Source organism: Lactuca sativa, chromosome 3 (genome assembly GCF_002870075.4).
Source record: "Lactuca sativa cultivar Salinas chromosome 3, Lsat_Salinas_v11, whole genome shotgun sequence".
NCBI lineage: Eukaryota > Viridiplantae > Streptophyta > Magnoliopsida > Asterales > Asteraceae > Lactuca > Lactuca sativa.
Window position 1 is genome coordinate 266,967,755 of NC_056625.2, and position 72,089 is coordinate 267,039,843.

At 36.3% G+C, this 72,089-nt stretch overlaps 2 protein-coding genes across 2 annotated transcripts; both read right to left on the reverse strand.

The window, feature by feature from the left end:
* Positions 1-20,080: 20,080 nt before the first annotated feature.
* LOC111919126 (inhibitor of trypsin and hageman factor) lies at positions 20,081-20,691 on the reverse strand. The gene is made up of 2 exons (XM_023914739.3): positions 20,540-20,691; positions 20,081-20,441 (listed from the first exon to the last, which is right to left on the reverse strand). Exons 1-2 carry the CDS (start codon positions 20,568-20,570, stop codon positions 20,248-20,250), a joined length of 225 nt encoding a protein of 74 aa, XP_023770507.1. The 5' UTR covers positions 20,571-20,691; the 3' UTR covers positions 20,081-20,247.
* Positions 20,692-56,620: 35,929 nt separating this feature from the next.
* On the reverse strand, positions 56,621-57,957 carry LOC111919148 (syntaxin-related protein KNOLLE). Its single transcript, XM_023914764.3, has 2 exons — positions 57,217-57,957; positions 56,621-57,096 (listed from the first exon to the last, which is right to left on the reverse strand). The coding sequence occupies exons 1-2, from the start codon at positions 57,838-57,840 to the stop codon at positions 56,767-56,769; spliced, it is 954 nt and encodes a 317-aa protein (XP_023770532.1). The 5' UTR covers positions 57,841-57,957; the 3' UTR covers positions 56,621-56,766.
* Positions 57,958-72,089: the final 14,132 nt, after the last annotated feature.

Here is a 72,089-nt window from a genome sequence, read left to right on the forward strand (position 1 = left end):
TTTACGGCAAAACTGACACGACACCGGGAGATGTAAATAGTGAATTTAAGATGGAGGACTTTTTAGCCTTAGAAATCTAAACAAAATATGTAGTATACGTTAAACCGAGAACATAAAAAAAAAAAAGAACACCCAAATTTGACTTCGTATGAGGAAGTTATGATTTTTCTAAGATTTGGCTTAACAGTGCACAGCTCGAAACTCGAATTTTAGATCAAGCGGTTTTTGGCCTACACGACCTAAATGAAAATTGAATATCTCATTAATAGGAACTCAGTGGTAAAAAGACAGAAGAAAACAGAGTCTGTATGTAGAAGTTATGAATTTTACGCGAACATTTAACAGTATAATCTCCTTGTATTGTTAAATTTAAGATCGGTCGAGAATTAGGCAACGGAGTCAAAAAGAAAAGATGTAGATCTTATTTTTACCTACGCATGGATATAAAGAACGTCAAAAATGGAGCTCGTATGTGATTGTTACAGATTTTAGAAGTTGGAAGTATGTTGTGCGAAAATGGGTGATGTGGCACAATCTTGGCCTTTGCTTTCTCCCCAAGTCTTGTCACCAGATGGTGACATGTGGCACCAAGTTCAGCTATATTTCACCCTATAAATAGAACCTCTCCCACCCTCACTTTTTTCAGACCTTTCCCATTCTTTCTTCTATTTACTCTCTCTCTCTCTCTCTCTCTCTCTCTCTCTCTAGAACCTCTCTCTAGCCCCGAAACCCCCCGAAAAGCCTAGGGAGCCTCCTTAGCACGAAGCGGAAGCCCCGGAGTGCTTGACGGCTTCAAGAAGAAGAGCTTTTTGGCTCGGGAACACTGCCCCAAGCAATGCCCGGTATTCTATAAAACCCGTTGTAAGAGAGCTACGCTTACGCTATTTTTAGTATAGCGTTTATTTAATTATAGTAACGTTATTAGGAACTTATAATAATACTTGGGATATTATTATGGGTTATATAAGTATTGTTTAACGCTTATATAATAGTAATAATAACTAGACTGTGACAACTCGAAATTTCCATTTTGTATGAACATTAGCTATTCAATAAAAGCTAGTCCAGTTTCAATGAATTTCAGACTTTCCCGAATAAGTTTGTGTACATTAGGGTTATGTTTAAGGAGATATCAGGAGAGTGGATGCTCATGGGTTTGTGAAACTGGAGCATTTCAAAACTTCATAATGTTAGAGTCCAATTCCGGAATAAAAATATTTTCTGCCAAAATATTTCAGGACTATAAATAGATTTCTGAACTAAATTCATTCATTATTCACATTTCCAACTAGAGAAAAGCCATTTTCTCTCTCACGGATCTTCGGGTTTTCATCCCAAATCGTGAGTACACTTCTCTAGTTGTGTTATAATGATTTTTTTATGCTTAATAACATAGATTGCATGTCAAATATATGTGATTCGGGAGTTTACAGCCCAAGAACGTTCTTGGGGAGTAAACTCCAAAATGAAGCTTAAAGGCCATCTAGTCCCATTTCCTTGTTAGGTAACTAGTTTAGGATAATATGTATGATCATATGAGACTAGAAAACAATCAAGAACACATAGCTTTAGGTGTTTACGGCCCAAGAGTTTCTTGGACCGTGAACACCAAATTCAAGGGCTTAAATGTGCCCTAATCACTCCTAAAGGCTTTAGACATTAACCCTCAATTACTTCTAGCTAATTTGGGGACTTTAACACATCAAAAACACCCCTTAAAGGGAGTTTACGGCCAAGAGAATGCTCATAGGCCATAAACACCAAATAAGGGCACCAAAGTGTGCCTAGGGTCCTCCATAGCCTTAAGCAAATGCCTTGAAAGTATTCTACTTGTGTTTGGGACTTGAAAGAATTAAAACACCCATCCCATGAGAGTTTACAGCCATAAACTCTAAGGGATATGGTCTTTTGGCCGTAAACTCCTCAAAGGAGTATTATCTATGCCCTAAACTACCCAAAGGATTAAACCACCAAGTTAGGCTTATTCTAGAAATCAAATAACACTTCAAAACACACATTACCACCAAGATTGGAGTTCACGGCCGTAAACTCAAGGGTTTATGACCGTAAACTCCTTATGTGGGGTTATTGGGTAGTAAACTCTTATATAAGGCCTTTGATACATTAAACCCCTTTAGCCTTGTCCCATAACAGCCTAGAAGCAACCCTTAGGACCTATAACACTTATACCAAGTGTTTACATGTTCCTGAGTGTCCCAACTTATTTCATTAAGTTATTATTTGGCTAATTAGTTATATATATGCTCATTATATGATAACTAGGCTCGTGCGTGTGAACAAGTCTCCGTTTCCCACCTAGCACAGTATCTGACACTTCAATCCAATCCACTCACCACAAGTGAGTTCATACCCCTTTAATTAACCTTTGAAATACTTTTAAATGTTTTAAATACGTTTATGGGGGGAATACAAGTTAAATGCTTATAGTTATTACATCAATCACATGTGATTACATTAATCACATGTGATTAATAACTAGAAAACCAATGATTTTATCACTGTTCAAACTGTTTATCAAACTGTTTTACTTCAAAATGTTTTACAAACTCTTTTACTTATCAAATGCTTTTATTAAACTTTGTTTTACTTCTTATAACTTGCATGCCCATATATGTATAGATATATAAGCAATGTTTAAAGGGCTTAGGAAGGCCATCCGCCCTATTTCCTTTTTCTCGATTTGGATGTGGTCTGGTGGGATTTCGGGTAGCCCTCCGAAGGTCGTTTCAATATTAATTATATATCAAATGTACATATATAGACATAAAAGTAATCCTTTATTCATGCGTATCAGTACATCATTAGTAAGTTACCATCGGGGTAACACAGGATCATACTACTACAATTTTTAGATCAATGAGTCAGTTCATTTATGAGTCTATACATTACATTACTATGAGAACATATACAACTATACTAGAACGAGTAACATTACATTACATACACAAGAATACGTTAACAATTGTGATCCACTGTATCGGAGCATGCCTTAAATGTCATGGTCCGAGTTGTAGCCAGAATTCTCTTGGAGGGAGAGCGTGAGTTTGCGTATAGATCTATACTGGATTGACTATCCTACACCTTGCTGCTAGCTACAGCCGGACCTGCAGGTCTGCGGGTGCCAAACGTCATTCCGTTATTACGACCATTCGTATGTCGTTGTTACCGATCGATAGTATGGTGGAATTTATCACATAATACCTTAATATAAATCTGGTTTAAGGTAGTTAGTACAGTAGTAGTTCCTATAATACAACACTACAGTACTATAATGATTTACCCATTACATATTTTTAGTGATTATTTCACTTAAACATTAATGTACAAACTATATTTTGTTAAAAGATAGTTATACTTGGGAAATTACACACTTTTACAACAAACGAGCATACAAAACAGTTAAGCCTTGGTAGAAGGCTACTTTAATAGAAAATATAGGTTTTTCTGAGAGATTCAACTCCCGTCCTGGGAATGGCATAGCCTGATCAACTATGCTGGTCCTAGGAGTGATTAGCATATGCCCTAGAATGGTTGTGATGTGTTAACAAGTCTAAAAACTTACCCAACAATACCACAAGAAGATCAGTAGAACTTAAACTTAAAATACTATAGGTGTATTTTGTACTACTAGTTACATGTATACTATATTCTTATACCTCTCTTCTCGCGTAGATTTAAATGGTTGGATTCCATCACGGCGACCCGTACTTTCCAAATGAAGGCAATGTCGGGTGGATCGAAGAAGAGCCCGAAGATGAGAATCCAATCCCTTTGGATGATCACCTCGCAGAAGGCTTTTCTGATGGATCCGACTCCGAGCCTGAAGTCAACAACCTACCACTAGTAGGTCAAGCCCCGAACAACAACCCCCGACCAGCTTTTCCAGGTCCTACTCCCTTGTGGGCAACCAACTTGAATCGTTGGAGTGATGAACAGGGTCAACCCTTACTATACTTTGGGGACTGAAGCTTTTACAACGTCAGTGAAGGTGGTTCTGCTGACCGAGCTCTGCCCATCATTATCCGCAGAATAGCTCGTAATGTTGAGCAAGGTCGAGCAGCCATCGACCGGGTCATGGAGATTGATGCCAACTCTGGTGTCAACACAATCCGCATCCGCCGTCTTGAAGAAGACATGGAACGGACCCGGAGAATCAATATAACCCTGCAGCAACAGCTGGCTGCCTCCCGAGCTGAAGTCTTGGAACTTTGAGCCCGTCAGAGGGCTCAGGAGGGACACCTTCAAGAGGTGTTTCGTCAAGTGTCAGACCTCAGGGCTCGCCCGAGGAATTCCCATCGCCGTTAGATGATGTCTAGTACATCTCTGTCTTTTGGTTAACGAATAGCCTTTAACATCTGTGCTCTATGTAGCACTTGTCTGTAAAATATTCCTAACTTTCAGTACTCTAATTAGGAATCTAAGAACTGTCAAACTTTTCTATATGGTATGATGTAAGACCTACTGTTAGGTCGATTTTCCCTGAACTTATTACATCGGTAATACCAGTATTATTGACATGCATCTAATCTATGGGAAAAATCTGTACATTTATGTTTTCCTACTAATGTTCCTTGATGTGATCTCAAACACTCATTCAACTGTTGGGCTATGTTTAGTTAATCCATGTGTCACTCTCACGTTGCTTACAAATTGATTCTTACCATTTTTCTTATCTTTATAAACTTATAGCTGAAAGATGCCTCCTCGCAAATCTCCCAGGAATAACCCTGCACCTCCACCACCTCCTCCGCCTCCGGTCATCGATATTGCAGCCCTGAATGCTTCCGTAGCTGCAGCAGTGGCAACTGCCATGGCTCAGTATCACTCATCTGATGCCAGCAGAGGTGGAACCCCTATTGAATCAATTCCGGTTGAAACCCCTATGCGCTCGAGGGAGTGCTCCTACAAGGATTTCACCAATTGCAAGCCGAAGTCCTTCCATGGCACCGGCGGAGTCATTGCCCTCTCGCAATGGTTCGAGAAGACTGAATCAGTCTTCAAAATATGTTCATGCCCTGCTGCGAGCAAATTCAAATATGTCGCATGCACCTTTGAGGGAAAGGCCCTGACGTGGTGGAATAGCCACGTTAAATCTCTAACCCTCGTCGTAGCCAACGACATGGGCTGGGAAATGATGAAAGACCTCATGATGGAGGAATACTGCCCGAGGGGCGAAGTCCAGAAATTGGAGCAGGAACATTGGAACCTGACTATGAAGGGCACCAACGTGGTCGCTTATACTGCCCGATTCAGCGAATTGGTGGCCCTCTCCCCTAATATGGTTCCCACTGAAGGGAAAAAGATCGAAAGGTACATATGGGGGCTAATGCCTCTGTATCAGGGGAATGTCCTAGCATCAAACCCCGCTACCTTCGACAGTGCCAAGCGACTGACACAGCGACTCATTGACCATGGAGTCAAAACCCCTACAACCACAACCACCCTAGCCATCCCAGAACCCTCCAAACCCGCTGACACCAAGCGGAAGTTCTGGGAAGACAAGAAGAAGCAGCGAGCTGCCAAAAAGCAGCAAATTGTGGCAGTGCATGCCACGGTAACCCCCGCTGCTGCTACTACTCCGGGGAAGCAGTATGCTGGAAGTTTGCCTAAGTGCAACAAATGCAACTTCCACCACAACGGCCCCTGACGTGAAATGCAGTGCTCTAACTGCAACAGGAAAGGACACACCGTTCGTTTCTGTAAGTTCCCGGCACAACCGATCACCCAAGTCCCCGGCTCTGGCGCGAGCCCGACCTGCTATGGATGTGGCGAAATAGGCCACTTTAAGAGGGACTGCCCCAAAGCGAAGAATGCTGGAGGAGCAGGGAGGGTACTAGCTATAGGCCACGGGGAAGCAGTTGCTGACCTGACAGTGGTGACTGGTACGTTCCTCCTCGATAACTCATATGCATGCATTCTGTTCGATAGTGGAGCGGAGCGAAGCTTCGTAAACCATAAATTTCCCCGCATGCTTAAGCAAAAACCACACACACTTAAGGAACAATTCACAGTAGAAATGGCTAATGGGAAAACTGAAAGTACAAATAGCATATACTTAGGTTGTACCCTAACTCTAGATAACCATCCATTCCCAATCGACCTCATGTCAGTCTCAATAAAAAGCTTCGACGTTATCATTGGCATGGATTGGTTAAGTCTTCATCGTGCCGACATCATGTGCTACGAGAAAGCAGTCCGTCTAAACCTCCCGTCTAACGAAACTCTTATCGTCTACGGTGACAAACCTGGTGCGAGTCTCCGTATTATATCAAGTATTCAAGCACAGAAGTATCTGCGTAAAGAATACCATGCATTCCTTGCTCACGTCGTCGACACGAGCCTCGAAACGAAAGAACTAAAGAACATTCCAGTAGTGAGCGACTTCCCCAACATTTTCCCAGAAGAGCTACCTGGATTACCTCCGTAACGACAGGTCGAGTTTAGAATCGACTTAGTCCCAGGAGCTACCCCAGTAGCCAAGTCGCCCTACCGCTTAGCACCAGCTGAGATGCAGGAACTCTCTGGTCAACTTAACGAACTACTCAGCAAGGGCTTTATAAGACCAAGTTTCTCACCTTGGGGAGCACCGGTCTTGTTCGTTAAGAAGAAAGACGGATCATTCCGTATGTGTATCGACTACAGAGAACTCAACAAACTGACAGTCAAAAATCGTTACCCTCTGCCTCGCATAGAGGATCTATTTGACCAACTGCAAGGGGCGAACTATTTTTCCAAAATTGATCTGAGATCCAGATATCACCAGTTACGAGTACTAGAGGAGGATGTGCTGAAGACAGCCTTCCGAACTCGTTACAGACACTACGAGTTCATGGTGATGCCATTCGGATTGACCAATGCGCCCGCAATTTTCATGGATCTGATGAATAGAGTATGCCGACTTTACTTGGATCAGTTCGTCATCGTTTTCATTGACGACAACCTGATCTACTCCCGAAGTAAGGAAGAGCATGGCGATCACCTGCGACAAGTTCTAGGGACATTACGTAAGGAGAAACTTTATGCGAAGTTCTCAAAATGTGAATTTTGGATCCGAAGAGTCGAATTCTTGGGACACGTGGTAAGCGAAGAGGGAATCCATGTGGACCCATCCAAAATTAAAGCCATTGAGAACTGGTCAGCACCGAAGACGCCTACATAAATTCGTCAATTTCTAGGCCTCACTGGCTACTACCGCAGGTTCATACAAAACTTCTCCCGAATAGCGAAACCCCTTACAACCCTAACCCAGAAAGGCGTGGCCTTCGACTGGGAAGAGAAACAGGAGAGAGCGTTCCAAACGCTCAAGCGAGCCTTATGCACCGCACCAATACTATCCCTCCTTGAAGGGATAGAAGACTTCGTAGTCTATTACGATGCGTCAAATCAAGGGCTCGGGTGTGTTCTAATGCAGTGAGGTAAGGTCATCGCCTACACCGCGAGACAGTTGAAGACACACGAGGTTAACTACACGACCCACGATCTTGAACTGGGAGTAGTGGTGTTTGCTCTGAAGATCTAGAGACATTGCTCGTACGGAACGAAAAGCACTATTTTTACCGACCACAAGAGTTTACAACACATTTTCGATTAGAAGGAGCTCAATATGAGACAACGACGGTGGGTTGAGCTACTCAGTGACTACAAATGCGATATTCGTTATCATCCGGGTAAAGCCAACGTAGTAGCAGACGCCCTAAGTCGGAAGGAATATTCTGGTCGCAAAGTCAAGTCATTGTCAATAACCATCCATTCACACTTGTCTAAGAAAATTCAGGCGGCCCAACTTGAAGCCATGAAACCTGAAAATGTGACGAGTGAATCCCTTAGAGGAATGGACAAGAATTTAGAAGCCAAGGGTGACGGAGCCTTATATTTCATGAACCAGATCTGGACACCGAAGCACGGTGGTTTCTGAGACTTGGTCATGACCGAGGCGCACAACACTCGGTATTTCGTCCACCCAGGTTCAGATAAGATGTATCTGGATCTTAAAAAGCTATACTGGTGGCCTAATATGAAAGCAGAGATTGCTACCTTCGTAAGTAAATGCCTTACTTGCGCAAAGGTTAAGGTCGAGTACCAGAAGCCCTCTGGTTTACTGCAACAACCAGAGATTCCAGAATGGAAGTGGGAGCGGATCACTATGGATTTCATAACCAAGTTGCCCAAGACAACGGGTGGACTTGATACCATATGGGTCATCGTCGATAGATTGACCAAGTCTGCACACTTCCTGCCTATCAAAGAAACTGACAAGATGGAGAAACTTACGAGAACATACATTAGGGAAATCGTACGACTTCATGGTGTACCTATGTCCATTATCTCTGATAGAGATAGTAGGTTCACCTCAAGATTCTGGCAATCACTACAACATTCCCTAGGAACAAGGCTGGACATGAGCACAGCCTACCATCCACAGACCGACGGACAGAGTGAGAGGACCATCCAAACACTGGAAGATATGTTGCGAGCCTGTGTGATTGAATTTGGGAAGGGATGGGATACTCATTTACCCCTTGTCGAGTTTTCCTATAATAACAGTTATCACACGAGCATCAAGGTTGCTCCATTTGAAGCCCTCTACGGCCGAAAGTGCAGATCCCCTCTGTGCTGGGCTGAGGTGGGTGATACCCAATTAGTCAGGGGGCAAGCTTCCGACAGTACTCTCACCGGTCCGGAGATCATTCGGGAAACGATAGAGAAAATCGTTCAGATTCGTGAACGATTGAAAGCCTCTAGAGATCGACAGAAGCGCTACGATGATAAACGAAGAAAACCTTTGGAATTTCTGGTGGGAGACCGAGTCCTTCTCAAAGTCTCGCCCTGGAAAGGCTTGATACGCTTCGTCAAGCGTGGGAAGCTTAATCCGAGGTACATAGGGCCTTTCAAGATTCTTGCGAGATTCGGCCCCGTAGCTTACAAACTCGACCTACCCGACGCACTTCGTAATGTACATTCTACATTCCATGTATCTAACTTGAAAAAGTGTATGTCCGACGAGACTCTTGTAATCCCACTCGATGAGATCGAGATCAACGAGAGCCTCAACTTCGTGGAAGAACCGGTAGAGATCATGGACCGTGAGGTCAAGCAGACGAAGCAAAGCCGTATCCGGATCATAAAGGTTCGCTGGAACGCCAGGCGAGGACCGGAATTCACTTGGGAACGCAAGGATCAGATGAAACTGAAATACCCTCATCTTTTCGCTTAATTGTTTGTAACTTCTTATTTGCTTAAATTCTAATTTCGGGACGAAATTCCTTCTAACGGGGGGATGATGTGACAACTCGAAATTTCCATTTTGTACGAACATTAGCTATTCAATAAAAGCTAGTCCAGTTTCAATGAATTTCAAACTTTTCCGAATAAGTTTGTGTACATTAGGGTTACGTTTAAGGAGATATCAGGAGAGTGGATGCTCATGGGTTTGTGAAACAGGAGCATTTCAAAACTTCATAATGTTAGAGTCCAATTCCGGAATAAAAATATTTTCTGCCAAAATATTTCAGGACTATAAATAGATTTCTGAACTAAATTCATTCATTATTCACATTTCCAACTAGAGAAAAGCCATTTTCTCTCTCACGGATCTTTGGGTTTTCATCCCAAATCGTGAGTACACTTCTCTAGTTGTGTTATAATGCTTGTTTTATGCTTGATAACAGAGATTGCATGTCAAATATATGTGATTCGGGAGTCTACAGCCCAAGAACGTTCTTGGGGAGTAAACTCCAAAATGAAGCTTAAAGGCCATCTAGTCCCATTTCCTTGCTAGGTAACTAGTTTAGGATAATATGTATGATCATTTGAGACTAGAAAACAATCAAGAACACATAGCTTTAGGTGTTTACGGCCCAAGAGTTTCTTGGACCGTGAACACCAAATTCAAGGGCTTAAATGTGCCCTAATCACTCCTAAAGGCTTTAGACATTAACCCTCAATTACTTCTAGCTAATTTGGGGACTTTAACACATCAAAAACACCCCTTAAAGGGAGTTTACGGCCAAGAGAATGCCCATAGGCCATAAACACCAAATAAGGGCACCAAAGTGTGCCTAGGGTCCTCTATAGCCTTAAGCAAATGCCTAGAAAGTATTCTACTTGTGTTTGGGACTTGAAAGAATTAAAACACCCATCCCATGAGAGTTTACAGCCGTAAACTCTAAGGGATATGGTCTTTTGGCCGTAAACTCCTCAAAGGAGTATTATCTATGCCCTAAACTACCCAAAGGATTAAACCACCAAGTTAGGCTTATTCTAGAAATCAAATAACACTTCAAAACACACATTACCACCAAGATTGGAGTTCATGGCCGTAAACTCAAGGGTTTACGACCGTAAACTCATTATGTGTGGTTATTGGGTAGTAAACTCTTATATAAGGCCTTTGATACATTAAACCCCTTTAGCCTTGTCCCATAACAACCTAGAAGCAACCCTTAGGACCTATAACACTTATACCAAGTGTTTACATGTTCCTGAGTGTCCCAACTTATTTCATTAAGTTATTATTTGGCTAATTAGTTATATATATGCTCATTATATGATAACTAGGCTCGTGCGTGTGAACAAGTCTCCGTTTCCCACCTAGCACAGTATCCGACACTTCAATCCAATCCACTCACCACAAGTGAGTTCATACCCCTTTAATTAACCTTTGAAATACTTTTAAATGTTTTAAATACTTTTATGGGGGGGAATACAAGTTAAATGCTTATAGTTATTACATCAATCACTTGTGATTACATTAATCACATGTGATTAATAACTAGAAAACCAATGATTTTATCACTGTTCAAACTGTTTATCAAACTGTTTTACTTCAAAATGTTTTACAAACTCTTTTACTTATCAAATGCTTTTATTAAACTTTGTTTTACTTCTTATAAATTGCATGCCCATATATGTATAGATATATAAGCAATGTTTAAAGGGCTTAGGAAGGCCATCCGCCCTATTTCCTTTTTCTCGATTTGGATGTGGTCTGGTGGGATTTCGGGTAGCCCTCCGAAGGTCGTTTCAATATTAATTATATATCAAATGTACATATATAGACATAAAAGTACTCCTTTATTCATGCGTATCAGTACATCATTAGTAAGTTACCATCGGGGTAACACAGGATCATACTACTACAAGTTCTAGATCAATGAGTCAGTTCATTTATGAGTCTATACATTACATTACTATGAGAACATATACAACTATACTAGAACGAGTAACATTACATTACATACACAAGAATACGTTAACAATTGTGATCCACTGTATCGGAGCATGCCTTAAATGTCATGGCCCGAGTTGTAGCCAGAATTCTCTTAGAGGGAGAGCGTGAGTTTGCATATAGATCTATACTGGATTGACTATCCTACACCTTGCAGCTAGCTACAGCCGGACCTGCAGGTCTGCGGGTGCCAAACGTCATTCCGTTATTACGACCATTCGTATGTCGTTGTTACCAGTCGATAGTATGGTGCAATTTATCACATAATACCTTAATATAAATCCGGTTTAAGGTAGTTAGTACAGCAGTAGTTCCTATAATACAACACTACAGTACTACAATGATTTACCCATTACATATTTTTAGTGATTATTTCACTTAAACATTAATGTACAAACTATATTTTGTTAAAAGATAGTTACACCTGGGAAATTACACACTTTTACAACAAACGAGCATACAAAACAGTTAAGCCTTGGTAGAAGGCTACTTTAATAGAAAATATAGGTCTTTCTGAGAGATTCAAACTTTTACAAACACTTACAAACATTTACTTACCTTTTACAAACTTACACTTGAGACATGTTCAAACGTTTTTGGTAACAAACATCGACACTAAATTACTTATGAACTCACCAGCTTAATGCTGATAAACTCTTTCAAAATAACTTGTATTCTCAGGTCATCAGTAGATAGGTGCCGAGGCCAGCTTTTGAGAAGATGGAGCGCATCCAAGACTCATCTTATTATTTTGATTTACATTATTTTTGGTGTCTATAACTGTACAGAACACGCTTGTATTAAAATTATATATTTAATGCAATGGATGATGTTGTTTGCTTATTTACATTTACTGTGTTGTGATACTTTACATGACGTCCTCCACCCCAGAACGTTTCCGCCATTCTTGGTTTTGGGGTGTGACATAGACTATTAATTAGTCTCGGCGAATAATAGACTAAACTCTAGTGGGAATAATACTAGGTTTTGTCGAAGGAAATTATTTTTAAGAAGCGAAGCGCTGTCTAAGTTCGGAATCACCACCTTTTGAAGTGAGTGCATGGTCCCTTTCATCTTACACATAGATATGAAGTATTTTATATAAATTACATGCTATGTGTGCATATTGTTTGTATACTTGCTATCTGTGCTGGATGAACGATTTTATACAAGTTTTATATGATTTAAACTGTATATGTATTTATATCTACGTAATATGTTGGGTAAAACATGGGTAGATGAAATATGATTTGGATGATGAGTTGAGAGGTGATATAGACCATGAGGTAAGGGTGAGAGGTGGACGATATGAGAATCCTTGTTCCCAAATGTTGGCCTCATCATCTAGCAGAGTATGGATGAGAACCACGGACTATTCTAGACAGTCTAGTGGAACACTAGCAGGCTCGCAACCTATAGGTATTGTGAACGATGTGTTCACCGGTGTACTCTAAAAATTCATTGACATGTATTGCGAGTGGACTCTCGAAAATGATACTGTCAATAAACGAGATAACCCTAGCAGTTGTGCTCGAAGGACAATACCGGCAGCTGCGCCTCACATAGAATGTCATAATTTTGGCAGTTGCGCCTAAGTGATAGAACTAGCAGTTGTGTTTGACAGCTGTGTCATTGACAACGATGGACTGCGTACCTATTCCTTAGGATAATCCTTAGGAATAAATGAATGAGAAATAGCTAATTCTTAGGGTAGATCCTTAAGATTAAAGAAGATAATGGGGATGGGTAATTGGGTTAACTATTTGATGATTGAACATAATAATTATATTATTGTGGGTTGAAAACCCTATCTACACACCAGGTTTCCTAACCTGACCCACTCAGTTTATTCATATCACAGGTGTTGATATGAAGTCACATTACACTGAGAGATTAAGGAGATATAAATCTCTAGTGATAATGAATGTAAGTTCTGTTTATGCTTATGTTTTTGTATGGACGATGACATCCCAAATGTTTTAAAATGAATGAAAATACTTTTCTTCATAAATGCCCTAATAATGTATTTATCATGTTTCACTGGGAACAAATTCCGCACATTTTTATTAAAAAGAGGTAGTCTGATTTTTATAAAGCATAAACAAAATCGATCTTTTGTGGCCGTGAAAATGGGGATGTCACAGTTAATCCCCCACCATGTCGATATTATGTGCCACGAGAAGGCTGTTCGCCTTCACCTACCCACCAACGAAACCCTAATCGTTTACGGCGATAAACCGAGTGTAAATCTTTGCCTCATCTCGTGCATCAAGGCACAAAAGTGTCTGTACAAAAAAAAAATCATGTCTTTCTAGCCCAGGTAGTGGACAAATAGAAAGAGGAAAAGAACATCAACGATATTTCAGATGTGCGCGACTTCCTAGACGTATTTCCAGAAGACCTCGCGGGGATACCTCCTAGAAGACAGGTTGAATTTCGAATCGACCTGATCCCTGGAGCCTCACCAATCGCCAAATCACCCTATAGGCTAGCCCCTGCAAAAATACAGGAGTTATAGAGCCAACTAAAAGAACTCCTTGATAAAGGATTCATCAGATCGAGCTTCTCACCCTAGGGAGCCCCGGTCTTGTTTATCAAAAAGAAGGATGGATTTTTCAGAATGTGCATCGATTATCGAGAGGTAAATAAGCTCACCATCAAGAACCGATACCCTCTTCCTCGGATTGACAATCTGTTCTACTAGCTTCAAGGAGCTGGTTACTTTTAAAAAATAGATCTACTGTCCAGATACCATCAACTACAGGTCCGAGAAGAAGATGTTCCCAAAACTGCATTCCGAACCCGCTATGGACATTTCAAGTTCATAGTAATGCCCTTCGGTCTAAAAAATGCACCCGAAGCATTCATGGACCTCATGAACCGAGTTTGTTGACCATTCCTCGACAACTTTGTGATCATCTTCATCGATGACATACTCATTTATTCGCGAAGCAAAGAAGAGCACAGTCAACGCCTAAGGCAAGTCTTGGAAACTGGAAACGTTGTACGCAAAACTCTCCAAATGTGAGTTCTAGATTCGCAGGGTGGAATTCTTAGGGCACATAGTCAGTAAAGAAGGGATACATGTGAAACTCTCTAAGATCAAGGCTATTGAAGGCTGGGCAACCCCAAAGTCGCCAACGGAGATCAGGCAATTCTTGGGCCTTGATGGTTACTATAGGAGGTTCATACAGAATTTCTCCAAAATCACCAAGCCTCTCACCACTCTGACTCAAAAGGGCATACCATTCAACTGGATCGGCAAATAAGAAGCTGCTTTTCAGACTCTGAAGCGAGCCCTCAGTAGTGCCCCAGTTTTGACGCTGCCAAAATGAATGGAAGATTTCGTGGTATACTGCTATGCTTCCAACCAGGGTTTCGGCTGTGTACTAATACAGCATAGAAAAGTGATTGCCTACGCGTCCAAGCAACTGAAAAACCACGAGGTGAATTACACTACCCACAATCTCGAGCTTGGAGCTATGGTCTTCACTTTAAAATTTTGGAGGCACTATCTTTATGTTATGAAGTGCACAATCTATATGGACCACAAAAGCCTCCAACACATCTTCAATCAGAAAGAATTAAACATGAGGTAGCAAAGATAGGTTGAACTGCTCAATGCCTACGAATGCGAGATCAAGTATCATCCTGGCAAGGCTAACCTGGTAGCCAACGCCCTAAGTAGGAAGGATTACTCGGGTCGCCGAGTAAAAACGATGACAATAACCATTCATTCCCACTTATCTTCACATGTCAAAGGGGCTCAGCTGGCAGCCTCAAAGCCGGAAAACACAACAAGCAAAGCCCTGCAAGGAATGGAGAAAAACTTTGAAACCAAAGAAGACGGAGTTTACTATTTCATGAATTGAGTATGGATCCCAAATTCTGGAGGGTTTAGAGACGTGATCATGAATGAAGCTCATAAGACACGATACTCCATCCATCCAGGATCAGATAAGATGTACCTGGATATCAAACAATATTATTGGTGGCCGAACATGAAAGCGGAGATAGCTACCTACATGAGCAAGTGCCTGATTTGCGCAAAGGTTAAGGTAGAATATCAGAAGCATTCGGGACTATTACAAAAACCGATGATACCCGAGTGGAAATGGAAGCGAATAAAAATGGATTTTATAACCAAACTGCCCAAATCAGCTGACGGACTGGATGCCATTTGGGTGATTGTCCATCGATTGACTAAATCCACCCATTTCCTACCAATAAAAGAAACATACAAAATGGAGAGATTGACTCGGATCTACATCAAGGAGGTGGTAAGACTTCATGGAGTGCCGATATATATCATCTCTGACTGAGATAGTAGATTCACCTCCCGATTTTGGCAGTCCCTCCAGAAGGAAATGGGAACTCAACTTGATATGGGCACTGCCTACCACCCCCAGAACGATGTCCAAATTGAGCGAACCATTCAAACTTTGGAAGACATGCTCTGAGCTTGCGTGATCGATTTTGGAAAAGCATGGGATATTCACTTGCCGCTAATCGAATTCTAATACAACAACAGCTACCACACAAGCAATAAAGTCGCTCCTTTCGAGGCCTTGTATGGTTGGAAATGTAGATCCCCTCTTTGCTGGGCTGAAGTGGGAGACACCCAACTAGCAAGGGGGAAAGCACAAAATAGTACACTCATAGGACCTGAGATCATTCGGGAAACAACAGAGAAAATCGTTCAAATCAGGGCACAACTCCAAGCATCGCGAGACCGACAGAAGAGCTATGCTGACAAGAGGCGAAAGCCTCTGGAATTTCAAGTTGGCGATCGCGTGCTACTGAAGGTCTCTCCCTGGAAGGGGATAATACGGTTTAGGAGTCAGGGAAAATTAAATCCGCGGAACATCGTACCATTCGATATTCTTACCCGAATTGGCCCGGTGGCCTACAGGTTACAACTACCATCAGAACTTAGCAACATCCACCCCGTTTTTCATGTGCCAAACCTGAAAAAGTGCTTATCAGTCGAAACCCTCGTTGTTCCACTTGATGAGATTACGGTGAACGAGAATCTCGAGTTTGTTGAAGAACCGGTCGAGATCATGGACAAGGAAGTGAAGCGTACGAAATAAAGCCGCATTCCAATTATGAAAGTTCGATGGAATACCAAACGCAGACTTGAATTCACAAGGGAACGCGAAGATCAAATGAGGAAGAAATACCCTCACCTCTTCTCTGGTCCTTAAGGATAGCGTACAAAAAGAATTTCGGGACGAAATTCCCTTTAATGGGGGGATGATGTCACATCTAGAAAATTCAAGTCAAAACCAACTCCAAGAGCCTTGTATATGCAAGTGTTTTAATTATGATACAACTATGATATATAATTAAGGTTCATTTTATTTTAAACCCTAATGATTATAGCACAACTAATGTGAATCATAATATAGACATAAAGGCTTGTGTATATATTACAATATTGAATAGTTGAATTATAAGGCCAACATAATTAAACTAATGAGACCATAAACACCTTTATTAGAACAAGTTAGATCATGAACACATTCCTAGGCAACACATTGGGTGTACACACTCTAAAATACCGAGTTAGACCATGAACACATTCCTAGGAAACTATTTGGGCGTAAACATATTCAATACTCCCAATTTAGACCATGAACACATTCCTAGGCACTATTTAGGCGTAAACACCCTAAAATATCTTAGCTAGGCTGTGAACACATACCTAGGTAGATTTTAGGGTGTAAACTGCTTAAATAATCCACCTCTTGACCATCAACACACTCCTAGTTGACATATGGAGCGTAAACCCCTTCCCATGAACACCTTTAGGCCGTAAACCCTCCACTTGGTCACTATTAGGCCGTAAACCCAAAAGAGAAAAGGAATATGGACCATAAACCCCTTTGGTGGACCTTCCATGAGCTAAACACCTAGATATTTCAAGGTGTTTACGGATTTGTGAGTTTTCAAATGCGATTTCCCATGCAATCCCTGTAAAACACGTAGTAACCTTATGTAACAAAGCTTTACCCACCAGAAAACCATGCAAGTGTCAAGTCACCCCCTTATCCTTATGAGGAGCATAAACACTACTCTGCAATACACTAAATTCATTTTCACCCACTGAGAACTCCGTAAACACTCTCAAGAATTCAATCCAAGTCTAGAAGCCATTTCTTCTATAACTCCTTCTAATATTTTGTAAGTAATTCGTGCCTAGCTAGATAATTCATACATTTAATTGTTGAAACTCTTCTAAATCACACATAACTTCATGTATTAACAACATTAGGGTATCAAAATCCTCAAGAAGTTTATCCAACACTTCAAGTGTTCTAGGCTCCAATATTTATCTCACCTCCTCCAACCGCACTTTCTTCAACCCAAGGTGACCTTCATACCCCACTCTTTTCAAGTTTTCATTCTTTTAGGGGAATACAAGTCAAATATTGCTAAATCCTTGGATAATTGCATGTATTTGTATGTTTAGGTGTTTATGTGTGTTGAAATGATATTATTTCATGTTAATACTTCATAGACTTGAGATTTCACAAACCTCATGATGTTAGAACTAAGTTATCTTTGTATAGATCTAGATATTTTGTTTTATAAACATAAAACTAAGCTATTAGGTAAATATATGATGAGTTACACCAAAATTGTAAATTTTTTGTTAAAAATACTTTTACCACTAAAACTTGTGCAAACTTTGAGACATTATAAATTTCATGTATTTATTTGAGATTTTAGTGGAACTAGTGAAAATATTTTAGTCATAACAAGAATAAAATATTTTGGTTGCAAAGATATCCATAAAATTTTGGGTATGTCAAAACACCCTACAAAACATGGTTATTTTTCTAAAATAAATGTGCTAGTAAATCAATCATGTTATGTTGCTACTATCTCAAGGGTTTTGAAACTTGGAACATTATGTCATATTTATAACTTTTTGCAAGTTAATAAAGTATTAGGGATTATTTATAAATATTCAATATAAATAATTTCATCAAGAAAATATACAAAACAAGGCTTTTATGACATATTTATTCGTATGTCATAAACTGCCATCATAAAACTTTCAAAAACACAATTGATAAGCTGTATGTCATAAAGCAGAAAAATGTGTGTCATAAAGCTGGAGTCATAATTTTACACAAAGAAATTATTATTTGCATTATTTAAAAATGGGAGAAAACTCACGTACATTCCATTAAGGCTCTTGTGAGACTAGTCTTGTTTTCTCCGTTCTTGTGAGACTAGCCTTGGAGGGGGAGCAGGATAATTGTGTATAGATCTATATGGGGTTGACACCCCATACCTGTGTTGTTCGCCACAGCTAGACCGGCCAGTCTAAGGCGACAAATATTTGGACCGTATCCGACTCCTGAAAACGTCAGGGTACGCGTTCTCATCATATCTTTATGGTTATAACAACTCGCATAGAGTAGGGTCCTAGTGACATTGGAATTGCGTGGAATATACACCCGTTAGTTTTATAAAATACCAAACCAGGTTTCGTATATTTTGTAAACTAATTTCACAACTTCGGTCTTAGGGTCTTTAAGACTACAACATCTTTTATATACAGAAAATATAGGACTTTTTCGGAACACCCTCTTTTTAGTATCAACAAAGGAAAACCAAGGAACATGCATGCAATTATACATGGAAATAAGACTCATAAACTACTTTTTATAGAAATTATTGGATTTGTTGGACTTTTACAAATTCCTATGAACAAGATAATACAAAGATTTTCTACAACTATGCTTATGAACTCACCAACATTCTATGTTGACGCTTTTCAAAATGACTTATATTCTCAGGGACTCAGTGATCAGGTACTCGAGCCTCACATCTGGACACATTACTATTTTTTTTGAGACATCATACTTTTGGTGATTTTGTGTAATTCAAAGAACAAATACACTTTGTAATACACTGAATATTGTTATATTGTGTTGTACGATGTTTGGTTGTTATGTATCATTTATATTCAACTGCGATGATATTACTCAATGATGTCAACCGCCCCCGGATGTTTTTGCCGTCCTGGTTCGGGGGTGTGACACTTAGGACCCCCATTTATTTTTTAAAGTTTTTCTAATAAATAAATAAATCAATAAACAATAATTACAAATAGAACAATAAATCAAAAAAGAAATAAATAAGGGCAAAATGGTCTTTTATGTATAGAGGGATGAAGCGTGCAACTTTTAACCAAACGATAGATGTAGTTACCATGAATGACAATTTAAATGGAAACAAGTGAAGAGTGATGGGGGTTGGGTGGTAGTTATGTTAAAAACATAAGAGGTATGTTAGTCGTTGATTGTGTGCTACTCGGTAGTTCGACGTAATGTATGAAGATGTGTTATCCGATAGTAGTTACCATGGAAGGTATGAAGGTTAGATGGTAGTTAGATTAAAAAACATAAAAGAAAAACAAACATCATACGAAAACCCACATAGTGCATCTCATCATGACACTCACTACATTACATAAGAAGAAAATAGAGAGTTTGAAGTGGTCAACATGTAATAGGGGAATACTTAGTCCGCTTTTCCATTCCTAAAGTTAGGGTAATCTCTATAAAATTCTTAATGTCTTGACCTAATTAATGAGAAATGACAGGATACCAGTTAAATCTATGAAACCGGCCAAAAGGGATTTTTCCAAAATTTTAGCTAGTATTCTATGTTTTTTAGTAAATGAAATTTAATTTGAAAGTTTTTCATAAACTGAACTAATATTGAGATTTTACATTTCTCTTTTTATAACACTACCTATTATGCAAATATTGTTGTTAAACAAACATCTCCATTACTCCATAAGAGCAAATATTATATAAATAACTTGATTTCTATATAAAACATACAATATTCTTATTACAAGGAAATTACAAGAAGACAACATAACCAGACATACATGGTATATCTTTATTCTTAGATACAAATTTCACTAGTAAATTAATATGAAAACATATACCAACTTTATAAGCATTTTTTGACTAGCCAATGGTTGGGGTACTTATGACAATCCCCTTTTTGTTTACCCAAACATAAACCCTATCACATATGTATATCTGAAGTATTATCGTTCCTTCTAGAATAGTTTGTGCATTAACCAGTTTGTTTTCTTTTTCTATTGTGGTTACAGCACAGTCTCCATCCTCCCCGACCAACTCCGGCCATGATGTTTTACCTACAAATTAAATACATGAAGCTAAATTTAAATTTAAAAACTTGTTAACAATATATTTATAAAGTACATCTATAAATATCCCAAATAAGAAAGAATACCTTCCTCGACTTGTTCACATGTTGATGCCATCTCTTTGCTTATAATGTACTTGTGTATTTGCTTTGTGCGTTTGTAGTGTATTTGGTATTTTGGTCAAGTTTTGATGGGTTATTTATAGCATAGGGACGATGATTTTGGATATTTATTTAATATTCTTATTCCTTTTGTGGTTGCGGCATCGTGTGGGTAAGAATGATGTGTCACGAGTCAAAGATTTGCCTAACCTTTTGGACGGGAATACATGACGATTAACTAAGATTATTTTATAACCAACTAGAAAGGATGCACATGCTTCCTACGGGTCTAGAGTGTATCCATATTTGACCTTCTCATCCTCACCATATTGAGAAGACTTTTTTTCTCACCATGTTATTGAGAAGGCTGAGATATGTATCAATCTTTTTACCTGAAATTACAATAAAACCAAATAGTAGATAAAGCATTGACATGAGCTCTCAAAAGTAATAATACAAATATTTATATGTCAATTGTTTCAAGTTTCAAGCTTTATTGTAAAAATCATATATTCCCACTCATGAACGAACATTCAGGTATTAAAATCGCACAAAAATAAAAAGAAGATTTATTTTCTTCACATTTTAGTTAAATAATGAAGATTTAACCAAAAGCTTTTTTCTTTTTCAGATTATTAAAAATCAACATGTAAATTTCAAAAGACCTCTACACGTATCTTGGGATGCAAGTGCAATGACAACAAATTCATAACAAAATTTCATATCTTCAAAATTTACCCTCTTAAAAATACATCAGTATACACGTTGTGTGTTTGTGAGTTTTTTTGTTGACTCAGATTTCAAACAGAAAATATACTATTCCTAAGGGTTATGTCAAGTTGTGGAAAGTATTGTGGCTTACTCTAATTAATATTAGAGAAGGGACCAAAATTGCCAAGTTGTAGAGTAAGGACCAAAATTAGCAAAAGTTGTAGAAAATATTGTGGATATTCTCTAAAAAAAGGTATACATATAACAAAGATCATTAGTCAAAAATATTTATAAAACATAAAAATATTTCAATCATATGTCACACAGAGCACAAAGCTTACCTTGAGAAAACAGAAACCATAATGTCTACAAATCTGAAAAAAAGAATGAAACAGAAAATTTAGTTCTAGTTCCATGAAAATTTTATAAAGATCTGGAAAAAAAATGTATTGCACATGGAAGTAAATATGGATCAATGAACCATCCTTTATTTTCTGTATCCCTATTGAAATACAAAAAGAAAACTATATTACAATACTTATATCAAAATTAAGAAATAAAAATAAATATGGTGAACATACTTGACAACTTTTTTATCAACTCTTTTTTTTGTCATTTGCCATGATAATCCGTCGTTGGGTTCAATCACAGTCTAAGAAACCTCCAAAGTCGCCACCATGTATATATTACCTGTTAAATTGGTTTGATTTTGAGGTCCAGGTTCAAACAATAGAATAACTAAATGGGAAAATGACTTAAAAGCCAATGAAGTTTTCAAATCATTCAAAAAACCTCAATCATGTTTTGTCTGTTCAAAAAAACCCAACGAACTTAACATTTTATCTAAAAAGTCCAAGAAAGTTCCAAACCGTTCAAAATATTCTAATTTTGTTTTGTTTAACTTCGTTGGTTTTTTTTTAACAGTCAAAACATGATTTGAGTTTTTTAAACGTTTTGGAAACTTTGTTGGTCTAAAAAGTAAGTCAAGTCATCTGTTTCTCTTATTTGACTTTCACGAAAATGTAACTTAGTTAGGCTTTTTTAGACAAAAGGTTAAGTTCGTTGGATTTTTTTAAACAGATAAAACATGATTGAGGTTTTTCAAACGATTTGGAAACTTTGTTGGACTCGTAAGTCATTTTCCTTAACTAAATATCAAGCAAAGTTTGAATCACTTCAATCTCTGCAGAAAGAGGAATAAAAACATCAACAAAAGAAGGTAAACATACTATAAACCCACCACTTCCAATGCATCCTACAAAAAAAAATATTTGAAGAAAATCATTCCCCAATTAGTGGTGTCAAATCTGGAAGAAACCAATTGGAGGACAAACATGAAGTTTCTCCAATACATCCTGGATATTACCCCTGAAAAGTGAAGAAGTAATTTGTTTCAAGCATTTAATGTTTGGTTTATGAACACAATGAGAGCATATTGAAAGTGTGGTGGATTGAAAAGAAATCACCTAAACTAATAAAAAAAAAAGTTAAAAGCTTCAACAAAAAGCAGTGGTGGAGTGAAGTCGGATGATCTAACCTTCTCAAGATCAATAGTTGGGTGTGGATTTGGATTCAGAGACTGAAACGCCTTCACCATATATTCTAATTTCTTCCAAAACAACCAAAAAATGGAGAAATCAACGTCACCACTAATCGACTTCCCATACCTTGTAACAAAAAAAAACTAAATCATTAAATCTAAATTGAATGCCTCTAATAAAACCTTTGAGCGGGTTGTGCTGAGATAGATATAGAGATAAGAGCAAGGCTGTGGGAATCACAACCGTATGTAGAAAAGATCAATTGGAGGGATGATACGCAGCAGGAGAAGCCATCATCAGCTAAAAAGAAAGATGAAATCGATATGATTTTGAGAAGCAAATCGACCAGAAAAATATTTAAGGGTCTTTAGTCTATTCAGTAAAACCAAAAATTACCTACGTTGTCTTGTTGCGCCGAAATGGAGGTTGTGCTACTACGCTGGAGAGTAGAAATGGATGACAAATTGGCTATCAACTTAGGAGAAGAGAAAGTTATTCTCCTAGAAGAGACGACACAAATTCGAGGAGTCGATCCGTTCCCAATTTAGGAGAAGAGAAAGCGAGGACGTAAATTTGAGGATTCGATATACGAAGAAATCCATCGGCAATCGAATTAAATTAGATAAAAATATGATCAGAGAGCGAAACACACGTATTCGAGGATCTGCAAACAGAGAAGATAGATATGCAGTGTAATGTACAATCGATTTATGAGAAAGCCAAGCGAAATTCAAATGACTATTTGTTTCAATCGTGGTAGAGGCAAAGAGGTAGAGGCAGAGACGGTGGTGGTTTTCGTGAAGAAGCGGAGGCAAAACATGTAGCAATCGAGAACCGGAAGAACATAGGAAAATAACATGTGTCTTGGACACGCACCCACCATTGACCAACTAGTTTCAGAGCAGGGACCTAAACTGCCAATGTAACAAAGTATTGGGCCCAATGTCTGAATTACCAGAAGTTAACTATTCATAAGGATCACTCACTTTTAAGTATATACAAATTTCAAAATGAAATTTTTTCGATATAACATATCAAAATTTTAATATTTAAGATAATTATATAAATCTAACAGTTTACAAACATATGAAGAGTGTTTTTAATATTTTTTAAATCAATTTACATAAAGTCTATATGGTGTACGGAGAGGTTCTAGATGGGAGACGGGTCAAAGTTGGTACAGCCTATACCGTCGACTACAAGATTCCGCCGGTCATCGGTGCCGTAAAAGAATGGGATGGACGGTTGGGTAAGCCACTCCTCCCGGACCTCTTTGATCTATATTAATTTTTAACCGTTGAATGTCTAGAAAAATGAAAATTATCTCTATATTGTTCCCTGTATTGTTGCCTATATAAACAACTCTCAACCACTCAAGTAATGATACCTTTTCTTAAAATCTATTTCAACTCTTTCACATTCATTGGATTCATCAAATAGTTTCGATGATCATGTATGCATCAAATATGTTATGAAAATAAATAATCTTTTATGATCTTCATTTGAATCTGAAAATAATAACATTCAACATTTTTCATTACTTGCTCGAATTGCACAAATGCTTCTTCACGATACTACAAGTTCAAGCATGCGTAGCAATTCATTAACTCTTGTAATGAGAGATTGTGAAGCTACCGAAAAGTATATGATCCGAGATTACTTTGTTGATAATGCAATCTTTGATGACTAGTATTTTCAAAGAAGATTTCGAATGAGTTGACACTTATGTGGTAACATAAAACGAAGGTAAAGGAAAGTTAGTCAAAAACGCTAAGAACGAGAGGAAAAAGAAGCAGTTGTTTGTATGTATTGTTGAAGAAAGGAAAAGAATATATATATATATATATATATATATATATATATATATATATATATATATATATATATATATATATATATATATATATATATATATATATATATATATATATATATATATATATTGAAACAATGTGTGATGCAAAGTTCATTGCGAAAATGCACATCTATCATATGAAAAGTAGCATACGGGAACACGGGAGATGTGTATTGCACATGAATCCGGAAAAGGATTTTCTAAAATGCTATGTAACATGACAACACACATTGGAATTGGAGGAATAACCCAACGACATTATAAAGCCAATATATGCGATGTGATCACGAATACCCAATAATGATACCTAAAGCAGTACCGTCGTAAGATTTACGGTTCTAGCATGCATATTATGGTGTTGCTAGTTAAAACAATAACCTAAACGTCATCTACCAATCACCATTATTCGACACAATAATACTTCTAAAAGCACTCAAATGTTCATTTAATTTGAACGGAGAAAAATATATAGGTATTATCTTACAGATAAAAAAAATACGCAACTTTGGAAACTTTTGTAACAAAAAACGGTTCAAAGTGACACAAGAATCAATAAGAAATGACATGGATGGGCTTCTAGCGTCCTAAAATGTCGTTGGGACATTATACAACTCCAATGCATCCTAACAAAACTATAGATATAATGCATATTTGTATCATATTACACAATATTGAGCATATCAAAAGAACCGGCCACCAATTGCATATCACAAAAACCCGCCACCAATCTACCTACTAAAGTCAAAATAAATGAAGATATGATCCTCGAATTGCATATCACAAAAACCCGCCACCAACTTCGTTTTGCTCTGGTTGATTGTATTGAGCATCCCCACATACCCCCACCTTACCGGATAACTAGTTTATTTTAATTACTTTTTAGCATTTTAATTGTCATTTTAGGATTTAACGTTTGTTCTAGTATGCTATATTTTTATGAAATCTTATTTTTAATTTTATTTTTATTTATTTATTATTAAATTAATAAATGTTTTATTTTTTTCAAAAGAAAAATATGTGGGTTGGATTGATTTTCATGTATTATGGGTAGGGATGAGCATTACGACGGAATCAATATGGATCCTGCACCGCCCAAGAATCCAAAATATCGAAATCGATGAAAAAATGATATCCAGAATCGAACTAACGTTACCATAAATGTTATTAGTTTTCATACTACCACCAATACTAACCGTATCATGTCCCAAATTTCATGATTTTAAAGTATAATTATTGTTCTATATGTTTAAAATCGATATTGATTTGCTATTAAATGCTGATCTTTAGTTGTTACGTTGGAATTAGATGAAAATAAAAGTAATAATAATAATTATATAACAATGACTTGACTTAATATATGAATTTGGAAGGATGAACTTCCTTAATATCTTGTTTTCTAAATAAAAGTAGTAATGCCTAGTAATAATGTTTTTGTTTTTGAGTTTAGGGTATCCCTATGAATAAAGGTATATATATATATATATATATATATATATATATATATATATATATATATATATATATATATATATATATATATATATATATATATATATATATATATATAAGTTCAATTGAGAAAATAAAAAAGGTTGAGAATGGGGGAATCATTCTCAGCCACTCATTTAATCTAAGCATAAAAGACACGGTGGCAAACTTGTAAATAGGATAATAACCTTCAATCTCAAATACGTAATATCGATTTCTTTGTTGAATACTCCGAATTTGAATTTCCCAGATTCGCAAATGAACTCATTTGGAATCAAAATTTCTTTGTTGTTCATGAAATTGGAATTGGAGTTTTGGACTCGCAGTCACAATCGACATTGAAGGACTCGGAATCGGTACTCACAGGTTCCTAATCGGATTTTCGGAAATCAAAATCAAAATGTGAAATTGATCAGACATAGGATGTCGCATCTGAAGTCGGAAGCTTTTAAAATTGGAACATATATTCTAATCAGAACAGTTCGCGTCTTGATTATTAGTATTACAAAGAAATCTGGAATCGGGATTTCAAGGTTTCAAAATTAAAATCGGATTTTTTTTGGAATGAAATGAAAATCGGAATTACATGCTTCAAAGTCGAAATCGGAAGTATATAATGATTTGGAATTGATAACTTGAATTGCAAGTATCATGTTTTTAACATTTTTAAAAAAGTTAACTTGTATGCACTCCAACTGTTTGATGAAATGCATAAACTAAATTACCACGTTATATTCACATATGAATATCTTTTCCGACCTGAATCAGTATATGATTATTAACAAAAAACAAATATGTAAGTCTGTATGTTATTCATATGTGAATAACGTATAAAAATTATATATATTTGTGAAAACACATTGTAATATTCATATGTGAATATATTGTGTAATATTCATAAGTGAATATATCATATTATATTTACAAGTGAATATACTATGTAAAATTCACATGTGATATACCATGTAATATTATGTAATATTCACATATGAAAATATCATATAATATTCATAAGTGAATATATCATCTAATATTCACAAGTGAATATACTATATAATATTTACAATTGAATGCATCGTCAAATATTTAAATATGAATATACTATGTTTATTATATGCTATATTCATATATAAATGATATTTAAATTATAAAAAAAATGAAACATACTTTTTATTCATAAGTGATAATGTATTTTTTTCGGACAAAAAAACATTATTTTGAGGTCCTAAGCAAGTTTGTAATTCATATGTGAATAACATATAAGAATTATATCTGCATGTGAACATATGTATTATTCACAAATGAATATATATGTAATAATCAAATGTGAATATATATGTATTATTCACAAATGAATAAAATTGTCAATAAAACCGAGGACTACAAATAAAATTAAAGATAAAAAAAGTATTTGATAAGAATATATATTTATTCACATACAACTAATCTTTTTAGGTTAATAAAATAATTATATAAGCATATATATTTTTATTAATGTTATATTCATTTGTGAATAAATGATAACTTTTTTTTCGGAAAATTATAAAAATAGAAAAACGTCATTTTGAGGCCCTAAACAATCCCGAATTGCCGAAAAACACCGTACGTCACGGCGAAGCGGTGAGTTTTGTAAATCGCACCATTTTACATCAAATATGCGAATTTCATCCAATTCCGAGACTAAACTTCATTGCGGCAAATTGTTTTGATGATGTCACTAAATTTTCATTCCTACTAGTGATGACATCATCATGACATGCTATTTATTCATATATGAATAAAGTTTAGAAATCATTACGACATATTTACTGATAATGTTACTAACTTCAATCACACTAGTAAAAACATCATTGTAATTTGTTATTTTTATTTATGCGAATAAACTATACATGTTGATTTATTTATTTTGTGAATACAACATTTATATATAAAAATAAATAATACACTATAAGAATTGGTTTATGAATAGTTTTTTTGTATATTGTAACAATATTATTTTACATGTAAAATCAACATTATACTAAGACAAACAACATTGTATTGGTTAATGAATATCATTTGCATTTGAATTTTACACGATCAAAATGAAGAATATATTAAATTGTATAACATTTACATGTGAATATAAAAACATATTGTCTTCGTCAATGATATCTTCTCAATTACGTCAACCAATCGTCAACCACCGGGATATAAACCAACCATTGATTGAAATGTTATTCTTTTATTGAGTTATAACGATGCCTGAAAAACATGTGAATACACATAAAAAATGTTAAAAATATACTTTTAGTTCATAATAATAGCGATTTATCATATTTTAATTATCATATGGTATATTCACACATGAATGTATAATCATATGTGAATATTATATGATATATGTTGTTTATATTGTATATTTACATGTGATATTACATAGTATATTCACAAATCAATATTACATAGTATATTCACATATAAATATTATATGGTAGATTCACATGTGAATAGTATATGGTATATTTACTTGTGAATATTACACATTCTAGTAAAATCTAAATATTACATGGTATATTCATTCATGAATATTACACAATATATTCACATATGAATAATATATAGTATATACACTTGTGAATATAATACAATATATTTATATTTAAATATTAAATGATGCATTCATTTGTGAATATTACATAGTATTTTCACTTGTAAGTATTAAATGATATATTCACTTATGAATATTAGATAGTATATTCATATGTGAATATTACACAGTTTATTCACATATGAATATTACACAGGATATTAACATATGAATATTACAAGGTATATTCACAAATATATATATATATATATATATATATATATATATATATTATATGTTATTCATATATGAATAACATATAAAATTGTATATTTGTTTTGTGTTTTAATAATCATATACTGATTAAGGTGCGAAAACAGATTCATATGTGAATATAACGTGGTGATTTAGTTTATCCATTTCATCAAACACTTGGAGTGCATACAAGTAAGTTTTTTTAAAAATGCTAAAAACATGATACTTTGACTATTAAAAACATGATACTTTGTCTATTTAAAACTTACAAAATAGTAGATTGATAGAGAATTATATGAAAATTTTCAAAAAAAAATGATTTGACGTTTTTCTAACCTTAATTTAGAAGTTTTGTCTGATGATCGATATTGAATTAATGATATGAAGTGAAATTGTTGTTGATTGTCGATGATGTTGATCTAATGACACTGGGAGTATAATTAATCGTAGATGTTGAAGATATGCTTGAATTCAAACATAATTGAAGGTTAGATTGAAAGAACCAAAAACGGTTTTTTTTGTCTACTGTTGAATGATGTTGATGAACGTGTTTTTGACGAAAAATGGATGATTGATTAACACTGGACGATGTTAATCGAGGATTTAATTGAAGAAATCTGGATGATCGTTGAAGGTTGGAGAAGAAATTTGGATGATGAACGATCGAGTAGTAATGAATTTGAATTGTTATCAAATTATCCACAATTATGTATCTGTGATTGAAGGATATCATATCATATTTACAATTTTGCCACCGTGTATTTTATGTTAAGATGCTAATTAAATGATTGGCTGAGAATGATTTCCCCATTCTCAACCTTTTTTTTTCTCAATTGAACCCTCCTCTATATATATATATATATATATATATATATATATATATATATATATATATATATATATATATAGGATATAGATCCGGTAAGAAAATTTTTTTGGTAGGAAGGTAAAAAGTTTTTTTTCTACATATTTTTTTGACGAACAAAATAAATGAATCACTAGATGATTCATTTGTAAGATGATTCATAAGAAAAAATTCCCAAAAAAAACATTTTTATGATTCATTTTTAAGTAAATTAAGAAAAAAATCATTTTTATGATAATTTTAGTGAATAACAACAAAATCATTGTATAAATGAATCATCGAGATGTTTTTTTGAGAATTTTTTCTGGTGAATCATCTTACAAATGAATCATCTAATGATTCATTTTGTTTGTTCGCGAAAAAATATTTAGAAAGAAACTTCTTACCTTCCTACCAAGAATTTCCTTCTTATTTGATCTTGACTATATATATATATATATATATATATATATATATATATATATATATATATATATATATATATATATATATATATATATATATATATATATATATAGAGAGAGAGAGAGAGAGACGTAGGTTCAAATGTGGATAGACAATCAATATGTGAATGTAAAAACTAATATGGACCAATCATTTCAAAAATCTGAATATTGTAATCTTCACTATTAACTATTTTTAGTAATTAAATTATTAAATCATTAATCCCTTTTATTAGGCAAGTTTTTTTTTAATGATTTAAAACTTACACATCGTCTAAGCCCAAAAAGACGTTGACATTCTTCTTTACGTTCCCTTTCCATCATCATCCCCATCCTCTTTGCTCTTGTTGCTTGTTGCTGGTTCTTCATCCTCATCGACACTACTTCTATTATTGAACGATTTAGAGCCAAACGAAGATAACGATTCTAAATAGAAGAAATATAAATGTTTTCATTCAAGAGAAGCTGGTAAAAAGTTGAAAAACATCGATGGAAAAAAGGCTTTGACATAGCTAAATCCAACCTCTAATTTTAATTTTATCATCATGCTATTTTTTATTCTAATTTTCATTATTTTATTCAATTTCCAACAAAAGTGAGCAACCTAATATTTCTGTATGTACAATTTTTCAATCGGAAAATTTCATATATATCCTTGTAAACTTTAAATATAACTTCAATATCTTTATAAACTTTGATATTACGTATATATCCTTCCAAGATTATAAAAATTACATCAATATCCAAAGTCATATTTTAATTAAAATTATATTATTTTTTTATTAATTTTTTTTATCTAATATTCTAAATTATATATTAGTTTACCGATTTACCCTTTCCTAATTACGAGGTGCCATAAGAACCGGACCCCTCGTAACCAGAAACCGCACTTGGAGAATTTGGCGTAAAGCCTCTCCGACCTCAATAGTCTGAGAATCTCCCTCGAATGCTCCTCATGTTGCTCTCGGGATCTCGAATACACCAGAATATCGTCAATGAACACGATCACCGACCGATCCAACATCAGCCTGCACACCCTGTTCATGAGATCCATGAACGTTGCCGGTGCATTGGTGAGCCCAAAAGGCATCACCACGAAGTTATAATGCCCATAACGAGTCCTGGATACCATCTTCTGGATATCCTCATCCCGTACTCTCATCTGATGATATCCAGACCTCAAATCTATCTTGGAGAACCAAGACGCTCCCTGCAACTGATCGAACAGGTCATCGATCCTCGGTAAGGGGTAACAGTTCTTGACCGTCAACTTGTTCAACTCCCGGTAATCAATGCACATCCGGTATGAACCATCCTTTTTCTTGACAAAAAGGATCGGCGCTCCCCACGGCAAGCTACTTGGTCTAATAAACCCTTTCCCCGGCAACTCCTGAAGTTGCGAGGATAACTCCTGCATCTCTAGCGGCACAAGGCGATAAGGCGCCTTGGCGATAGGCACTGCCCCCGGAACCAAATCGATACAGAACTCTACCTGCCGCTCGGGAGGCACACCCAGTAACTCCTCGAGAAAAACATCCGGGAACTCACGCACTATCGGAACATCATCGATCAAACTCGGCCTCTCTGTGGTCACTCGTGTATCCATCATATAGGCTACAAACCCGCTGCAACCCTGCTGTAAACTTTGTCTCGCTCTGGCAGCCGAACAAAATACTAACCCACATCGGGTACCCTCACCATACACAGTCAACACTCCCCCATTAGGGTCTCGTATCATCACTATCTGCCGCTCGCAGTCTATAACCGCCCCAAATCTGCTCAACCAATCCATGCCCACTATAACGCAAATATCCCCCATCGCAATCGGGACCAGATCTATCGGGAACTCAATGCCGAAGATCTCAAGTATACATCCTCGAATCACATCAGTAACATACACCGCTCGCTCGTCGGCTATGGAAACTCATAGAGGTCGACTCAATGCCTCTCGTCGAATACTGATGAGCTAACTAAATGCTAACGACACAAATGATCGACTCGCACCCGAGTCAAATAACACCAAAGAAGGTACATAATTCACAAGAAAAGTACCTACGCATATCATAAAATAAGCACAATATCTCAACTCAGCATAAATGAATGAAAGAATACATCCCAGCCACGACATCGGGCGCTGCGCGGACCTCCTTTGCTGTCAACTGGAAGGCTCTCCCGCGAGCCTTCGGTGCCTCGGCCTTTACTGGCCGACCCTCCGTAGCTCGTGCAGTAGCAGGGGCAGATCCCTAAGCTGATCCATGTAACAGCTGCGGGCACTCGGCCTTCCGATGGCATGTCTGGTTGCAATGAAAGCAAACCATAAATCCCTTGGGGCAGTCATTGGCTATATGCCCCTCCTTGCCACATTTGTAGCAAGCACCCGACCGACAGACGCCATCATGTCCCTTGCCGCACTTCCTACAAGTGCAACCCTTCTTGCCTCCTGATCTCGCATCGGCGGGCTTAGCCCGCTTGGCTGTTGGCTGAGACTGTATCGGCCACCTATCCTTCCCCTGAGACTCAGCCTCCTCCCTGGCCTAATTCTCCAGCTCAATCTCCCTCTTCCGGGCATTTGCCCGGAGCTCAGCAAATGTCTGGTAAGTCGAGTTCGCCACGAACTCCCGAATGTCCCTCCTCAGAATGCTGAAATACCAGCTCATGCGTGCCTGCTCAGATGACACGTGCTTAGGGCAAAACAACGCCCTCTCGTGGAACATCTGTGTGATTGTCATCACAGACTCCGTCCCCTCCTTAAGGGACAAAAACTCCAGTGCCAACCGCTCCATCTCCATCGAGGGAACATACTCATCTTTGAACATGGTGGTGAACCTCTCCCAGGTCACCTCCGAGATCTCTGCAAGAGTAAAGTTTGCTGTCACAAATTTCCACCAATCCTTCACTCCCAAGCGAAGTTGGTTCAGCGCGAACCGTACCCTCAGATGCTCCGGACAGGAACATGTGTAGAAGCATCCCTCGATATCAGAAATCCATCTCATCGCAACAATCGGATCCTGCGTCCCATCAAACTCCGATAGATTCATGTTGCTGAACTCCTAGAACAGCAACGAGTTACCCCCCTGAGGTCTAGCAGCAGCCACAACTGCAGTAGCTGCAGCAGCCGTAGCCTCAGTAACTGTTGCGTATCTCTCGTCAAACGTCTCAATCAGAGTTGTCTTGATAGACCCAAACATCTCTGGTATCTTTGCGCGGATAGCCGCAGCCACCTCGTCGTGGATCATCTGACGAAGCTCCTCGTCACTCACGCCGTTGGTCTCTGATCTGTGGCGTGTCCTAACCATGATGTCTCTGAAATATAACATAAAAATATTATAAACTCGCTCGCGCATACACACGCCCGATAACTCAACCCTTCTTACTCCTTCGTACCCTAAGGATTCTTACTTGGACTGCTTACTGGTCCGATGTTTTCAGTAGTATGGACCTATACTACCGTCCATACTGCAGCAATATTCACCCCAAGTCCTCCTCCTAGGATCCAAAATCACAAGTACTCTACTCCGTATCACACATAGGCTACTTTCCAGTAGACCTCTCGTAAGCTCCTTACTGCTACTTACTCATTCTCGAAGTATCTCCTAGTAGCAGTAATCTCCTAGGCTAAGGCATCACAATCAGGCCACTCTAGTCCAAGATATGAATACCTAGCCTACTCTAGCATGCATAGCATATCACATAATATCTCATAACACATAATGTAAGGGTATTTTGGGAAATCACCGTTCGGGCGTTGGCTGATCGTAGACACTGCTTCTTTCCGTTTTCTTCAAATTCCTTTACTATTTAGAAAAATTGTTTCTTTTATGGAAAACTTTTTCATATCCTCAGTTTGAGTTCAAATACACCCGAAGGTGTATCTGAATCTCTCAAACCAAGGCTTTGATACCAACTTGTAACAACGTAAAAATCAAAACAATTTTTCATTTTTCAAACAGCATAAAATATCATTCAATATTCTCAAATCTCATGTTCAACAATTGTCATCATGATAAAAACATATCCCAAGATCATAAAATAAATCCTCTGCCAGTGTGTACGGATCATGCCGACACTTTCCCGCGATCCTCGCTAGTACCTAAAACACATCACACATAACACTGTAAGCATAAATGCTTAGTGAGTTCCCCAAAATACCACATACAACACATACGCCACTCAAGGCCATAGCTTTATGGGACCTTCCGGCCCATGTGTCTCAGGGGACTTCTGTCCCAACCCTGGTAGACCTTCTGGTCCTACACGTAATGACCTTCCGGTCCATACCCTTTTGACCTTCCGGTCCATACACTGTTGACCTTCCGGTCCATAACATATTGCTCATAACATAACATAACACATACATATCACATATCATCTATCAACATATATCACATACTCTTCATAGCACATAAGACCTTTTGGTCACACATAATTACCACTCTAGGTAACGTATAGTGAGAAGACTCGCCTCGTATGTTGTCTAGTAACTCACGTGATCGGTATTCCCTGAACGTCGTGACAATGACCTAGCCCCGCCTAAACACATAAGCAATCATCTCAAATCAATAACGACTCTCTAGGCTAGACTAGTCCCTTCCAATGTCCTCTCAGAAGGCTAAAAGACCATTTTACCCTTCTAATGGTCCAAAAGTCCAAGTGTTGACTAAACCCTAAAAGTCAACGAAAGTCAATTGTAGTTAACGGTCAAACTTTGACCAGACTCGTTGAGTGCACTCGTGTGACTCGGCGAGTCCATGCATGCCCTTTTAATCCTCATAAATCCTCACTCGACTCATCGAGTTAACCCTTCACTCGACGGGTTACCATTGGACACGAATCGTGGGGCGACCTGACTCGAGTCGTCAAGTCCCCTTATGGACTCGGCGAGTTCCTTCCATGGCAACACTCAAACGACCTTCTGAGGTCAGATTTATTTCTCTAACCTATAGATTTGACTTCCTAAAGCTCGATAACTACGTAAAGGTTCAACCTTTACACCCATGCAACACATATAAGACTCATTTTGGTGAAATAGCTTCTAAAATGGCAACCTAGGTTCATATCTCTAATGGAACAACATAAAGTTGGGGCTCTCTGGACCTCTCAAGGTCCAGATCCAGTGCTTAACACTCAAAGGGACATCATAAGCATCCTATCCAAGCCAATAAAGGGTAGAGAAAACCCTAGATTCAAGGGTTCTACACCAAAATAGGAAAATGATCGATTTAATACCTCAAAGATTGAGTTCCTTGCTTGAAACCACAGAATAGCAACCCCATTGACCTTCTTTTGCTGGAATCTCCTTCTTCTTTGCAAAAACCACGCCAATAAGGATCAAAATAGCCCTTCTTCTCACACCACACACTCAAGCTCACTAGGGTTTCTCTCTCTAGACTGGTAGACGCAAATGAGGACCATAAGGTCCCTTAAATAGGGCACATGCCCGAGGATTTAGGGTTTCTACCCACAGCACGGACTCGTTGAGTCCACCCATCGACTCGTTGAGTCCATTCATTAATCCAGTCAGCAAATCGCGATCCTACTCGACGAGTCTATGCGTCAACTTGTCGAGTCCCTCCTCATAACTCAAAATAAACAATTTAAATATGGTACCTGGAAATCCGGATGTTACACACAAATAGTTTTTGTGAACTTTATACACAGAATTTCAACATGATTAAAACTTATGCAATTGATACAACCAAAAGATCACCACATTTTATAAAATATTTAGATATTTTATCCCTTTTGTAACATGTAGAGCATAAGGGAAGTTTTCAACTCACAGCTATAATTGCATAGTTTTTTCAGAACAATACACGAATCGAGCACTTAACACATATGCAAACTATAATAGGTATAGTTTTGGATTTCAATACACCGTTTTATAAATTCATGAATAATACATCATAACAAACATATAAACTATGGTACAACTAGTTTATGGAATACAATACTATCTTTCGGATAACAAGAGTACATTACTAAATAATTATTTAAGTATAATTATTTTTACTCTACAAGACACAACAGTTAATACAGGGTTGTGAGACATCACTTCAATTGTACCCTTCGGGATGCGGGCTAAATCCTATCATAGTATAACGAGAGTCTCTTGGAGGGAGAGCATGAGATTTGTGAATATATCTATTCGAAATTGACTATCCCACACTTGAACTGCTAGCTACAGTTAGACAGGCATGCATGGGGTGACAAATGTCATAACGTCCGATGCCTGAAGAACGTCGTCGAGGTTACTAGGTCATATCAAGCATGGTTATACGAACTCACTGTTGGAATAGTGTCTAAGGCTGCAACTATATTAGGCAAGTATGTGACCCAATTGTGCATGGTCCTTTTGGGTTGCCTTCACCATAGCAACTTGACAGGATGATTTATTATGAGAGAATAAATATTATTAATATATTATGAGAATAATATAAGGAATAATAATATTGTTATTTGATTAATATTAGTCATAAAATTAATTAGAATTAATTTGGTGACTTAAAGAGATTAATTAAATAAGAGGGTAGAAACTGTCAATTGTTTGATAGTTACACTTTGGGTTGTAAATCCGTCATGGATAGGGTTGGACGATTTCTAGGGCTTGGGATAAGCCACAAATCGTCCAAGGGCTTATCTTGGAAAGGATTTGGATTGCTTTGAGTAAAAGTTATCCAATTAGGGTTTAAGGGTGAAACCCTAGGAGCCTTACAAGTATAAATAGACCCTTGGGGTAAGGGGAATCGGCACCTCTGAAAAAAGAAAAGAAACCCTGGCTGATTTCCTCCTCTCCTCTCTCTCAAATCATCCTCTTGCTAGTTGGTGTTTGTAAGCCATTAGAGGAGTGACATTTGTAACTCTAAAGCTCCAAGAACAAGAAGATCAAAAAGGTGTATCAAGGTAAGCTTCTAACTCTGATTTTGTATTGTTCTTATACTCTATTAGTCATTAGAAGTGTTGGATCCAATGCATGTTTAATTAGAGAAACCTAGATCCAAGCATTAGGGTTTGTATGTGCACATAGGAATGTTCATATGGCCAAAACCCATCAGTGGTATCAGAGCCTAGATTGGTTTCTATTAAATTGATGCATGATTGTTTGTTTCTTGCTTGCAAAATTCGAATTTTGTGATTCTGAGTCATGGACTCGGCGAGTCCCATGGTGGACTCGGCGAGTCCAGTTGGGCACTCGGTGAGTCCGAGCGTCAAGAAGAGCAAAAATCAGGATTTTTTGATATTTATCTTATGGAAACTTGCCTTTATCATATTAGATCAACCCTAATCCGATTTTTTGATATATATGACTGTAATCTTGATCTAATTAAAGATATTTATCAATTAATAAAATATTTAATTTCCTTATGTGATAATTAATTAATTATTTTGATTAAATTGGTAAATTATTTAGCAAGAAATCATAAATAAATCAAATATGGATAATTATGTGATTAATTGTTAATTTAGATTATTTGTTATTTGATCCTCTATGTTTTGAATAGTTTAAAACTTGCCCTCAAGTTTTGAAATTTATGTTTTGTGATTAAAAGTTTAATTTCGACAATTTAAATTTAAATCACTAGAATTTTACAAGTTTAAAATCCAACCCTATACTAATATAATATTAGAAGATTAATAAATATATATATATATATATATATATATATATATATATGTATATATATATATATATATATGTATAATTAAAATGCTAGTCTTACCGTTAGTAGGCCTCATTCACGAAGCCGGTCTATAAGGTGGGTATAAGGTTGATGCCTATAAAATGGCGCTTAATGGGTGTACACTCACACCTACCGCTTGCTTGATCGGTGGAGGGTCGTTAGCCGAACGAGTAGGATAGGGCAACCTCATCTCTTCATTAAAAGTATAAAATGAAATACAAAGTAACTACATGTTTTTCAAAATTTTCCCAATCTTAGTTACTTTAGGAAAAGTGAATTGATGCAATCCCATGAAATTACACTTTGCACCCTTGGTAAGAAGTTAGTGGAGCGTGTGTGGTTTACCAGCACACTAATTGGTTCTAAGCAAAAGTGGCAATGGGTGATTCATTGTTTATCATAGTTCGATGGAGCGTGTGTGGTTTACCGGCACATCGAATAGGTGATCGTTACAATGAAGGCACCATGTAAATTTGCATGGTAATTCACACCCGCTTTGTGATCCTCGGTATCCCAGTCACAAACAAGAGGGTCATACCGAGATTTAAACATGCCATTGAAAAGTTTCAATGAATCTCATCTAAACCAAGGAATTCTCAAATACAATTTAGAACTTAAAGTAATATTTTGTGGTCGAGAATTAGTGAATCGTCATTCACTTACCTTCATATTATTTGCATATTGGATTACGTCATCCCTTTTCTAATATGTAAATATTGTTGTTGGATCCTAGCCCTAATTTTTCTTATTGGGTGATAATTAGGGATTCATATTCTAATCTATCTTTGTCCTTTCTATTTGTAGATGCCGAACGCAAACAACGCTGCTGCTAGTTCATTCACATTGATGAGCCTTTGTCAAAAGGTCACTTTCGATGGGACGAACTTTAGCGAATGGATAAGATACATTCGCACGATTGCTCGCTATGAGGACAAGGAGTATGTCCTCGATGAGAAGCTCGAGAAAATCAACCCTGAAATCGCTACTCCGGCTGAAATGACCGCTTTTGAAACTCACGAGCGTGATGCAACAAAGGTACATTGCATCATGATAGCCACTATGAACTCCGAATTCCAAAAGTCCTATGAGGACATGTACCCGTACGGATGCACCAAGACTTGTTGGAGAGATACCACCAAAACGCGAGACAAGAGCATTATGATATTTTCACTAACATGATTTCCGCTAAGATGGGTCATGGAGAGTCTCTTACCGTGCACCTGCAAAAGATGCAAAGGTATGTCGACCGTCTTCGCAAGTTGAATGTTGACTTTGGGGAAGACTTGGCGATTGACATGGTGCTTCACTCTTTGCCTCCAAGTTACAATCAATTTAGGATGACCTACCACATGAACAAAGAAGAGGTCACCCTAAGCAAGCTCCAAGGTCTCTTGAGGGTCGCTGAAAGCAACTTCAAGGACAAGTCTGTTGCACCAACTCCCAATCCACCCGCTGCTCCTGTGTTGGCTATTGGACAAGGAAGGGGAAAGAAGAGGAAGGCTTCGAACTATCGCAAGGTTAAGCCCCGAGATGGTGCCTCTTCTAGTGGGACCAAAGTTGATCCTTCTAAACCCTGCCCTAACCCAAAGGAGGCAGAGTGCCACCACTGCCACAAGATAGGACATTGGTGATGGGTTTTGAGCATTCTAACACTTCCTAAGTGTACATGCAACCCTAATAAACCTTGGATCTATGTTTGTCTCAGATAAATGCAAATAATTATTTTTCCAAGGTTCATATCCTAACTAGCATGACATGGGGAACATGAATCAAATAAAGCTAGTAGAAACACTTACCTTGTAGTAGTAGTTGATTGCTTGGAGTTTTAGAGCCTAGCACCAATAGTGTGGATGCCTCAAATGGAAATCACAAATCACCACAAACTTGGAACTTTGAGAGAATAGTCACTACTATCTTGAAATCGGCCCTCACCTCAACAAGTGTCAACTAGTGTGATTTCAAGAACCAAAGCCTCCTTTATATAGTGTGGTGGATTAGGGTTACATCCATGTAAACCCTAATACCCATGTCTCTTCATTTCCATGAGATCCATGGGTTAAAGCTCCATGGAGTATCCATGGACTTTTCCTAGCCCATTCCAAATAAGCATTAGCCCACACTATATAAATATAGAAGCCCATATTTAATTAGCAATATCTTTGATCTCTAAATTAATCCTAGATTAATTATAGATCAATACTAATTAAATAATATGATCTTATATTAATATATTAGAACTTATAATATATTAATAAATCATAACTTGTACTATTCTCAAATATTATCCATAAATTGTTCGGGTGAAGTGCAACCCAAATGGACCATGCCGGGTCGGGTCAAGTACATACCAAATATAGTTATGGACTTAGACACTATATCCAACAGTCTCCTACTTGGATAAGTCTAATAACTATAGATGCAAGTATGACTTTAGGAACCGATCAGCAATCGTAGCTCTTTAAACTCTGTTGAACTAGAACGCGCCATTTAGATAAGTTATCATATAATCCTCTGTTCAAGATATCAGCCGGACAAATACATGGAACATGGTCTTACTTATTGTCCAGCATTTGTTTCCCGATTTCCGATTTGTTTGACATAGAACTTAACTGAACATATCAATTTAGTTCTGACCGGGCCCAGTACATAAGTCAAAACACAATCATCGAGGGGCTCTGATATCAGCTTCTAATCCTAGAAGGAACAGATAAACTTCGACTCATATGCTTGTTCTACCACTCATTGAATTATACACAAAGGCACGTTTTATAACATCGAGTTACCAATGCGTTTACGTACAATCAATGCATAATCAACTCGTAAGTAACAAATCATATCTCTAGGTTTGAAGACTTATATGATATTACCGTCTCACGATCACTCGAGATAAAATTCCATGAAGTGATTCCAGTGAGCGTGGGTTGAGTCCAATGCTCAGAACTTATGAGCACTCATGATTGTTGTAGCCATGTCCAACACCTTAGACCTCTGCAACCAATCATGACAGTCTTGATTCATACCTACTTCCGACATATGACCGACTGTGGAGGTTTGAATAATATGATATACCAAACATAATTATTCTGGAAGTCAAAACATGCAAAAGAAATATAGTAAACGATTGACAAGAGATAGCAACACTTTACTCATAAATAAAACACCTTTTATTCATCATCTAATGTCAATTACACTTTACAAATTTCATAATTTATCTAACTACTAAAACTTATATCATCCTTCAGCCCTATGCTCCGAGCATGCTGAAGATGTTTAACCCTACTCAGTCCATTCGTGAGGGTATCTGCTGGGTTCTCATCCGATGATACCCTCTTTGCCACAAGAATTCCTTCTTCTATTCAATGTCTGATGAAGTGATATTTTCTGTCAATGTGTCTGGATCTCCCATGATCTCTTGGTTCCTTGGCTAAGGCAACCGCACTATTGCTGTCACAGAAAATTTCCATTGGCTCTTTTATAGCTGGTACAACTCCAAGGTCTCCGATGAAGTTCTTTAGCCATATAGCCTCCTTCGCTGCCTCGCTTGCTGCTATATACTCTGATTTACAAGTGGAATCAGCCACTGTCTCCTGCTTGGAACTCTTCCAACTGATTGCTCCTCCGTTTAAGGTAAAGACCCAGCCCGACTGAGAGCGGAAATTATCCCTATCAGTCTGGAAGCTAGCATCACTATACCCTACAACTCTCAAGTCATCACTCCCACCGAAGCTAAGGACCCAGTCCTTAGTCCTTCGCAGGTACTTGAGGATATTCTTTACCGCAGTCCAGTGTTCCTTGCCAGGATTCCCCTGATACCTGCTAACCATGCTCAAAGCAAAGGCTACATCAGGTCGAGTACACGTCATAGCATACATGATCGATCCTACAGCTGAAGCATATGGTAGTCGACTCATTTCTGCTATCTCAGCCTCAGTACTAGGGCTTTGTGTCTTACTCAATCTGGCGTTACTCTGAATGGGTAACTCACCTTTCTTGGAGTTATGCATGTTGAATCTTTTCAACACCTTCTCCACATAGGTGCTTTGACTAAGTCCAATTAGTCTTTTACTCCTGTTTCTAAAAATCCTTATCCCTAGGATATAGGCAGCTTCACCAAGGTCCTTCATAGCGAAACACTTCCCAAGCCAGGACTTTACTTCCTGCAGAGTTGGGATGTCATTTCCTATGAGTAGTATGTCATCCACATACAACACCAAAAAGCTAACTATACTCCCACTAGCCTTGACATACACACAAGATTCATCTTCACTCCTAAAAAAGCCAAATTCCTTGACCTTTTCATCAAAGCAAAGATTCCATCTGCGACGTGCCTGTTTCAATCCATAAATGGATTTCTCGAGTTTACACATTCTATTGGGGTACTCTGTACTGACAAAACCCTCTGGCTGAACCATGTAAACATCTTTAGCCAACTTTCCATTAAGGAAAGCAGTTTTGACATCCATTTGCCATATTTCATAGTCATGAAATGCAGCAATGGCTAACAGAACCCTAATAGATTTTATCTTGGCCACTGGTGAAAAGGTTTCATCATAATCAACTCCCAGAGTTTGAGAATAACCTTTTGCAACCAGTCGTGCCTTATAAGTGTGTACATTACCATCCATGTCGGTCTTCTTCTTGAAGATCCATTTGCACCCTACAGTCTTACGACCTGGTACATTCTCAACCAAGTTCCAAACTTGATTGTCATACATGGATTGTATCTCGCTATCCATAGCCTCTTTCCATTTAGCAGACTCGGGGCCTGCCATGGCTTCCTCGTAGCTGTTAGGTTCATCCAGACCTACTAGTGTCTCATCACTAATAAGTGTCTCACCTTCCGCAATAATATGGAAACCATAGTAATGCTCAGGTGTATTCCTAACTCTCGTGGAACGCCTTAGAGGTACAGACTCGTCAACTGGCTCAACAGGAGTTTCCTCCTCAAGTTGAGGGCTAGTGTTTGAAGTTCCTTCACCGCTTGACTCTTGAAGTTTTTCAAGGTCAATTTGCCTCCCACTGTCTCCTTGGCTTATAAATTCTCTCTCTCGAAAGACTCCTCTTCTTGCTACAAAGACCACATTATCACTAGGTCTGTAGAAGAGGTAACCAAAGGATCTTTGTGGGTAGCCGATGAAAATACACCTCTCGCTTCGAGGTTCTAGCTTATCATGAGACTCGCGCCTCACAAAAGCCTCGCAACCCCAAATCTTGATGTGGTCTAGTTTAGGTACTTTACCAGTCCACATCTCGTGAGGAGTTTTGGCAACTTTCTTTGTAGGGACTAGATTAAGGATATGGGCGGCAGGCATACCCCCAAAATGAGATTGGTAGCGAAGCTCGACTCATCATGGAACGAACCATGTCCAACAAGGTTTGATTACGCCTCTCAACTACACTATTCAACTGTGGTGTCCTGGGAGGTGTCAATTGTGAGACAATCCCACATTCCCTAAGATAGTCGAGGAACTCTGAACTAAGATACTCACCACCTCGATTGGATCGAAGCATCTTAATGTTCCTGCCCAATTGATTCTCGACTTTCTGTTTAAATTCCTTAAACCTTTCGAAAGTCTCTGACTCATGCTTGATTAAGTAGACATATCCATATCTACTGTAATCATCAGTAAAAGTCAAATAATAACGATTAGCATCCCTTGTGGCATGTTTGAATGGTCCACACACATCCGTGTGTACAAGGTCCAACAAACCTTCACCCCTCTCACAAGACCCTATGAAGGGTGACTTTGTCATTTTTCCAAGTAAGCATGATTCGCAACTATCATCCGACTTTAGGTCAAACGACTCCAAGACTCCATCCTTTTGGAGTTGGCCTATGCGTTTCTTGCTTATATGTCCAAGACGACAATGCCATAGTGATGCTTTATCCAAGTTATTATTATTAATAGAATCAATACACAATACATTATTTCCTAAGTAATCAACCACATATACTGTTTCATACACGCCATCACAAGGTAATGCTTTAAAATAAAGAACATTATTAAAGAAAGTATCAATAGAACCAACTTCATTATTAAATGAAAAAGTAACCCTTGTTTATACAATGCATGAAAGGAAATAATATTTCTTGCCATTTCTGGCGAATAACAACATTTATTCAAATCTAAATTTAACCCACTACTTAGCGACAAAGTATAAACTCCAATCTTGGTGACAGGTGTAACTTTCCTATTCCCCATGATTAAGTTTATCCTTCCTTGCTCCACATTCTCACTTCTTCTTAGTCCCTGTAAATCAGAACAGATATGAATACCACAACCGGTATCAAGGACCCAAGATTTAGAATGGGGTGAGTTATTAGAAATGATAGTGTAAATACCTGCATGGTTGGGTTTAACTTTCCCATCCTTCACATCTTGCTGGTACTTTGGGCATGTTCCGCTTCCAATGTGCCTTTTCATGGCAATAGAAGCATTCAGCCTCTTTTGGGTCAGAAGAAGGAGTGATGAAACCTTTCTTGGTTCCACTTGAAGAAGAGCCATCAAGGGTCCTAACCTTGGTACCCTTCGAAGAACTCTTTCTCTTCTTCCCTCGTCCTTTCCCAATTGCCAAGACAGGGGCGGAGTTGGTAGGAGTAGGAGTAACAATCACCTTACCCTTAAGACCACTTTCCGCGGTCTTTAAGAGTCCTTGAAGTTTGCTGAGTGTGACCTCTTCCTTGTTCATGTGGTATGTCATGTGGAATTGATCATAACATGAAGGTAAGGAGTGCAAAATGATATCTATTGCAAGCTCCTCAGGGAAGTTCACATTTAGCTTCAGCAAACGGTCCACAAATCTTTGCATTTTCTTCATGTGGCCCGTGATGGGTTCACCATCCTTCATGCGAGTTGTTATCATGGAGGAGATGATTTCATACCTCTCTTGACGAGCACTTTGATGGTATCTTTCCATCAAGTCTTGGTGCATCTCATAGGGGTAGAAATCTTCATAGGATTTTTGGAGATCAGCGGTCATAGTGGCCATCATGATGCATGCCACTTGCGTGGCATCCCTTTCATGTGCCCTAAACTTAGTGATCTCTTAAGGAGTTGCAACTGTCTCATCAATTTCCTCAAGCTCCTTATCGAGGACATATTCTTTGTCCTCGTAGCGAGTAATCATTCTGATGTTTCTGATCCATTCATTAAAGTTGGATCCATCAAAAGTGACTTTCCCACACAAGTTCATAAGAGAAAAGGAGCCACTAGGATTAGAGCCAGAAGCAGCGTTGTTTGCAGACATCTGATAAAAGAAGAAAGAAGGATTAGTTTAGATATAGAGATAGTCCTTAATAAAACAACCAAATGCAGTATTAAGGCTAGGACCCAATCACAATATATTATACTTAGAAGAGGTATGTCGTAATCTAAGTAATAACATATTTGAAAGGTAGGTGAATGACGATTCACCAATTTCCACCACGAAAACCGAAATATTAAATATTAGGTTTTTGATTGGTTCTTAGAAATTCCTAGATTCTTTGAGATTCAATGAACTTTTCAAAGGCATGTTTCAATCTCGAGTGTGCCCTCCAAGTTTTGTGACTGAGATGCCGAGGATCACAAAACGAGGTGTGAAGTAACCATGCAAATTACTTGGTACCCTTAATAAATTACCCCTCAATCGATGTGCCGGTTAACCACACACGCTCCATCGATACTATGATAAATATTAAGTCACCCTTTACCTACCTTGTTAAGTCCAAGTTAGTGTGCCGGTTAACCACACACGCTCCACTAACGACTTAGACAAAGTGTAAAGTGTAATTTCATGGATTAGCACCTTATTCACAGTTTTCCTAAAGTAACTAAGATTGGGAATTTAATAAAACATTTAGTTACTTTATAATATTCATCATACTTTTAATGAGAATTTATAAGTCCTTGTCTTACCCGTTCGGCTAACGACCCTCCACCAGTCAAGCAAGCGGTGGGTGAGAGTGGACACCCATTAAGTTGCCATTTTATAGGCAACAACCTTATACCCACCTTATAGACCGGCTTCGTGAATGAGGCGTACTAGCGATAAGACGACTTTATTCTTATACACACACACACACACACACACACATATATATATATATATATATATATATATATATATATATTTTATTAAATCATAACACTATAAGTATAAGGATTGAATTTTAACTTTTAAAATTCTAAGGGTTGGAACTAAAGTTTTTAATATGACTTTACTTGTTCCAAAACTTGAGGGAAAGTTTTGTAAACTTTCAAAACTTTTCATTTCTTGTAACTTATGAGTTTAATAGAGTAATAAAAATGAAGACTCTTCATTTTTTCTAACTCTTGTGTTCTTTTAATGGTTTTAATTCAAGTGACTTTTGGTTTTCCAAAACTTGAGGACAAGTTATGGACTCCATTAAAACACATAATGATCATGAATTAATCTACCACATAGGTTACAAATAATTCCTATGCTCATCTAAACATCATAAGATCAAGAACATGAATATGAACACTTTCATTAATCAAAAATTACACTTAAAACTTTGTAATTTTGATAACTAGTTGTTGTAAATGGATTAGCAAAGACATTACACCATCTAAAACAAGTTTTCAAGTACCAAAACAGTTTAGGGTAATGTTTCAAGTCCATTTCCAGCAACTAAAGTCGAAAATCTGCACTCTGTGGCTCCTACTCGCTGAGTGCATGAACCTACTCGGCGAGTAGGTTGAAGATTCACATGAACTCGGCGAGTCCCCTCATGGACTCGGCGAGTTCATCAGGCAGACAGCAAGTTTTTTGACTTTTTCAACTATTTTGCATCAAGTATCAAACAAACAAACCTAGGCTTTGATACCACTGATGGGTTTTGAGCATTCTAACACTTCCTAAGTGTACATGCAACCCTAATAATCCTTGGATCTATGTTTATCTAAGATACATGCAAATAATTATTTTTCCAAGGTTCATATCCTAACTAGCATGGCATGGGGAACATGAATCAAATAAAGCTAGTAGAAACACTTACCTTGTAGTAGTAGTTGATTGCTTGGAGTTTTAGAGCCTAGCACCAATAGTGTGGATTCCTCAAATGGAAATCACAAATCACCACAAACTTGGAACTTTGAGAGAATAGTCACTACTATCTTGAAATCGACCCTCACCTCAACAAGTGTCAACTAGTGTGATTTCAACAACCAAAGCCTCCTTTATATAGTATGGTGGATTAGGGTTACATCCATGTAAACCCTAATACCCATGTCTCTTCATTTCCATGAGATCCATGGGTTAAAGCTCCATGGAGTATCCATGGACTTTTCCTAGCCCATTCCAAATAAGCATTAGCCCACACTATATAAATATAGAAGCCCATATTTAATTAGCAATATCTTTTATCTCTAAATTAATCCTAGATTAATTATAGATCAATACTAATTAAATAATATGATCTTATATTAATATATTAGAACTTATAATATATTAATAAATCATAACTTGTACTATTCTCAAATATTATCCATAAATTGTTCGGGTGAAGTGCAACCTAAATGGACCATGCCGGGTCGGGTCAAGTACATACCAAATATAGTTATGGACTTAGACACTATATCCAACAATTGGAAGAGAAGCTGCCCAGAGTACCTGCAAGCCATCAAGGAAGGAAAGATCAAGCCGTCTTTCGTAGGTATATACACAATTAAATCTAACGATTCATCTCATGATATTTCTTGGGTTCTTAATACCGGTTGTGGTTACCGCATTTGTTCTAATGTGCAGGGACTAAGAAGAAATAGAGACGTGGAGCATGGAAGAATAAATCTAATCATGGGGAACAGAAGATCGTCGCCTGTGACCAAGATTGGAGTGTATTCTTTAGTGCTTAGGAATGGTTTATCTTTAGATTTAAACAATTGTTGCTATTCGCCAGAAATGGCTAGAAACATCATTTCATTTCATGGTTTGTTTAGACAAGGTTTTAGATTTTCTTTTAATAATGAGAATGGTTCAGTTTTGGCTTATCTAAATGGTGTCTTTTATTTTGAAGCTATACCATGTAATGGAATTTATGAAACCGTTATGATTGTAGATAACTTAGGAAATGATGTTTTATGCATGGATTCTTCCAATAGTATGGATAGAGCATCCTTGTGGCATTGTCGTCTTGGACATGTCAACAAGAAGCGCATAGCTCAACTCCAAAAGGATGGAGTGTAGGAGTCATTCGACCTTAGGGAAGATGATACATGCGAGTCTTGTTTGCTTGGAAAGATGACTAAGTCACCTTTCACAAGTACGTGTGAAAGGGGTGAGGGTCTATTAGACTTAATACATACCGATGTATGTGGACCGTTTAGATCAACCACGAAGGATGGGAACCGCTTCTATGTGACTTTTACCGATGACTATAGTATATATGGGTATATCTACTTAACCAAGCAAAAGTCAGAAACTTTTGAAAAGTTCAAAGAGTTCAAGAATGAAGTGGAGAATCAATTGGGTAGGAAAATCAAGATGCTTCGATCTAATCGAGGAGGAGAGTACCTAAGTCTTGAATTCCACGATTATCTCAAGGAGTGTGGAATAGTTTCGCAATTGACGCCACCTAGGACACCACAATTGAATGGTGTAGCAGAAAGGCGTAATCGAACCTTGTTGGACATGGTTCGCTCTATGATGAGTCGTGCTTCACTACCTATCTCTTTTTGGGGGTATGCCTTAGAGACTGCCGCCCATATCCTTAACCGAGTCCCTACTAAGAAGGTTGCCAAAACACCTCACGAGATGTGGACAGGAAAAGCTCCCTCGTTGGCACATATCAAGGTTTGGGGTTGTGAGGCTTTCGTAAGACGAGATACTCACGAAAAGCTCGAACCTCGTAGTGAGCGATGTATTTTCATCGGCTACCCGTAGAAATCCTTTAGATATCTCTTCTATAGACCGAAGGACAATGTTGTCTTCGTTGTGAGGAGAGGAGTTTTCCGAGAGCGAGAACTCATAAGCCAAGGAGACAGTGGGAGGCAAATCGAGCTTGAAGAGATTCAAGAGTCGATAGATGAAGGAACCTCTACCGCTGGCACTCAACCCGAGGAGGAAACTCCGGTTGAACCGATTGACGAGTCCTTACCTCTTAGACGTTCCGAAAGAGTTAGAGTTCAACCCCAGTTTTATGGTTTTCATATTACTACCGAAGGGGACACGTATATTAGTGATGGTACACTAATAAATCTTGATGAACCTAATAGCTACAAGGAAGCCATGGCAGGCCCGGAGTCTGTAAAATGGAAAGAGGCAATGGATAGCGAGATCCAATCCATGTATGACAACCAAGTTTGGAATTTGGTTGATAATGTACCCAGACGTAAGACCGTTGGGTGCAAATGGATCTTCAATAAGAAGACCGACATGGATGGAAACGTACACACCTATAAGGCGTGATTGGTTGCGAAGGGCTTTACTCAAACTCCTGGAGTTGACTATGATGAGACCTTCTCACCAGTTGCGAAGATAAAATCTATTAGAGTGATGCTAGCGATTGCCGCATTTCATGATTATGAGATTTGGCAAATGGATGTCAAGACCGCTTTCCTTAATGGGAAGTTGGCCGAGGATGTTTACATGGCTCAGCCAGAGGGTTTTGTTGATCCGAAGCATCCGAATAGAGTATGTAAGCTTGAGAAGTCCATTTATGGACTTAAGCAAGCATCTCGCAGATGGAATCTTTGCTTCGATGAGAAAGTCAAAGATTTTGGATTTGTACGAAGCGAAGATGAATCGTGTGTATATGTCAAAGCCAGTGGGAGCATAGTTAGCTTTCTCGTTTAGTATGTCGATGACATACTACTCATAGGAAACGACGTCCCGACTCTGCAGGAGGTTAAGTCCTGGCTTGGGAAATGCTTCGCTATGAAGGACCTCGGAGAGGCTTCCTATATTTTGGGAATAAGGATAGTAAGAGAGAGAAGTAAGAGACTAATAGGACTTAGTCAGAACACTTACTTAGATAAGGTACTAAAACGTTTTAGTATGGAAAACTCGAAGAAGGGAGAATTACCGATACAAAGTAACGCCAAGTTGTTGAGTAAGACTCAAAGTCCGAGTACCGAAGCTGAAATAGCTGAAATGAGCCGAGTACCATACGCTTCCGCAGTTGGCTCAATTATGTATGTTATGACTTGTACTCGCCCTGATGTAGCCTTTGCTTTGAGCATGGTTAGCAGATATCAAGGGAATCTTGGCAGAGCCCATTGGATTGCGGTGAAGAATATCCTTAAGTACCTTCGGAGGACGAAGGAATGGTTTTTAGTCCTCAGAGGGAGTGATGACTTGAAGGTGCGAGGGTGTAGTGACGCCAGCTTTCAGACCGACAGGGACAACTACCGTTCGCAGTCGGGTTGGGTCTTTACCCTGAATGGAAGAGCAGTGACTTGGAAAAGTTCCAAGCAGGAAACCGTAGCTAATTCAACGTGCGAATCAGAGTACATTGCAGCGAGCGAAGTGTCGAAGGAGGCAATATGGTTGAAGAACTTCATTGGTGATCTTGGAGTTGTACCCGCCATAAAGGAGCCCATGGAGATTTTTTGTGATAATGAAGGAGCGGTTGCCTTGACCAAGGAACCAAGAGATCATGGTAGATCACGACATATCGACAGAAAATATCACTTTATTAGACATCATGTAGAAGAAGGACAACTCTTAGTGAAGAGGATATCATCAGAAGATAACCCAGCAGATCCGCTTACGAAGGGACTGAGTAGGGTTAAGCACTTGCAGCATTTTAAGAGTATTGGGCTGAAGGATGATATTAGTATAGATTAGATAGTAGTAGAAACGTGTAATAGATAAATGTAATTAACATTTGATGATTAAATAAAAGAGTATTATTTATGAGTAATGTTAATGTCTTATGTTAATTGTTTAACTATTGTTTCATTTTGCATGTTTTGACTTCCAGAATAATTGAGTTTATTAAGAATAATCGAATTATTCAAAATTGTCCACAATTGTTCATATGTGGGAAGTAGATATGAATGAAGATTGTCATGAATCGGTGTGTAGACTGTCTAAATGGTTTTAGACATAGCAAAACGTCGTTGCAACGTTCGTGAGTGCTTATGAACTGGTTTTGAGCATTGGAACAAACCCGCACTTGCTGGAATCACCTTATGGAATATGATATAAAAGGGTGATCGCAAGACGATAATATCATATAGTCTTAAAACCTAGATATATGGTTTGTTATTTGTTAATTGGTTGTACATTGATAATGCGAAACCGCATCAGTAACTCGGTGTTATAAAACACATTATTGTGTATAGTTGATTAATGAATAAGTAAATGCATATAAGTCGAAGTTTATCTATTACTTTTATCCTAAGAGGGTAAAAGCAATATCTCGGCCGCTTGATGATTTGATTTGACTTATGTGCCGGGCCCGGTCAGAACTGAATTGATGTGTTCGATTAAGTTCTATGTCAAATGAATCGGAGATCGAGAAACCAAATGCTAGACAAATTATTCCATAGAATTGTCAGCATGATATCTAACAGAGGACTGTACGATCCCTTATCTAAAGGACAAGATTGATTAGATCAGAGTTTGACAGCGTCTTTGAGAGCTACGATTGCAAATCGAATTGTACTTGTGCATATAGTTACTAGACTTATCCAAGTGGGAGACTGTTGGAATAGTGTCTAAGGTTGCAACTATATTAGGCAAGTATGTGACCCGGTTGTGCATGGTCCTTTTGGGTTGCCTTCACCATAGCAACTTGACAGGATGATTTATTATGAGAGAATAAATATTATTAATATATTATCAGAATAATATAAGGAATAATAATATTGTTATTTGATTAATATAAGTCATAAAATTAATTAGAATTAATTTGGTGACTTAAAGAGATTAATTAAATAAGAGGGTATAAACTATCAATTGTTTGATAGTTACACTTTGGGCTGTAAATCCTTCATGGATAGGGTTGGACGATTTCTTGGGCTTGGGATAAGCCACAAATCGTCCAAGGGCTTATCTTGGAAAGGATTTGGATTGCTTTGAGTAAAAGTTATCCAATTAGGATTTAATGGTGAAACCCTAGGAGCCTTACAAGTATAAATAGACCCTTGGGGTAAGGGGAATCGACACCTCTGAAAAAAGCAAAGAAACCCTGGCCGATTTCCTCCTCTCCTCTCTCTCAAATCATCCTCTTGCTAGTTTGTGTTTGTAAGCCATTAGAGGAGTGACATTTGTGACTCTAAAGCTCCAAGAACAAGAAGATCAAACAAGTGTTTCAAGGTAAGCTTCTAACTCTGATTTTGTATTGTTCTTATACTCTATTAGTCATTAGAAGTCTTGGATCCAATGCATGTTTAATTAGAGAAACCTAGATCCAAACATTAGGGTTTGTATGTGCACATAGGAATGTTCATATGTCCAAAACCCATCACTCACAACAGTATAAACTAGCCTTTTGTTTACGAGATTTCATTCTTCGTTAGTTTTATTTTTGTTAATAGAACTACTACATACTACAACTAGAGGATTCCAGGGATTTCAACTCATGGTTTTATTTTAATTAATAAAACTACTATACATACTGGTGCTATCTAGGGTTTTCAAACAGGATATTCTATATATACTAGTGATAGCCAGGGTTTTCATGCAAAATGGGTTTTCATTCAAAACAACATTATACAATACATCTAGTGGTAACCAGGCATACGAACTAATATATTATGGAACACCGTAACGAACAAACATGTTAGAAAATATTGGATTTTCTTGGAAACATACAAACATTTTCACTGATTCATTAATAAGTTTTCATTACAAAAACATGATTATGAACTCACCAGCTTTAATGTTGATACTCTTTTTCAAAACCGCTTGTATTCTCAGGAAATCAGTAGACAGGTACTCCCGCAGCTTTTGAGTAGACGGAGCGTCTAGAGTCACGTCTTTTATATTTTGCTATACTTTTGATGTATATAAATATGAATCAAACAGATGTAAATACCTTTATATATTCAATGTAATGGTTGTGTTTACTTTGATTACTATGATGCAATTGTTGTGATACTTTACATGATGTCCTCCACCCCCGAACGTTTTCGTTGTTTCGGTTTGGGGATGTGACAGTATAATAATCGGGTATATTGCGACAAAATGTGCTTTACAAGGTTGGAAAGATAAGCAGAATCAAACGCCAAGATGGACATGTAGGGTTATGTGGATCACCCGATAGTGTGCAAGGAGAATTTTGTTTTCGTCCGGGTAAGATCACATCAAGGTTCATTAATTGCGCGGTCATATATGTCGTTATCTGAACTTATATGGGGCTTGAAATCATAACTTAATTGTATGAAATGAGGCTGACTGTCAATTGTTCTTGTTATAACCTGCTCCTATGTTTTTTCTTTGATTATTGATTTGATTTGATTGGGTTTCTTGTTCTTGGACAGAAGCGGAGGTGCAGAATCAGTTGAGGACTTGAGTTGTTTGTTCCATAACTAGCTTTCATAGTTTGTACTTCTTCGGTAAGTACCCAATAAACTTTCTTTTACATATCGAATCTCAATCTGTTTTCTTGTTAATTAGTTGTCTTATATGTTTCAGATATGCTCATTAAGATGCTGCTGGAATCGAATTTGATAGTAACATCCTTATTGGTTAGTCATTTTCATTTGGAATCATGCTAACTCGAAGCACGTGTTTATATATTGACTGGTTGATAAGTGATAACATTATTATACTATGTGATTTGGTTTATAGAGCTCCGAAGAAGAATCAATTTTGAGGAAACTGGTATATGATGTTATATTACCTGACTATTCATTCCTCCATATAGACAAAGTAAACTATCTTTCTATTAAGGGATATATATACAGTAAAGTCCCAATATTTTCATCGATTGACAAGAAAGTCCTAAACTTTGTTTTTTTGACAGTAAAGTCCAAATTACCGGCAGTTTTTGACACTTTTATCCTTTTTTTCCCGGTTAGCCGGTAATTAGGACTTTTTTGTCAACAAAATAAAGTTTATGACTTTCTTGTCAAATCATCAATTAGGACTTTACTGTCAAAAAAATAAAATTTATGACTTTTTTTGTCAAATCGTTGAAAATATTAGGACTTTAGTGTATATATAATTTTTTTTTGGTTAAAAATTTAATGGTATGATACTCTTTAAGCATAAGAGTTATTGAAACCTTCTCTAATTAGCTAGATTCTATTGAAATCCTTTACGTTTGTATCTTCTTAAATTGTTTTTTTAATCTCAACAAACCGACATTGACTATAAAATAATAACCAATCAACTTGAAAAATGGGTTTTACATTTTAAAAAATCATTTTAATTAAAGGTCCCGATATTTTGGGCAAATTTTTAATAAAATCCTAAATTTTATTTTTTGAATAAAAAAGTCCTGACTTTTTTACCTTTTGAATAGAAAAGCCCAAGAAACTGGCTAATTTATTCACTTTAGTCATTTTTGACCTGTTCAGCAAGTCATGAGACCAAATTGTTAATTTTTCGAAAATAAAGGGACTTTTTTGCAGATTTCATCAAAATTTTTATATAATGTATAAACATATTTTTTACATATCTATATCTATTTTTACGTATTTTTGTATTTTTTATATTTTTATAAGTATATATTTACGTATTTTTATGTATTTTAAATGTATAAACGTATTTTTTTTACTTATTTATATGTATTTTTAACCATTTTACATATTTTTTTTATGTATTTTTATGTGTTATTTTTTATATATTATGTATTTATATGTATTTTTATATATTTTTATGTATTTTTTTAAAGCTTTTTATATAGATATTTATGTATTTTAAGTGTATAAACGTATTTTTTACGTATTTATATCTATTTTAAGTATTTTACATATCTTTTATGTATTATGTATTTATATATTTTTTCAAAGTTTTTTTATATAGATGTTTTTGTATATTTATGTATTTTAAATATATAAACGTATTGTTTTATGTATTTATATGTATTTTTTAAGTACTTTACATATATTTTTTTTTGTGTGTTTTTATGTATTATGTATTCATATATATTTTTGCGTATTTATGTATTTTTTTTAGTTTTCTTATATAGATGTTTATGTATTTTTATGTACATTAAATGTTAAAGTGTATTATTTTTACGTAAAAAATATATAAACACGTAAAAATAATACAATTAAACATTTAATATACATAAAAATACATAAAAATCTATATAAGAAAATTAAAAGAATGCATAAATACGCAAAAATACATATAAATACATAATACAAAAAAAAACACAAAAAATATGTAAAATAGTTTAAAAAAAATACATATAAATACGTAAAACAATACGTCTATACATTTAAAATACATAAATATACAAAAACATCTATATAAAACACTTAAAAGAATACATAAATACGTAATACATAAAAAATATGTAAAATACTAAAAAATAGATGTAAATACGTAAAAAATATGTTTATACATTTAAAATACATAAACATCTATATAAAAAGATTAAAAAATACATAAATACGTAAAAATACATAATACATATAAATACATAATATATAAAAAATTACTCATAAAAATACTTTAAAAAAATATGTAAAATTGTTTAAAATACATATAAATAAGTAAAAAAAATACATTTATACATTTAAAATACATAAAAATACGTAAATATATACATATAAAAAACATAATAAATACACATATACGAAAAAATTGATATAGATATGAAAAAACATGTTTACACATTACATAAATTTTTTTACGAAATCTGCAAAAAAGTCCCGTTATTTTCGAAAAATTAACAATTTGGTCCCATGATCTGCTGAAGAGGTCAAAAAGGGCTAAAATGAATAAATTAGCCGGTTTCTTGGGCTTTTCTATTCAAAAGGTGAAAAAATCAGGGCTTTTTTATTCAAAAAGTAGACTTTAGGGCTTTATTAAAAATTTGCCCAAAATATCGGAACTTTTCTAGAGATATCCCTTTAATTAAATTTCAATTTATTTTAAAAGTTTGTAGATTTTAAAAACAATCTTTCGTGTCTTTTTTTTATTCAATTTTGAGACATCATATTACACCAATGCCAAAACAAAGTGACTTTTCTAAAATTTATATGGTTATAAACGTATCGTTGACTCTTAGACATTACTTATAGACATTACTTCCAAATTGATATTGAAATGTGTGATTGAGATTAATTTAGTTAACTGCTTATACTTTATACATTTCCCGATTAGTCAAACATATATCTCTTTGTTGGTAACAATATTAGTGACTTGAGAAATTAATAGTTGATATTTTATAAGATTTCACATATTTGTTACGCCTTTAAACTTGTTAATACAATCTGTCGGTATTTATTTTTCATTTTCCGATTGTTGCGATCATTATTAACGTCAAAATATATAAACAATTTGTAGAGCTATAATGATAGAGTTGATTACATAAACAACGTGTTTGAATTGTATTTTTTTAAAAATGTAGGAACTTGTGTTTGTAACTTTGTATTATGATACTCGTTTGCTTGTGAACTTGTAGTTTATTAAAACAAATTTTAAATTAAATAAAAAAATGTATAAAAAATGCATTGTTTTATTAATATTTACCATCATTTTACCTCAAAATTTCAAATGGAGTAATAAAAGTCAAGTTAACAAAATCACAAATAAGCCAAACATTTTTTAGTATTAATTAAATATTAAATATTAAATATTAATAGACCTAACTTTCAATCGAAAGAAAGATACACACATTACATACTTCAAAAAGAATAAAATCAGGACACATATATGTAGCCTTTACATAACACACATCAAGATTTGCTAAAACTTGTGATAATTGGGATAACAATCACAAGAATGATAATCAAAAGCAAAATAATCCCAAAACACATACACTTTCTGCTGCTCTTTTGATAAACTTTAGCTGTTTTCAAGTTTTTGGTTCCATCATTCACATAATGAGCAGCATTCATGACATGATGCTCGATATCATCCATCTTCTCACCTTGAGCTTCCACCATCACTGCCATGTCTAAGAACACTTGGTGGAGCTCCAGTAGGCTTGTTTCTATCTCTTTGGCGGCGTCATGGCGGTCTTGGATCTCCACCACCGTCTCCAACACCTTTCCCCGACCATGTTCCTGTGAAGAAAACTCTAATCATCATCGGAAATTTTGAACAGAATTTGGGGGGTTTTGTTTACCAGATCGAAAATGGCTAAATTCAGATTTGTTTACAAGTAATCAAATCAATTGTTGTACCTGAATAGCTCTGGATAAGAATTCTTCGCCGCCTTGTCCATCGGATCCACTGGAGATGATCTTCTCAATCTCTTCTTCGTTCGGTTGTTCTCCGGTGACAGTAAAGTATCTCCGGCCAACTGTCTCCTTATAATCGCTCATTAGCCTTTGTCTCAGTTCCTGAAAATCCATCATTAGCTCCTTTAGCTTCTTCCTCAGCCCATTCGCCACCGCTGTTCTCGTTCTATCCACCGGAGTTCCCTGTTTACAACCTGACAACCTCCTGCTCTCAGCGTTTGCCCGATCCATCTCCTCCAAGCGAGATTTGATCGTTTTTGCTTTTTTCAGCACAGTGACGATATCTCCGTTGATTTGACGTCGGATTGACTTCAATGCATCTGGTTTGTGAAGCGTTTTGGATTCCTGATTCGCTGCTTGCAGCTGAGCTAGAGTTTCTCTGATTGAGTTCATCTCTTGCTTCACGAGCTCGGCTTCATGGAGGAAAGAGGTGAGGTTGTGATCTGGTTGTTGTATGGTGTGCATTTGGAGATCGTGCTCTGGACCTGCTTCCAGATCTATGTCTTTCATGGATGATTTCTTCAGATCCACGTAGCTAGTGAAGGATTTAGTCAACAAATCATTCATTTTGATGAGATTGGTGGAGAGAAGAGATTAGAAAATGGTAAGAATCGGGATTTGATGCGAGAAAGATGGAAAGTGGGTGTTTGAATTCAGATGAAAGAGGGGGTTTTTGAAGTGAAAGTTTGAAATCAGGGATTTATTAGCGAGATAGCCGTTGGAAATTATAGGGCAACGGCTATATTCCGATTTGGAAGACTTTTTTTTTTTTTTTCTTTTTTTTCTTCTTGTTAATAGGGTTTTAAAAGAATTGTTTAGTAAGTAATAAAAAAAACTTAGCTCGTTATATTTTAAGTAAACATTTTTTTTTCAAACTACAATTAGATTATTTTGATGGATGTCACGTGAAATTTGTAGTATGGCAAAATCACAAAATTCTGTGGCTAAAAATTTTTGTGCCATCTTTTGAAACGAACCATCTAACTGGAACCTCGTCACCAAATTTTTTTTTTTTTTTTATAATAATTAGTTCTTTTGAAATGATAATTTATTTTGGACTTAACATGATATTTAAAATTAACATTTGAGGTATTTGTATTCGTAATAGTTCACATTTAATAACACATGTAAATTAATAAAAATATGTATTAGATGAAATATAGTTTGGGAGTTTTCTTTAAAATATAGTAAAGATAATTCAAAAAATATACCATTAACATGACAATATTTCTCATTTAATAAAACATGTAAATTAATAAAATTTGTTAGATGAAATATAAAGAGTTTGAAGGTTTCAAATACACGTGGTGGTGAAAAGAAAAAAAATTTCTTTTATAATATATTATAGATATAGATATAATTTTCGTTTTATTTCTTTTCCTTTTAATCTTTCCATACTCATTCTCATTCTCTTTAGTATTTCTACTCTTCTATACTTATTTTCATTTTCTCTAGTTGTATTTCTCTCTCTTTCTCTATAGTTCTCTTCTTCATCACTCTCTCTAAGTATCTCTATCTCTTCTTAATCTCTCTCTCTCTCTCTCTCTCTCTCTCTCTCTCTCTCTCTTTATATATATATATATATATATATATATATATATATATATATATATATATATATATATATATATATATATATATCCTTCTCTCTATTATATCTCTCATTATATTTCTCTCACTATGTCTCTCTTTCCTCCTCTCTCCTCTCTCTTAATATCTCTCTCACTCCATTTCGTCTCTCTCTCTCTCTCTCTCTCTCTCACACAAACACACACTATACTATATAGTAACTCATTAACTTGTACAACAATACTCGATTATTTATCTTAGTAATTCCCACTTCTTAGCTCCTATAGTTATATACAACTACATGTCTTAGTCGTAATCGTCGATTAATACATCTTTTAATACTTTATTTTATATTTCGAGTATACTTGTTATCAATATTATACTTCACGATGTATCTCAATCATTCTCGTCTATTTACTCAAATAGTAAAAAAGTAATATAATTTTCCATTATTCTACTTAATGACTCATATAACATTATGCAACTATAATTTTTAATTAACACAACTACTCAACTCATACGATATTAATAAATAACAGTTAATATATTATATTCAAGTTTGAATATGCATAATAGTTATCACATATCTATATGTCATTAATCTACAGATATAAGGTTAGTCGCTTGGTTAGTTAGTGAAGGCAAACTATTATTATGGCCTCCACCTTAGTGTTACTTTCTAATTCATCAGTTATCCAATCCTATTTGGACAATATATCAGGTTCATTAGTACTTGTCTAATCTCATCACTATATCCACCATATAGATCAGTTATTTGATCACTAACCAAACTCGATAACAATTTGTCACAAAACTAGTCATGTTTTCAAATACAATTCACTAACGACTTAACCCCCACAAGCCGTTAATCTAATCTACAAATCTCAGTAAATTAGGGTATTTAACCCGTAATGAACAGATTAATATTTAACAAATCATCGGGTTCGTAATAGCACCATATTACGAAATCATGTAACACATACTCGGGTCTAACAACTCTCTACTAAATATCACTTAAACATAATTATGTAATAATGAGATAAAATATACCTCAGCAAATCCTCTAACGTAGCCTTCAGAATCCCCTACACTAGAACAACTCTTCGGTTATAAGCCTCCAGGAACACCTCTCGAGCCGCTCCCCCGACCGCATGTGACGAAACCATAAAACTGAAACAAATGGATCCTATTTATAAAACTGGACGCCCTGCATCGTGGAAAGAGACGCGTCGCTCTACGGTGATGAGGATATCTCCATCCTTGATACATGTCATACTCCTTCGTCATCGTCTCGCCTAATCACCACATGTCTCAGTGACTCACTCCACACCGTGCCGTGGTGAATGTGTAGCCACACCGTGGTGACCCAAGAGTTGACTATTTTACTTTGACTTTTGTAGACTTTCTCAAAATAGCAACGCACTTTTTCCCAACTTCAAACAGTCATAACTGCCTCATACGAACTCCGTCTTTGACGAACTTTATATCCATGGAGTCGTCTCAGAGTGATCTATCACTTTCTTCCTCTAATTATTGATTATTGTTACACATTAATACCTATTATGAAAATAGGTGTCACATGTTATCCCCTCCTTAAAAGGATTATGTTCTTATAATCTCGCTAAGTAAGGGTATCTCAAGCTAAGTCTCTTCTCATGCTCTCAAGTCACGTTCTCATTTTATTATAAGACTTTTCTCTCATCAAATATTAACTTGTAAGTGTCGCAAACACTCTTACTCTTTTGTCATACCATAGAATACTCGTATGTATTATATTCCACACATATTTATATTCGTTCCAAGGACTATTCTAAGATTCCCACATCACTTCGCATCACTAAACCAAACTCCTTACGTGTCTGCATATGTCTAGCCATATGCATAATACTACACTTCTTAGACACACCATGTAAGATCCTCCTCTTACTCGTTTCCGCACTTCTAGAACCCCTATCAACACCGTTGGTTACCTCATACATGAAATTTATACACAACACATGATCAAATAGATTGTCAAATGAGTGATTCTACCCTAAGCTCACAACCAGATAAGGAATAAGAAATAAGGCTAAATTAATCATCATAAGGCTATTCAATCCAAACTGTATACAACTCTAAAACATAAACCTAACAAATAACATTATCAATTAGGAGTTCAAGTAGTACATAACAAACAATTCTCTAGGCTATAAGGCATCACAAAAGTCAGAAAATTATATCATAGAATTCCTGAGTAGATATACAACCTACATTATAGCATACATAACAGTTCATAGAACAAATACAAATCATATGGATATATTGGGAATTACTTAGCTCATGAGCTCCGGCCGACTATATGCTTTGCATCCTTCATTTGCTATGAAATCTATTAAAAAATCGTTTTCTTGAATAAAAAAAAGCATTTTCTTTTCAAAATTTCATTTAGAAGATCTCCAAGTCCCTAGTTTGAATTCAAAAACACCGTTACGCGTGCTCGAATCCCTCAAACCAAAGTTGTGATACCAACTTGTAACATCCTAAAAATTACAAAGAGATTTTTTCCATTTTAAACTATGATAACCAATTAAAACCTTTGTTTCAAATACCATCAAGTAATATTCATTGGGTTAATACTATACAATATCAGATTTAAGTTTACAAAACTACAGAAACAAATATCCTCGATGCGTTTTGTATAGTCTCGCTGAGCTCTTCTCACGAACAACCTATAAAATATTTAATCCACAAATGTAGGCGTAAAGCTTAGTGACTTCTCCAGTATACCACATATTCCATCATACATACAATGCATCTACACAAGATCTCGACTCCAACATTGAGCAATCAAATCTCCTATCCACGTACATATATCATATGCAACATGCCTAACCCAACATATATATATAAATGGGCCCAACCTAACATGCAAATGGGCTCGTCCCAGTGTACATATAAATGTGCCCAACCCAACATACATATAAATGAGCCCATCACAACATGTAAACAGGCCTAGCCCAACATGAAAAGGAGCCCAACACAATATATAAATAGGCCCGACCCAACATGCATATAAACGGGACCAGCCCAACCTCTACTACAAGGAGTCACCTCCAAGTCATCTATACAAGACATGAAGTCGTATGTAGTCAGGGATCAGATAGATAGTCAAATAGATGATCTATGCAAGAGTGAACAATCAGACAAGAACATTACAAGTAGCGTATTAGACCATGAGTTCTCATGCTATCCAACTTAAACTACATAGGGCCTACTCTATCACTACCATATAGCCATACATCATACACACATGCATAACTAACATAGTACATACCCTTGAAAACTAGCCTTCCCTAGTTACATTGCCAAACATGCCCCAAACGGAATTATACGATATAGAGTCAAGACCCTACAAGCCTAGCGTACAAAAGCACCAATCGCTCTAACTACAAAATGCAAGGAATAACAAGAACCCCCCCCCCCCCCTCCAGGCCACTAGAGTACTTGTATTATAACAGTACCTCTATCCTACAATGAAAATGATATACAATGGGATATGTAATATAGTGAAAAAATCACCTGAACTAATGAATCGAAGAGCCAAAGATGCAAAGCAACACTATCACATCTTGCACTACTCACTCCCATGAACCGACTATCACCAAGACAGGTAAATCCCCAATCAACAACCCAAATCCTCCATGTTTGATCCTAAGTCAAACTGATCAAAATTCAACGGTCAACTTGGTCAAAGTCAACGCCACGTCGTAGGCCCTCCTAGGCCACGTCGTGGGAAAGCAACGTCAAACAGTCAACATGCAGGTAATTTCCATGTCATGGGTCCTCCTTGACCAAGTTGTGGCAATGCCAAGACAAAATATCCGTAGATCTAACCTTCACCATACTGTGGCTATCCATTGGTCATGTCGTAGCTACTGGCAGAATGCCATTTCTCTCATTAAGCGCTTAATCCATACAGATCAAGGTGCATACTTCCAAATCTACTTCTTCTTAATGATTTAATGGATAAAGTTTATAGCTTTATCCATTAGGACTCTACTCAAAGGCAAAATCTTAAACACTAAGTCCATTAAGCTCTTAATATGACCAAAACTTGAACAAGGAACTAAGAACTCTAAAACTAAGACCTTTTTCTCACTTAACAGAAGTCAATGACCATAAGGAGACCATATCAATATTTGGAGTTCCTCGAACTCCAAGAGCCAGTGGCGGATCTTAAGAGGGTCCAGGGGAGGCCATGGCCTCCCTGGTTTTAAAGCTTCTAATACCTGCATATGTATATAGTTTATATGAAATAAATCAACTAATCTATAAATTGACTAGTTAGGCCTCTTGATTTAAGCTTATTGATATATATATATATATATATATATATATATATATATATATATATATATATATATATATATATATATATATATATATATATATATATATATATATTTACCGATATATATATATATATGTAAAAAAAATTAATAAAATTTAGTTTTGAAGTAAGAAACAACATACCAAATTAACCAAAAATCAAGGAGATCACGAAAAAGTTGTAACAATCCCATTAGGCAACTATATCTCTAAAACAATTAACTATATAAAAAGCTAATATGTAATCAAAATTTTGAGGTTCTTGGCTCAAGTTTTGGGTAATAGAAAATAGTAAAACCCTCACAAAAATTATCAATCCACTGGGAAAAGTCAAAATTTCACCGCCAAAATGACGTTGTCGCCTAACTGCACCTCCTTCACCTGTTTCCGTTGCTGGACTGACGCCTTCTTCGAGCCCTCATTCATCTTAACAGGACACCAGACTGTTTACCTCTAACATCCCCTTTGCGATCTGTCGGCTACCGCTTTCCTGTCCGGTCCAGTCTTCTCTCTACGGTAGTGAGCTATACTCGGTTTCTTACGGTACTCTCTGTATCTCATTGCTCTTTATTTCTTGGTTAAAGATTGTGAAGTGGGAACGGTGATTGTGAAGATATATATAACAAAGTACATCTGACACCAATTGCTTTATCATGTAAGATAGACTAAAATCTGACACAATTGCTTTATGATAAAGCATGTAAAAACATTTATCATTTTTATACTTTGTTATTCTTTGAAAATGTAAAAACAATTTGAAAACAATAAAGGGTATAATACGTAACATATGTTATCTTATATATAGTGAAAAATAATTAAGTAACTTGTATTTTTCTCCAAACTAGTTGTTTGTTACATATATTTAGTTTATTTGTTTAAAATTTGATAGTATCATATTTTGAAACGATTTCTTTACATGGTTATTATAAAGTTTTGATTTCGGCCCCCTCGGTTTTAGTATTCACGTTCCGCCCCTACCAAGAGCATCAAAAAATGGGACCAAAAACCAACAATCAAGGTCAAGAACATGAATATCAAAAGAAAAAGTTCAAGGTACAAGATTTTTTACCTCAAAATTTCTAGAAACTTGGAGGAGATGATGGATCTAGCATTGCTCTATGCTTCCTTGCACCAAGAAGGAGTTCCTTTCTTCACAAGATTCACCAAGACAAGAGTAACCATTTCAAAATCAATCCACCAATCTCATAACAATGGATGAAAGGATAGGGTTTTGAAATGGAGAGATGGAGGCAGAAGGAGATAACCTAATCCATGGGTTACTGTGTTTATATCTAAAGGAAACCCTAAAGATTTTAGGTTTAGGTTGCAACGATTTCCACTGTGTAGCCCCCTTCTTTTCACGTTGTGGCAACCCTAATAAACACTCTTTTCATAAAACTCATGCCACATCGTGGGCATCCATGCGCCACATCATGGCATTGGGTTTATCTTCAAAAAATCTATCTTTAGTCCCAAACTGTCTTTAGCTGATATTTTTGGAAAATGGGTGTTACAACAAACTTCCATCTAAATTATCATTCAACCATACATATTTTGTAACTTTTATGTGTAATGAATATTGTGTCATTATCTTATACATAATATATTATTAATACCCCCCCATATATCAAACGCGATTCCATTAAAAATCATTACAAATTAACACATAAAAGTGAAACTACTAGGGGATGAAACTGATTTGGTAAGAGTATTAAATTACAAACCATTACAAAAAAAACAACTAAATATATCAATATCCATAAGATACTTCTGACTATTGTTTATAAAAATGCAATTAAAAGAAAACTTGATATTACATCATATGACCTAGGACACATCGATGTGTCTATGGTCTACCCACCGAATAAACCTACATTGTGAACCAAAATTGGGTACAAGACTAGAACCACATACATAGGTTGAGATTGGTCTAAGAATTTATGATTACTGTTGGGCTTCGATGAATTTTTTTTCTCAATCGTATTTTCGTAGGAGATGGTACAACCTGATGAGTTTTATTGGTAACATAAACTATGTACTTTTAGAAATTCTCTTAACAATTAAGGGTACATGCAACCTATTAAGGATCTATGTCTTCGCACTAAGGCAACATACTATGAACTATAAGTACCCTAGCTATAATTGAATTAACTAATTAGGGTTAGCTTGCATACCTTGATATTGTACTAGTAAACAATATCTTTGAATCCTTCTTGATCTAGGAAAGCTAGCACCAAAAGTATGTTGCCTCTAATGGCTCACACCCAAAACTGGAAACCCTAGAATGAAGACGAGATAGAGGAAGAAGAGGAAAATTTCGTTCATAAGCCTATTAGAAAGGTTGTGTCCAAAAATAATGACCCAATAAGTCCTATTTATAGTTTAGGTAACTTGCAAACAAAGCCAGATTTGAATAGATTAAATAATAGATTTAATCCCAGTTCAGGAGGTTTCTAGAAACTTTAGAAGTGCTCTCAAATTGTCCATGCTTTGGATGGGTCTAGAATTGATTCTTTTGTTCAACTATTGCACAAATACAATTCATCAATTGTACATTTAATTAATTCCAATTAATCCCAAATTAATTCTAGATTAATTCTGATTAATAGTTAATGAATTCTTGTTGATTTCATAATAATTTACTTATCATATAAATTAACAAATCAATTATTTAACTATTGATCTCACATTAATGTACTAATCACATAATAAATTAAAAAATCAATCATTTATTTCTAATTAACATATTAATCATATAATATTTTAACAAATCATTATCTCTCTCTCTCTCTCTCTCTCTCTCCTAATATTGTTTCTATCTATTTTTGGTTATGATGGCAACCCAAAAAGGACTTTGGTTTTAATTACAAATATATACCAATTTATTTATGAGCTTAGACAGCTTAATCCAACACAAGCATGCATAAAAAAGAAAAGGGGAAAGAGGTATAATGGTTTTAAAAATGTAGGTGAATGTTATTGTAATATACTAAGAGGGGGAGCATTAAGAAATTTCCAAACTAGCCTCATATGAGGGGAATATGTTAAAACTTAACTCCAAAAAACAGACGATGTGAGCCATAAGGACGAGTGGTACAACTTATATAAACTATATGGACCATCCTTATAAGAAAAAGTTAAAAGTTGAGCTTATGAATTTTTGTGAAGTACAAGGACCATTTGTCAAATTTTATCTTAAATCATTTAGTTAAAAAATAACTCATTTTCATATTTATCCAAAATATCATAAAATAACTTCATATGATATGTTGTGATTACAATAATAGCTTTCTTTCATGGAATGCAGACGAGAGTCAGGTGTGTTTCTTTGGTATACATATGCCTTTCCTCCACTCCTCTTCATGTAGGTATCAATTTATCTAATTCATGTTCCTCCATGCACCCTATGTATATGTTTTAATTTGGGTTTCACAATTTTATGGGCAATAATCTATTATTCTCTAATTCAAATTCCAATTGGCTTTCTACTACACATGCAAGATCTATTCAAGTTAATAAGAGTGTCTAGAACCTCGATGATGGTGTGCTTTTATTCTCACTAAATGATTCGTAAAGAATCCTCTTTATATGTTAATTGAATTCGATAGATCCCTTACATTTACTTTAAAGGTAAGCATTACTCCACCATGATTTCCTTGATCAATCAAATATGGTTCTCACTAATCTTGGTTGATACACATACGATGAGCAATGTGATATTGTTATTTTTATTTACCAACAATCGATTTATGATTTTTTGTGTTAGGTTGCATTTTAAATATGGCCATGAACAACTTGTGTCTGCTTATAATGCTTCGTTAAAAGGTTTAGTGTTATCACATAATTAAGGTGTAATATCCAAAAAATCAAGGCAAAATTTTTATTTTTCAAAAACATTTCAAATCCATAAGTTTTACAAAAATAAAGTTTCCAAAGGTCATAATCATATACCAAAGTATCCTAAAATCATAAATCATGTAAAATTCCAAGATGATGTGCACGATCAAGCCTTCGCCTTTCCCCTATCCTCTGAAGTACCTAAAACCATAAAATCAAACTATAAGCCAAAGCTTAGTGAGTTCCCCCAAAATACCACCACACATCACATAACAACATGTAAAATGCACCCACAACTATCAGGATGGATTACCCCTGAGCCCACAACATGAGTCTGGATTGCCCTCCCACCCACAACTCATGTCTGGATTGCTCCCGGGCCCACAACATAAAGTTGGCTTGCCTTATCGGCCCTCATCTTATGTATGGCTTGTTTCCAAGCCCACTGCATAAGTCTGGCTTACCTTTTCAGCCCACAACTTACGTCTAGCTTGCTCCCAAGTTCGTTGTTTCCACACATAGCAGTATTGCTCAAACCAACCGCACTATATCGACATATGCAACATATAAAACATATAACAGGAAATAGAAAACCATGTAGATATTAATAGTCCACTACAATATATAAACATCTTAAACCATAATACATAACCTAATAGGCTGATATTGGTGCCTTTGACCCACAAATACAGTGAGGAAAACTCACCTCACATTTTGAAAGGATTCAAAAACATCTAAAAGGAAAACTTATTTGGTCTAGAGTAGGCCATACTCATATATACCAAAATTATGAGACCAAAAGGCCCAAAAACTCAAGAACTAGCAAGATCTAATGAAGCATTTATCAAGTTAAGAACTTTATACCTTATGGAGGTTGCTTAAAAACTGAAAAACTCAAATCCACAAGGCTTGAAACTTCTTATTAGCTTTTCAATCACCTTCTTCTTTCAAAGATAAACGAAACACCAAAATGAGCTCAATATTTCACAAATGATGGTTAAGGTTTGCAAGGAGTCGAAAGGGAGAATAGAGGCTGAAGGTGGGAGTGTCTCTAGGCAGATAATGACATTATATAGGGCTCAAACCTCAAAAATTTAGGTTTGCTCATCAGCCTAGTACGCCCTATGTACCTTATGAATACGCTATACATACTCACATGCATCCGCGTCACTATTTAATGACCTACGCCCAATGTACACTCTAAGTACGCCCGACGTATGGACCATTTTGCAATAATTTAATAATTTGAAAGAAGAAAGGAAATTACCTGATTATAGGTGGGTGTTACAATTCTCCCCCACTAGAATCAGCCTTCATCCTCTATATCCGATGCTACAAATAACGCCGGTTAGTGCTCCCGCATCTTTACCTCGGGTTCCCAAGTCCATTTAGAACCCTTCCGATGCTACCACTAAACCTTGAACAATGGTACAACCTTGTTGCGTAAGGCCTTTGTCTTCCTATCCAAGATTTCCGTTGGTTTATCAACATAATTCAGGCACTCATCAACCTATATATCGTCCAAAAGGAACCACTGATGAATCATTAGCTACACACTTCTACAGTTGAGAAACATGGAAGGTGTTGTGAATATGACTAATCTCCTCAGGTAGATTCATTCGATAGGATACCTTGCCTACCCTGGCCACTAATAAATCAGGGCCCTAACTTACTCCTCTTCCTAAAGCGTATTACACCCTTCCAGGGTGATATCATTAGTAACACCATATCACCGACTTTAAACTCCAACTTGGATTAACGTCTGTCAGCCTAACTTTTCTGTCGATTCTGAGTTGTCTGCAACCTCTGTCTGATTTGCTAGATAAGCTCTTCCGACTGAAGCATCATCTCGTTCTTTACTATAACCCTGTGACCAACCCCCGCCCCCAACAAACTGGGCTACGACACTTACTCCCATAAAGAAGCTCAAAAGGTAGTGCACCAATACTAGAGTGATAGTTGTTGTTGTAATAAAACTCAATTAGGGGAAGGTAGGAGTTATAAATCCCACCAAATCTATTACACAAGCTCTCAACATATCCCTGAGTGTTTGTATGGTCCGCTCGCTCTGGCAGTCAGTCTGCGGATGATAGGCGGTGCTGAAGAGCAATATCGTACCCAATTCCATGTGGAACCTCTGCCAAAATCATGAAGTAAATCGAGCATCTCAATCAGATACAATGGAGACTATAACAACATGTCAAGCGAGGATCTCATGCACATAGACATTAGCAAATTTCTTTGCCGAGGAACTCTCCCGAATAGCCAAGATGTGGGCACTCTTGGTCAAACTATCCATAACGACACATATCGCATCGAATCTCTTAGCCGTCCTGGACAATTTGGTAATAAAATCCTTGGTGATTTATTCCCATTTCGACATGGGAACCTCCAAAGGCTGTAGTTTTCCATGCGGCCTCTGGTGCTCGGCTTTGACCATCCGACATGTCAAACAGCTCTCTACATACCAAGCTATCTCCCTCTTCATGCCCGATAGTCAATTTTTGTGATTATGAATGTTGGACATAATGAGATCTACATGGTTAATTCTTGATCTTGAAATGTAGCGACGACAATATGGAACATGTAAGCAAAAGAATCAGCTAAAATAGAGTTTGTATAAGAAAGATATGCCTATTTGAATTTGTAGATGGAATTAGGCTTAAGTGAATGAAAATAAATTGCCTAAATCATTTTAATGCAAAACACAACTGTGTAATGATGGTCAAGTGTGTAATGCATGATTTTGTGAAGTACGAACAAATATTGAATTATACTAAAGGCTTATGTGAATTATCTACGTTTTTATTGATTTAATACTTATGGTTAATTGTATTGATATTTATTTTTCTATGATTATGCTAATTACTAAGCTTGCATAACTTACCCTTTCTCTATTGTGATGCCTTTGAGACCAGTATTGCACCGCCGATAGGGGTGAATTTATAGCCGAGAGATAGAAGCCCTATAATTGACTAAATAGTTTTGTGTTTTTATTGTAACGGAATTGTAATACCCAGATTGATCTCTGGATATAGTTTGTTTAATTATATTTTGGTAACTTCTTGTATACTGTAAAGTTAATATGAATGTACACATAATTGGTTGGGTTTTCTCAAGAAAAAATGGGTGTACTTTGTATCATTTTATCAGTGTTACATCGGTTTTGTTGATTTTACTTAACGTGGCTTGTTGTACTGCTGAATTGCTTATTGGTCTTCTATTGGGATGAGTATGTATGCAATATGTATACCTTGTTTTTTGGTTTCCCAATATTAAAAAAGTTCTTTTGTTACTCTAATGTGAGTGGATTATTTACTAGATAGTTCATATAAAGCTTTGTTGAATTTAACTATATTCACAATGTGTATAGAGTATGTAGCTAGTATTTCCGGTTTGGATTTCTATGATGCGTTGCTTGATGCATATATAGAAGAAACCAGTAGTGGTGATGGTGGTGTGGATAATCATGATTGATAATGGTGGTGATTGGTTGTGACAATGGTGATTGATGGTGGTGGGCCAATGGTGATGATTATGAGTAGTGTTGATGATAATGGTGATTGGTGGTGGTCGGTGATGGTGATTAATGATGATGGTTGTTGTTGATTGATATTGGTGATAATGGTGAGTGTGGTGGGGGGTTTATTGTGATCATTACAAAAATGTTCCATATAGTTTAGAAAAAAAATCAAATAACAAAAAAACAAATGAAGGGTATATTGGTCTTTTAACTTTGACTTAAAAGGTAATATATAACTTAGGGACCTTTGTGCAAGATTTAAAAACCATATAGACCAACTATGTAAAAAATTCAATAATAGTACCAAAAGTATGAATTTTAGCAAACCGCACGTACCAAATGTGTAATTTACTCTAAATTTTCTTGAGAAAATTCGGTAAATGACCAGAAAAGAGGGGTTCTTTGAAAAAAGTGACTATGAAAAAACGGATTTCGGAATCTGACCATAGGATCCACAGAGCACCTCTGCGGATCGCGTAAGCCCTATGAGGAAATGGAAAACCTCTGCGGATCTTGGGTTTTTTAATTTTTTCGTTTTTTCCTTTATTGGTATTAATTTTTTTAATCACATAAGGTATTATGTGATTATTATGTAAAAAATTGACAAAAAAGAACAAAAATAATGAACTTACGTTTAATATCAGTCTACAGAACTTTTTGGAAATCCACAGAACTGTTATCAGCGGATCAGTGTACACCTCTGCGGATCGATGTATAAATTGTCATACTGGTTAAATATTGTATCAACTCACCTCGGTATTGAAAAATATAGAAATGACCTCCAATGCACCAACTTCTATGAATGCATATATAGAAATTTGAAGATGAACTCATATTATAAAAAAAATGCAATTCTTTACGAAAAATTTGTCACACCCCCGAACCAGACGGCATAAACGTCCAGGGGCTTGTGCGTGACTTCATCTTGAAATATCATTTCAGTGAATATAATTGAAACATAACATCATCATCATCACACATGTAATATAACAACATTCATTGTTTACATTGAGTATTGTATTTGAATATTACATGCCAAAATAGTAAGAGTATGATGAAACAAAATATAACATAATATCCATTAGTTTGTTTCGTTCATCCTACTTCAACGGTTTCCTGAGAATAAGGTTATTTTGAAAACGGTCAACATAAAAATGTTGGTGAGTTCATAAGCATGTTTGTGAAAATGATTTGTATAACTTTGAAAACCACCAAAAAATCCTATATTTTCTGCAAATTGTTTAGTGTGTTTGTGTCAGATCTTGTATTAATGCATGTATGTTATTGTTTATTTGACTAAAAGGGTAAAGAGAATGTAGAGAGAATGTAAAGAGCATGTAAAGAGAATGTTCCCAGACAACCCGATGTTATCTGTAAAAGAGAAAGCTGCCATACCAACCCCCGAGGTTGAGTACCAGTACGAGAATTCTTCTGAGTGATCCAAGAGAAAAGTGAATGGTCTTCCGTAAACTTCATAACGTTAATTCCTCTAAGTGAGTCGTCATAACCATACTAAATA

Bases quoted from the DNA above. Each gene is read 5' to 3' on its own strand.
- LOC111919148 (XM_023914764.3), bottom strand. From the start codon at position 57,840: ATGAATGATTTGTTGACTAAATCCTTCACTAGCTACGTGGATCTGAAG. The intron at 57,097-57,216 runs GTACAACAATTG...TTTTCTTCACAG, and splicing joins TCTTATCCAGAGCTATTCAG to GAACATGGTCGGGGAAAGGT.
- LOC111919126 (XM_023914739.3), bottom strand. From the start codon at position 20,570: ATGGCATCAACATGTGAACAAGTCGAGGAAG. The intron at 20,442-20,539 runs GTATTCTTTCTT...TTTAATTTGTAG, and splicing joins ATGTGAACAAGTCGAGGAAG to GTAAAACATCATGGCCGGAG.